This window comes from Ruditapes philippinarum, unplaced genomic scaffold, assembly GCF_026571515.1.
Source record: "Ruditapes philippinarum isolate M1 unplaced genomic scaffold, ASM2657151v2 ctg212_1_1_1_1, whole genome shotgun sequence".
NCBI classification, from domain to species: Eukaryota; Metazoa; Mollusca; class Bivalvia; order Venerida; family Veneridae; genus Ruditapes; species Ruditapes philippinarum.
In genome coordinates, this window is record NW_026861955.1 from 199,230 (window position 1) to 271,318 (window position 72,089).

The 72,089-nt window shown below is 30.0% G+C and overlaps 1 protein-coding gene across 3 annotated transcripts; it reads right to left on the reverse strand.

Moving 5' to 3' along the window:
• Positions 1-1,969: 1,969 nt before the first annotated feature.
• On the reverse strand, positions 1,970-36,201 carry LOC132717460 (G-protein coupled receptor dmsr-1-like). 3 transcript variants are annotated; one of them, XM_060700930.1, is made up of 2 exons: positions 36,032-36,201; positions 1,970-4,491 (listed from the first exon to the last, which is right to left on the reverse strand). In XM_060700930.1, exon 2 carries the CDS (start codon positions 4,029-4,031, stop codon positions 2,823-2,825), a length of 1,209 nt encoding a protein of 402 aa, XP_060556913.1. In that variant the 5' UTR covers positions 4,032-4,491; positions 36,032-36,201; the 3' UTR covers positions 1,970-2,822. The 3 variants fall into 3 exon arrangements, with proteins under 3 accessions (XP_060556913.1, XP_060556912.1, XP_060556914.1); XM_060700929.1 differs by having other exon boundaries at positions 35,953-36,201; XM_060700931.1 differs by lacking the exon at positions 36,032-36,201 and adding an exon at positions 14,782-15,061.
• Between the last annotated feature and the right edge of the window lie 35,888 nt (positions 36,202-72,089).

Below are 72,089 nucleotides of genomic sequence, written 5' to 3' on the forward strand. Positions count from 1 at the left end.
AAGAAATATGGATTTCTGAGGCATAATGTGCCTTTAACCCTCCCCCCCCCCCCCCTCATCCAAAAAGGGAATACGTCGAGAATGTCAGGCAATAAGGAATACAATTAAGATTTTTGAAAAGTAAACAAAATAGTTCTATGTATGACGTCAATATATTCCGGTTGCAACATAATCATTTCGCATATTATGTACATGTGTTATGATCAGATATGCAATAATATGATAGCAAGTCTTGAAAAAAACATTGTGCACATTCTGTTGTAAAATAGCAATACCTTACCAAACATGCCCCTTTAATTGACTCAGTATCACGTACATGTGTTGTATTTTATTTTGTTAAAGTAACACGGAAATGTGTACTAATTTTCGAAATATATCCAGTACATTTACAATGTTGCCACTGTATTTGAATCTTATTTGACAATGTTTAAACAGAATTCTTATTGTACATTGGCAAATTTGAAACATAATTCGTATTGTACATTGGCAATGTCTTAACAAAATTTGTAATGCACATTAGAAATAGAAATGTTTAAACAGAATTCGTTTTGTACATTTGCAACGTTCAAACACAATTCGTACTGTAAATTGGCAATGCTTAAACAAAATTCGTACTGCACATTGGCAATGCAATACTTACAGACATAAATGATTTTCTAATTTTGGGAACAGTGACACTAAACCTTGCACCTAAATTTGTCAGTGTAGGTACTATAATTCTTATTTATATTTTGACAATGACAACAATGTAACGTACCCCTATAAAGCATCACAGAAACAATCAAACAGTAAACTATTAACACACGAAAGACTTCGCAAGATGATCGCTGTTTGGTTCAAACCTTAAACATTCGCGTATCTTTCATACTTATACATGTATATTACTTAAATATATTAATAATTGCTTAGCGTGTTTATTCAACGTCATTATAAATATTTATTTGCATGATTTGTTTTGTTATATAATGACAAGGTTACAATCTACTTATATGAAAATGTTTTATAAAGGTAAAAACAAGATTAAGTAGTTACACTTGCTAAAAAAGCGATCTTTCAATACTGTAACAATAACATTTTAATTTTCGCATATGTATATCAAAGCAAAAACAATTCTATGCAGTTCAAATTGTAAAAATAAAAACGTCTATATATTCAATTTGTTTTAACTTTTAGTAGAAACTACAAAAATAATTATAGATTTAAAAGAAACAATAATCGCCTTTAGTTCTTCAAATATTCTAGAAATTGACAAGCAAACAAAACATATTTCTGTTTACCGTTTTCTATATTCCCATCACACCCGTCATTTCCCTACAACAACCGTTGCTTAAATTAAATCTGTTCAAATAAAACTGTCAAACGTCTACTCATAACATTCACATATCAACATGCATTCCGTACTATTTCCCATCTTCTAGTTGCAAAATAAAGATGTCGACAATACTTCACTTACTAATTCAAATCTCTGTCATTTATTGTACAACTGGGTGTTAGGGGGGAAATCTGGAAAAGCAGACGATCGATGTCGTGATGAAACTAGTTCATGTCCTTGTTATATAGACATTGCTTTACTTGTTTAAGTTGACCAATATTTTTAGACAAAGTTTAAATACTAGACTTTAAGTTTAAATACTCGGTGAAAGTATACTTTTAATATGAAAACCGTTGACACGTTGGTTTTAATAATACCACAATGTGTAATAACGTGTCTGTGGGTTTTAACTATTACAATTGTCTCGAAAATGTGACTTGAATGCAGGATAAAGTAATTTGCTACGAACATGTTGATCATAACGCTTTGATACAGATTTGTTCCATATATTTAATTCAAGGGTTCATACTTGACTTATTTAGGGAAGCTTTTAATTAAATTTATCACTATTCTTTTTATATTACATCATCTTATTTTTTTGCAAACTTTTTTTCTCTTTTTTTAAATTTTTTTAATTACTTGTTGATGTAAAATGATAAGACTACATTATAATAATACTCAACAGAGGAACCGTTTTCAGAACTTAAACTGAATATATTTATTTTATACGAGAAATGACAGGAGTGGCTCTAACCGCACAATATTGAGTCTGCAAATATATCTTTGCAAATTTCAACTGATGCTATTTGTTTTAATTCCGAGACAAAAATCATTTTAACCACAAACGTATATTCTATGTCATATCTTTATTTTAGACGTTTTCAACGCATTTACTTTACTAAATAATGTGTAACGAATTGTTTGTTACAGCGTTTGCTTAAGACTTAAACCAAACAGTAAACGATTGTGTCCTTTATAAAATATCTACAGTGTTCAATAAGCATTGTATTTACATACAACTTACATCACATTATTTACAATATGGAGGCCTGTGGTCAGGTCATTCGATCATTTTTCAGATGTTTCTAAAATCATCTTGACAATTTAGATAATAAATATGCAAAACAGGCTAACATAGTCGTAAGATAATAAGAATAACTCCTGTACTAATCGATAACCATGTCACTACAAGACAATGAATCTTTCGGCTACGAACAGACACTAGATAATTTCAATATTTATCACAATTTACAGCATTTAGGCCAAGTAATTGTCTCCCCATTTTCGACATGCGCCCAAACGTATTGTAACCCATGGTCTTCGTAATCAACAACACCTACGTACAGTATGCATACAGCAATATATGTACAATTAAGAGAAATGAGTGTATATTTTACATGTGAATGACAGTTAATGCACGTATTATCTATGAAAACAGAATCATCGGAGAACAAAAACTCGTGCATCGTCAAGCGCATATCCATTTATATTGCCAATACGTATTGTTTTGTCACACCATTTGCCCATTTTCTTGTAATTGCGTCGTTTTTGTTGAATTACCATTCGCTGTTATAAGATGTCGCTTGGCCCATTTTGAAACATTACTATTAACAGTGTCATCAGTGTTGTTACTGCGCCTAGTAAAACAGCGACAAAACGTCGTGACAAACGTGTCTCTGAACTGCTGTGACATCGTGCAGTACAGAACAAAGTTGATTGCATTGTTAAGCAATGCTACTATGTCTAGAATGTCACCGAGAGGATTATATAGTTCATTTTGCAAGCCGTCCATAAAAATCATTAACAACGTTAATATCCCCTGCGGCAACTCAGTTATGAGAAAAAGTATGACAACAGCCAGAAGCATGGCTGTGGTGCGGAAATGTTCATTGTGTTTTTCGACGTCGTCTTTGCGCATGCCCTGAGATTTCAGATGTACATGACGCTTATGAGCCTTGTGTAATGCTGTTATAAGTAAAATTGTTAAAACCGTCAATAAAAAGCACGGTACTAGTTTTATTAATATAGACTGAACCCAGTAATTGATTCGAAATACTGTTTCAAAATCTGGGTCTTCTTCCTTTCGCTGTGAGAAAGTATATACCATAACTGTTTCATTGTTTATAGTTTTGTTACTCCTACTCCAGAAATTTGAAATATAGTTTGGAATACACACTAGAACCGCTGATATATAAACAGTCAGGATAATGATTTTGGCATGTTTAATACTGCAATAGATGCTCCCTTTTGTAGTAAATACATACAAAAATCTAAAAATAGCTAGCATAATAGTCAGCCATATTGCCATAGAGTGCATTGTCAAACTAAAATCGGCATGGAACAGTAAATAACACATCCAGCTATATGATTTATTTTCCGGAAATACAAGATCTGGATCTTTGAATATATAGAATCGCAGTGCAAACGGAACATATTCGACCATTGTACAAAGGTCCGCTACCGCCAGCCACATCAGTATCACATTTGTTGATGTCCTCATGTTCTTCTTATTTAATACAACAATATTGGCAATATTCGCGACGATACCAAACAAACAAACCACCACACTTACATATCCGTGTATCTCAGCATATCCCTTTCTCAGCGTTTGTAAATTATTGTACGTCGTGTTGTCTAAATAAATCGGTATTCTTACGCCACCGGTTGGTGCCACAGAGGTCGTTATGGATGTATTATCCATTGTTGCTGTAACCTCCATTTGTTTTGATTTTCTAATGATAGTTCGTAATGTTCAAGCAATCACAGAACGTCCATTCCTGATCTAAAGAAAAACCGTGAAGCTATAACCTAAAGAGTAGTTCTTCTATAGCAGTCATGCTTGCGTTATGTAGAAACTTACAAAACATTTACACACAACACATGTATTTATCTCCATTAATTCATCAATTCAACTTTCAACAAATCCCAAATGTAAACATATTCCTTTTAAGTACATATTCATTTCTGTATTAAGGTAAATTACTGTTATTTCTGTAGTTTTGAGACACTTTATGTTGTTAACAAAGCTATGACGCTGTCAAAGCTCTAGTGACACTTCTCTCATTTGCCAGCATTCTTCTCTTAAACAAATATTGGATTCTTAACATGTACAAATGCTCTCTCGGGCCCAATTTATTCCGGCGATTTAATGTCCTATCTGGCGGTATGATCGGTTTGTCCTGAAAAAGAAGAAAAACTTATATTATCATAAATCAAATGTAGTGTGAAGTTATGATGTTAACTAATACATCAATGTTTATTATCGCTTGATTTGTTACCGTCGGACATTTTGTTATGTGTTGCTAGGTCATTTATCAACGTGGGCGTATAACAACACGTTTATCACAGCAAAAAAACTGACATTCAGAGGAAATAAAACTGGTGGACACAGAGCGACGATGTTTCTCTAAGTGTTTATGTTCATGTCAAGATCTTAGAAGTTGTAATTATCTCGTGAATTCCGTGTTTTATTGCGGTACTGACACGGAATTCGCAGACTCACATCTGACGACAAAAAATAAACATAAGTGCTGAAGGGATTGCTTGTTTTGCTAGTTTTATGTTTCAAACCATTGATTTTTTTTTCTGTGTGTATTGCGCGAAGAATTATATTTCCCTAACAATAACACCTTGTTTATTTTCAAAACGCCTTTCGTGACTACTGCAATTGTATTAGTGGGTAGAAAATGTGGTTTATGTTGCAAGAAAACAAGATCAAAAGTCTACGCTGTCATACATAAATAATGTAACAAAATGCCTAGGGTTGTAACTAGAGCCCTAATTTGAGACGGAATAGATGTTTAATTTAGTCCGGTAACTGTTCTTTGTCATGTATGCTTCATACAATTTTTTTTTTCAGATTGTTTTATTGTACCTCTTGTATTTTATGTTAGGCAGGTCATTACATTAAAAATAGTATAAAAGTATAACAGTATCTTCAAACAAATTTTTTATATGAATTATTGGATCGCAGGGTTTTGAATAGTAAATTCACGTGCGTGACAATATTTCGCGATGAACACTTTAACAGGTGTTACAGTATTTGCTTATTGTCCGCTAAAATATTAATAGAAGATCTACATGCACTATTGACAATAAAGTCTATGAAAAGGCGGGGGGATATTTAAACTAAGTTATTCATCTATTCGACATCACAAATTCATTATTTTAACTTCACGGAAACCGTGATTTCAACAAATTGACTGCATAAATTCACGATTTTAACTTAAAGTTTATGAATTAACAATTTCAACTTCATGAATAAATTGATGATTTCAACTTAACGAAATTACAATTTTAGCTTCACGAATTCAGCTGTATGAATTTACATGTTGAATATATTAAAATTTATTTTAAAGATAAAATTGTGAATTCATGAAATTCAAACAATAAATTCATGAATGAAAATGTTGAGAACCGTGAATTCGTGTAATTCACACCGTGAATTTCGTGACATTTCGGTCTTTCGTAGAATCAGCCAAATGTATCGTGTTTAAACCCTATAAATTCATAGCATACAAATTCATAACATTCAGAAAATGCGCATTATGAAGGGGTTTCTGTTGCAAAACCTTTGTAACGTGATCGTGGTGAAGTTAATATACCATGAATCATTTTCCCGTCTTTATTACATACGTACATTTGCTTCTAAGAATTTTTTACGAGTATCGTAGTATGAGAGACGAATTTCAATGACATTTCGGAATGTACTCTGAATAATACCACGCGGTATACTTGCAGCTTATTGATGCAAGCGACATTTTATACCATGACACTTGAAGGATTGCTTCATAAAAGACGGCAGAAAGTTAATATCTGTATGCTTAAGACAGACCGCTATAGAAATATTTATCTTCTGCGTACACATATAATTCTGAATATTTACTATCGAGACGCTTTAAGTCTCGATTGATAACGTCTGCTTTAATATCAGAGGTTTAACAGACGGATCAATCATTATGCGGCACGTTATTTCCAAATCTACATTTATGTTCTGGCTTGGGGAATGTTTTATGGTAAAGACAATGGTTAACGTTTTACTTTTACAGTACTGTTAGCTGGGCTTTTCAATGTAAAGGTAGTAAAACAGGAAAAACCCATTTGCATCAATAATCAGCGATATTAATGCATGATATTAAAACAACTATAATCATGTTATTTTCAAAATTGTCTGTCAATTAAGGATTATTGCGCACGATCTTGCAAGATACAAACTCGTTATAGAGACTTGTTAAATAATTCATTACATTTTTGCTGATATTCCGTCTTTAATGAATATAAAGAAAACAACTCATCGGAAAAATGCTTTCTTTAACGAAATAATGACCATGAATAGATTGTCCTTCTACAGTAAGGTTATCATTAACTGCATCAATTACTTTATGTATTCTAATAATCAACCTCATATCTTTTTACCGAAAAATAATGTTTCATGTCAAAAGTATTTTTTGTCTTAAAATATCATGGTACACTACAGTTACTCAATTATATTTATCGATTCAATATTGGACACCACGCCGATATATGTGATTATAAAAAGTAAAAAAAAAAAGGAATTCCTTCAATTTCATATTAGATATTTTTGTAAGCATGCATTCTTCGATATTTGTGTGATTGTTTTTACGTCGCTTTTAATACATTTTAGTTATATTTCGGCGATCATCTATTTAGCCATCATTTCCGGATAGCTTACCAGTTATAAACAATTTCTGCGCAAGTGACGTAGTATTTACCCCGCGTGATTCCAGAATTAGCAGTGATTAACAATTGAGCATTTCACTCATTGTCCGAGAGAAGTTTGCCTCTCTCGAGGATCGAACCATCTACATGTACTCCTGGATTATAAATACGACGGTCTCCTTACTGAACAAGAACAGTGCGTGATGACCAATTTAGTTGTGTAAGCTTTTTTTTCCTTTGCATTATATTTCGACAAAAATGCATCACTTATTGATGACTAGTGTATGCAATCTTATTTGTCAAAAACGGTAAAAAGTGGAAACCGTAACGATCGCCCAAAACTTCAATTTGAATATGTTTCAGAATAGATTTGATTGAGCCCGTATATTAACGGTACTAGCAAATGAAACTTCCGCCCCCACCCTCTCAACCTTTATTACTGGTTTGAGCGGAATTCAACATTTTAACATGAAAATGACAATCATTGAATTGAGAAACAAGACTGACCAATTGCAATCACTTCGGTTTTTATTTGTAACTATGTTTCACTTTAATACGGTTAATCCTGTCCTTATCATAAATGTATCCATGTCATTATCATGACTTTGTATTTTCACCATAATCATACTATCGCTCGATTAAAATTTATGGATTTCGAATTTAAAACTATTCCCATAAACAAGTTTACTGAAATATTCAATTCTAATTATTAACGCTCTCGTTCTTAAAAATTACTTCGTAAACATGCTTTAATGCTTTCCTGCGATCACGCTTTTAAAATAGATTGTGTTACTTTAAAAGATACGGAATTATTTCCATTTAATCATTTCATTAAGAATCAGCTGGTATAAAAAGTTTGCGAGAATCAATCACTCGACAAATTAGTTTTTCCCTGTAATTTACGAGTAAATCTTGTCATCTTTTTTGAATAGAACACTTAGTTTAACGTGCAATGACAAATTGCGTATTGACCTGATACTGTACAACTTAAATGGATGACACAATGCTAATGGCACATTACAATGCAAAGAAATGTAGCAATTTTACATTGCTGATTTGGCATTTAAGAGAATTTAAGATGCGATTTCGCTGCCTGATTGATGCATTCTTACGCATTAAGCTCGTTATCTCTTCTTTGGATTTAAAAGTGCAAATCTTTGTGTGTTTTTTTGTGTTAATTTTTTCTTCAGTGCTGTTTTAATTATTTGAATTCATGTATATTTCATAGACAAACTGGACAAATATAATTTAAATTGACACTGTGGACATTTCCTTTGTCAAGTGAAGCTAATTGTAAAGATTTTTTTTCTATTGTATAATATTTGACCAATAATTGGTAATAAGAACATTTTTGAAAACTTATAGTACAATTAAAAATATCTAAATATAAAAAAATTCATCACTCAAGTGCTAATGATAAACACCGTAAAATATCTGCAGACATTCGTGTCTCAAGCTGGTTATACGAGTATACTTGGATGGTCATGATGTCACTTAATATGCTAAAAATACAAATAAACACCTGAGTCATGAGGTAATTGTGTAGTAAATCTTTAAAGTAAAAACTTTGTATCAATCTTGTGCCTATTGTATTTGACTTTTTCCTTATTGTACATTTATTGTTTTTACACTTTATAAGAAGCAAATCTACAAGAACGTTATTGCGAAGTGTTTAAAGAAGAAAACGTAAAATGAGCCGCGTCACGACAAAACCAACATAATGGGTTTGCGACCAGCATGGATCCAGACCAGCCTCCGCATCCGCGCAGTCTTATCAGGATCCATGCTGTTCGCTATCAGTTTCTCTACTTGTAATAGAGTTGGTAAGCGAACAGTATGGATCAGGCTGGTCTGGATCCATGCTGATCGCAAACGCACTATGTTGGTTTTGTCATGACGCGGCTCAAATGTGTTGTTGTTGTTATAGTAAAAAGATTAAAGCATGTTTTCCATAGTCCTGTATGTAGTTCTGTTTAACCGCTTCCTTATAAAGTTGTTCATACGTTTCGCAAAATGTCAAGATGACATTATTTAGTTTTATAAATGACAAGTTTGCAAGCGAGTGAAAACAAAAAAGCAAACCTCGTAGAAACGTGAATTGAAAAAAATACAACAAAAACAATTCCAAGTCAAGAATAATTCTTGAAAATGCGTTAAATAAAGAGTCCCTTCATTCACATGGATAATAAATTGATACAAGTGCATGCGTAATTGTTGAATTACAAGCGTAGTTTGTCTAAATTTTGCCATGGTTGTTTTTAACATTATTGCTATTACAATTATTTCACATTTTCTGTATTAGAAATTGGTAAGCTGCATGCATGGGAAGGAAAATAAAACTAATTTCAGTTTAAAGAGTAATGCTAGAGAAATAAAATGTATCTAAATGGGTCGCAATCAATATGTTAAATACATTGACCTTGGAATTGTTTACGATATCTTAACAACATCTCTACTATATAAACCTAGGACCTTTATAAGGTGAGTTTCGTCCCATGTACATTAATGGCATAAACACATTGGTTTTTATTTTGTTGTGTGTGTTGTCTTTTTTGTTGTTGATGTTTGTTTGTTTGTTTGTGTTGTTTTTCCTGTTAGATTCAATTTAAAAGGATTATTGACAAACTAACTAAAATAGAAACGAGCCGTAAATGACTACACATGTGCACAAACACAAAGAGATCCTTGACTATATACCTGGTCTACATGTATATATAATGTAACGTATAAAAATAGAACACTTTATTCATTGCATTATATAAAATTACATCACAATACTATAGCATATGCAGTAAAATATATATCCTATTGATTTGTATGATTTATTAAAGACACTGCATTGCAAGGTTACAACGATTTCTAATTATTTTAATATGCGCTTTTCTTATATTGTATGCATGTTTACAATATATCTTTCAAGATCGCAGTACGTTAATTTCGTGGGTAACCGCTTTTCTCTTTTAGTAATAGCTTTTGCTTACAAAAAATGATAAATTTATTGTCGAACACATTGATAACAAGCCATTTATCAGACATTTATTTGTTCCTCATAATAAGAAATCAATGATAACACTGTACAGATAGTCGACCGTCACGTTATAAAACAGAAAAAAATATAAACTTGTGAAGCTAGTCCTTTAAAGAAACCTAACGGATATAAATATGACAAAAAATATTCATAAAAATTAATTAAAATAATTTTGCGAAGAATTGAAAGCTATTGAACTTACAAAAAAGTAAATTTAAGGCTTTAATAATCTTTTGTTCATTAATATTATAATGTTATGTTAGATTAATCCTATGTATGATATAAGAGGTATAATTCTTGGCCGAGTTGTTAATTGCGATGATTTTAAATTACCCAGTCAATAAACGCTATAGGTTCGAATCTCTTCAGGGACTTCCAGATCCTATAATGTGAAAAACTTATCAAGGTAACTTAGAGAAAAATAGGTTGCTCTACAAAGGTGCCCGCTCGTGCTTATTTCATTGTATGAAGGCGCAGCACATTTTGTATTCATTGTATATACTTAATGGTTGATAATGACAAATTGTAATGCTTAACTCTAAAATAAAATATCTGTTCAGTTTTTACGCAGAAAGTCCCCATTTTGTCAATAATATTACATTACAGTTTGGTGTGATTAAAAACCTAACAAACATACAAACACATTAATAAAAATATTTCTCCAAAAGCAAGAAAAGAATTTTGTTACCTAAGATTTCAGAACATGACTCATAGAGGATAGATGCTTTCGAATTTTAGTGAAAATTGATTATATGCCACACAAACGTTACAATTCGAATGATTATTTCAAAAGCGCGTGGTGCGAATGACTATCTTGAAAAATTTCATTCTTATAATTATTTTCAAAATTCACATTAAACGAACAACATTTTCTTCTTATCTCTAGTCGTATATTATTCCTTTCTCATGAAACTTATCACATATTATCAAAATTATCGATTAAGTGACAAATAGCACTAATTCAAACATTGCGAATTTGCACTGAGGCCATGACATTACTGTTTGACTGTATTGACCTGCCAATTATGAATATATTTAATTTATAGTATGGCGCCTTTTTAAATATTTAGTCGAAATAAGATTCTGACGTGTTATTTAAGATAAATAATGTGGAATTTATAACTAATGTTTCGAAAAGGCGTATAAAAATGTCAGCTTAAGAAATAAAAGAAATGTCATTACATTCGTAATAGCACAGTATATTAAGTAATTGCCTAAAAATGACACGTGGTTTTTGGTTAGAGTCCTACTCTTGGTAACTTAAGTTTTCTTCTCTTTCTTGTGTTTTGCAGAATTCAGAAACTCATGAGATCTACTTAAAATAATATTGTACCTCGTTGTATTTTGTTTTATGCTGTATTGAACTGATGGTGTTATTAAAAAGAATAGACTTTCCCCAACATAAGTGCAAAAGTACTTTGTCTAAGTACTTAGACAAATCAACAACATAAAAATATTAAATACATGAAATATAATGGCCGATAAACTTCTATTATGTTGAAAAAAAATAATGAGAAAAAAACTAACAAAAAGAAAACATTGATATCGCTGACACCATGTAGGACATTAAAATCGTAGTTTACATTTTTGCGTTACAACGCTAACAAGTGTATTTTTATAGAAACACATTTAATTATTGCGTTCATCGTACGGAAATTATCGAAATTTACGGACGTTGACCAGACCGTGCCCACTGACCGTGTTATAAGTAGGCAATAAACAGCTCAATAAAATCAAATATTTTTATCAATATCCACCGCGAGCGTATAAAGTCCCCTTATTAAGATCGAATCAACGTTTATACGATCAAGATAAACAAAAAAATTGTCTCCCAAACGCTAATTTGTTATATACTTAACAAGTACGAAATATGACAAAGTTAGTCAAATACTAGTATGCATGTACAACTCATTTATCAAATCCCATACAATATTTTAACTGTTACAAATATTATCTAATGAAAATTGAATGCAACAGGTTTCAAAAATGTTAAAAAAAGAAAGCAAACATGAAAATATGAATAAAAAATAATATCCATATAAACAACATATTACAGATTCCTGTAATTGTCTGTCGGTCTAAGTTTAAATTATTAAAATTCATTTTTGTATTTTGTATTATTTAATAATTGTCTATCCATTTCATGTACATAAAGTTAGTTCCCTATTCCTTATTCCTTTTTCGAATTAGGAATAAGGAATCAGTTCCATATTCATTTTTCGAATAAGAAAGAGGGAACTAGTTCCTGATTCCTTATTCAAATCTAAATAAGGAACAGCAGAATTAGTATTTATTTAAAATAAAATTTATACCTCATTCAAATCATTGCATAAAGAATTTGCATAAATTATTTAAAAAAAAAAATGTTAAAGTCGAATAAGGAATAGGGAACCAGTTCCTTATTCCTTATTCAACTCCGAATTAAGGAACAGAAGGAAATACGTAAAGAAAGACACCAGTTGCAATTATTTTGGATAAATCTGCTTTAGAATTGCAAGGATCAATAATAAAAATCATGAAATAAAGCATCTGCATAAAAATATTTTTGAAAAAAATGTTTAAGTCGACTAAGGAATAGGGAACCAGTTCCCTATTCCTTATTCAACTCCGAATAAGGAACAGAAGAAAATACGTAAAGAAAGACACCAGTTGCAGTTATTTTTGATAAATCTGCATTAGAATTGCAAGAATCAATCATTAAAATCATAAAATAAAGCATCTACATAATTTTTTTTTTGAAAAAAATGTAAAAGTCGAATAAGGAATAGGGAACCAGTTCCCTATTCCTTATTCAACTCCGAAAATGATGAAATAAAGCATCTGCATAAAAAAGTTTGGAAAAAAAATGTTCAGGTTCATTCGACTCCGAATAAGGAACAGAAGTAATTACGTAAAGAAAGACATTCGACTTTTCAAAAAAAAATATGTAGATGCTTTATTTCAGGATTTTAATGATTGATTCTTGCAATTCGTATGTATATTAATCAAAAATAACTGCAACTGGTGTCTTTCTTTACGTATTTCATTCTGTTCCTTATTCGGAGTTGAAAAAGGAACAAGGAACTGGTTCCCTACTCCTTATTTGACTTTAACATTTTTTTTCAAAAAACATTTATGTAAATGCTTGATTTCATGGTTTTAATGATTTATCCTTGCAATTGTTATGCAGATTTATCAAAAATAACTGCAACTGCTGTCTTTTTTTACGTAATTACTTCTGTTCCTTATTAGGAGTTGAATAAGGAATAAGGAACTGGTTCCCTATTCCTTATTCGACTTTAACATTTTTTTCAAAAAAAAATATGTAAATGCTTTATTTCATGATTTAATGATTGATTCTTGCAATTCTTATGCATATTTATCAAAAATAACTGCAACTGCTGTCTTTCTTTACGTAATAACTTCTGTTCCTTATTCGGAGTCGAATGAACCTGAACATTATTTTTTCCAAAATATTTTTTATTTCATGCTTTTTATGATTGATTCTTGCAATTCTTATGCAGATTTATAAAAAATAACTGCAACTGGTGTCTTTCTTTTCGTACTTCCTTCTGTTCCTTATTCGGAGTTGAATAAGGAATAAGGAACTGATTCCCTATTCCTTATTCGACTGTTACATTTTTTTCAAAAAAATTATGTAGATGCTTTATTTCATTGTTTTAATGATTGATCGTTGCAATTCTAATGCAGATTTATCAATAATAATTGCAACTGCTGTCTTTCTTTACGTAATTACTTCTGTTCCTTATTAGGAGTCGAAAGAACCTGAACATTTTTTTTTCCAAAATATTTTTATGCCAATGCTTTATTTCATGATTTTTATGATTGATCCTTGCAATTCTAATGCAGATTTATCAAAAATAACTGCAACTGGTGTCTTTCTTTACGTATTTCCTTCTGTTCCTTATTCGGAGTTGAATAAGGAATAAGGAACTGGTTCCCTATTCCTTATTCGACTTTAACATTTTCTTCAAATATAATTATGTAGATGCTTTATTTCATCATTTTAATGATTGATTCTTGCAATTCTTATGCATATTTATCAAAAATAACTGCAACTTATGTCTTTCTTTACGTATTTCCTTCTTTTCCTTATTCGGAGTTGAATAAGGAATAAGGAACTGGTTCCCTATTACTTATTCGACTTTAACATTTTTTGCAAAATAATTTATGCAGATTCTTTATGCAATGATTTGAATGAGGTATAAATTTTATTTTAAATAAATACTTATTCTGCTGTTCCTTATTTAGATTTGAATAAGGAATCAGGAACTAGTTCCCTCTTTCTTATTCAAAAAAGGAATAAGGAACTGATTCCTTATTCCTTATTCGAATAAGGAATAGGGAACTAACTTTATGTACATATCCATTTCAAATGTTTTTTTCTTTACCACAAACTATTTCTCCCATATCTACAGGTTATATTCTTCTGTTATCTCGAAAAATAATAATTATCTATTATATTAGATAGATATATTCAACATTTTACTCATGAAAATATTAATTAACGGTTACAACTGATCAATATATTATTATACTATCTTCTCCCTAGCACGAGTAATATACATTGCGTTGAAACACTTCTGCCATTTAGATATGATGCATATAACAAAAAATGAAAGGATAAAAAGAGACCTTAACGCCAGTATGGTTTTTGAAAAAGACACGAAGTAGAAAAATGTTCCGAAAAAAAAACCCCACGAGTCTTGCATTCCTATGACTCAGAGTCAAAAAATAAACACATAAAAAATCATAACATTACCAGTATAATATTGTGTCCTTTTCCAAATGCACATGTCACACATCACATAGACAAATAAACAGAAAATAGTCACCTTGTTCCACGAGAAATGTCTTTTCTATTAGATTCAGTGTAAACTGATACTAGTGTAATTTCCAGCCGGGTCAGACTTCAGTGATATAACATGAAATGATGATCCCAGATGTGTTGTTATTTTACCAGCGACAGGAGAAAATGATTATCCCGTTTCCTATCACAGGAAAGAAGTTAAACAATGCAACGTTTTAAATAATCCTTGTAAATGCACCACCGACACTTCTGAATTGACTAAGGTATTGGAAAACTTTCATTAACAGAAAGTTCGTATTGAAAATCATTATCGCATTGTAATATACTTATATAACAGTTTGTATGAAGTTCCGATATCTGATTTTAGAAGTATTATTTGAATTATTTGCTGAGACAATTTTTTCACAAATACACAATTTGATAAAAGGGAATTACATTAATTCCAATTAACTAACTAAAATATCTGGCAAATACAGATACGGTTTGGAAAACCTCTGGAAAACCTCTTGTGAGAAACAGCACAAAGGTTTTAGCACTTCTACAAATAGCTAAATAATGAATACTGATCAAACTAGAGAACTAATCTGACTTACAAATTGGACTTATTCAAGTCAATCAAATACACTAGCACCGTTCTGGCGGAAGAACAAATCATCTGGGACCTAGCGAATGAATACAAAATTACAACACAGAAGTGGGAATTTCTCATCAAAGAAAGTAGAGATCTGTATTTGCATTATAATATAGGGAAAACATAAAATGTGACAGGTGTTGTGGCTTTAATGTATAAGGCAACTGACTCTCGTCTTTTATGTTCTGTCACTGAAAAAAGTTGGATATTGATTTCTTATTATTTGCACAATGTGTACAGATCTAATACATGTAGTAACAGTGACGCATTAAATATATTCTTATTAAACCACATAATAAAAAAACCCTGAAGTTATTTGTTTGGTCTAGTTTTTGTTGTATAACATTGTTTATGTAATATGGCGTCTTTCCAGTTTAGCGGGTGAAGACTGCATGTGCCCCAACGTGCATTATTTCCGACACGAACGGGCCTTTGAGAAGAACTACCGACGCTCCGTAAGTTAGCTTCCTTACTTGAAACAAATCTAAAGTCCCGGCGGCGGGGGATTCGAACCTACAGCGGTGAGGGGGCTAGTCGTTTGAAGTCAACGAACTTGCCACACGACCACGAATACTCCTACATAAAAGCAATATAGTTTACATCTAGAAAGTTTTAATTGTAAGTAAAGTTATAATAAAGAAAGAATAGTGATTATGAAAAATTGAAACAATATTATCTATTTAAACGTACTATGCATTCTAAATATTAAGAATATCATTACATTCAATGAAATTGAAATAATAACAACGCTATAAATACAAAAGTGCAAAAACAAAATTCCAAAATGCATGTATTATTATTTGGACTTACATTTAAATATTGCCAAAGAGTAAAAACACTACTGTAAAAAGCACGATATGTTATTCCAGAAAATTTTATATTCGTGTGTGTTAAATATAAGAAATATGCTATATTACAACTCTAAAGAGACTCTACCATTAATTATGGAAACAACTTGATTTTACCGTTTTTAAAGTTCATAAAATATTTCGTGAGATAAGCTTTATACAATTTTAACGTACATATTCTAATCTACTATTCATACACATATAACCACACCAAACATCGTCCATTCTGATAATGTCCGTCATAAATTGCATTTATCTATCAACATGAAGTACACTCCAATACAATCTGTGAGCCAGAAATCGATTGTCCTTTCTAATTACGACTCATATTATGAACGGACACTGTCTGTTGTTTTTAGATTGAGAAGAATGTAAATATATGTCTTATGCTGATGCATTCACGGGAAATACAATAATATAATTATTACCGCGCCAACAATTTGAACACCCTCTTTGTTGTTCCAGCGATATTACATTTGTCACGTGATATTTGTTTTCTCTCATTCACGATATATTGTTAGTTTATTATTCGGATTCGGATTCGGATTGAGGTGACGATCATTGTTGGACTTTAGAATACCAGAAAAAGTTGTTATACCTTTTGTTTTCTGTCGCACTGACATATATCCTGTTACAATTGATTTGAGGCGTAAATAATATATCTTTAATCAAAAGAAAATCGCGTGAACATGAAAAGTGAATTTAATCTAACTGTGAGGGAACAGTCATAATGGATTATGATAAAGACCGTAAACAATTTATTAAAAGGATTACAGTAAAAATGCTGTGCACCACATTGCTTGTCATTCGTTTTTATCGTTTCATTTCATTAACTTAAAGAGAGTTTTATATGGCTGTGGTATATGGTAGTATAAAAATATAACTGTGAAAGTTGGGCACTAGATTGCTTTATATTCATTTTTTATCGTTTCATTTTATCATTATATGATTGTGGTATATGACGGTGGTGGCATGAGATCTTAGCAACCTTGACCCATTATTCTGCCGGCCACCGATGATTTTACCATGTAGCAGACACTGTTTGCTACTCAGCCAGTCCTTATTTGGAAAATTTCTCTAAAGATAATGATAAATAAAGTTTAGATAAGTCCATATAAAAATATCAAACCTGAATAATTTATGGAACGCGCAGCCACTGAAGTAATCACTGGCATTTTTGGAAAGCTGCAGTGGAGACAAATTGGTGTAAAAATAAAAAAAAATGTAAAGCTTAATATTGTTCAAATCTTAATATTCCTTTGAAGACGCAATGTCTGGGTCGTCTGGTTAAAAGTGCAATTAATTGCCAAGAAAATTGAAATAAGACTGAAATGTAATTCAAACTATTAGTTTTCAAATTATTATTTAATTTGAAACATGATTTTATGAAACCGTGTGTCTTGAACGAAATATGAAATAAAAGCAATTTTTTGTTCTTAACGATGAAAAAAATATAACAAAAGAAATGTTTATATTTATTTGATGGCAAAAATTAAATGTATAATTATTCACATGATACTAAAGTTTAGCTAGGTGTTAGTTATATTAATTTAGTAGTTTGAAGCCTGAATGTGTTACTGAAAACTAAATACCGACTTAATATGCCTTCAAATTGGTAATGCCCAAGAAATTGCAGGTTACCAACATAAAACATGAACATATAATAGAAAGAGCATCGAAACACGAGGCTATCTGATTTGTACGAGGGGGCGTAGCCCCCGAGTATTAATCAGATTGCCGAGTGTTTTGATATTCTTTCTCTTTTGTATCATAGTCAAACATAAAAACACGTTCCCTGTTGTCGCAAAATGAAACCCCGGAAAAAAATAATCAATAAACGAGCATCTGAATATGATATTTCTGTCGCTTTCCCTTTCTCTGCCGTCACAATATGTAAAATGAAAAATGAATCAGTCAATGGGCATGTTCTAGAGTGCGGGTAACTGATACCTGCACTCCAGTTAACGCACTGTGCATGTATACGTTTACGATTTAACTTGGACACATTTTCAACAGAAGGGTCCCCAAACTATGATACAAACACTTTTATTTAGTCAAACGTTGCATTAACACAATATAGTTTATATAGCGACTTTCCAGCTTTACTGGTGCAAGAAGACCAAAGGTGCCTCTCCGTGCGTTATTTCGGGCACGAACGGGTACCTGAGCAGAACCACCGACGTCCCTAAAGCAATAGCTTCTTTGAACGAAAACATCCAAAGACCCTGGTGTTGTTTGAACCCACGGCGGTAACGGTAACATGTTCGTAAAACACAATACGCGTGAAGTCGAAACACCAGTCGTTCTCAAACACCAATGTATTGTTTTCAATACGTTTAAAGTTTTAAAATAACTTTATTTGAAGACTTAACAAATGCAGTACTTGTTTTGTTTTCCTTTTAAATAATATGTATATTACAACAGATTCATACCAATACCAAATTGCAAGTAAAACCTCGGTCTGAACATTTTTAATTTGTACTTATTTTGAATAAGCGTTTAATATTAACAAAATAGAGTAAAGCAGAATCCATAAAGAAAGCCCAACACAACAAAATTGAAAATGTTGCAGGCTCGGTTTGATTGAGTCTGTTCATGGACGGTTCTGGAAAGTGCAAGTTACCATCCACGCCCCCTAGCACCGGCTTAAGCAGAATTCAACATTTAACACGAAATGGTGAAATTTTGAATTTAGAGACATCCGCTGCAGATGTGTTCATACGGGGTCGTCATGGAACCTTCAATGTGACACAGTAGTGCCATTCCATGAAAAGCGGCATATGGTCCCAAAGTAAAAGAATGCTTTTGCCCTAAACGAGAAAACAATGGGCGGAACTAAATAAAATAGAATTTTGAAAGGGGATCTGAGGTTATGAAGCCTGCATATCACAGATAAGACGTCAAAAGACAAATTTAAAAAGCAGGCAACATATCCTAAGGGTGATTATACAGTATTCAAGTAGGAATACTGGAACCACCCAAGTTGAAAATGGCCAAAAAGAAGAAACTAAAAGTACCACATAACATGTATATACAACAATAATGTTGTGCTGAATCATGTCAGTTTTAGTTTTCAGAAAGATATATTATGTTGCGTAATAATGCATAATTCATGTTTCATGGTAAAACATATTATCAAGTTAGATTTAAATATTTATTCACATTTGCATAATGTGTCTACGAGCAACTTTTGTAATTACAAACCTACTAACCAGTAAAGTAAATCTTACACAGAAGGTGGAACAAATCGTTTTTTTTTCACTTGCGCTATACGTTCGTGGATTTCTTGCCATTTTTCGCTTCTTTTTGAGACATATTATATCTACAAGTTCTCCATTCCTTATGTTTATTGTATGACGTCATATAATTTAAATATTATTATTATATAATAATATGATTATTGAAACGCTGTAATGATGTTACCAACATGTATTCATATGTTAAGATTAAATTTGAAATTGAGGTTTGCCCTTGGAAAATATTTGCCTGTTTTTAAGACCACTTATTAATTATTATACATCAAAATTGCTGAAATTATAAATAATTTTATCTGTGCAGAAACGTCCGATTATTTCTTCTATCTAGCTGAACTATTAATGCTATTAAAGTTGTTGTGACACAATCACACATGTAATGATGTGAAAACTACCTCTTTTGTTATGGTTGAAAGTATTTAACGGCAACATAGAGACGATATAAGAGGCTCAAAATAAGATAACATCAAGAAATATGTCAAAACACAGCTATAACGTTAAAGTGTAGGGTTCCGCGGCAAATACAATGACAATGAAACACAGTTTTGTAGATAAAGTCATTAAACGTATTCTGTTTTGAAAGTAAGAGATAAATGGTATCTAAAATCTCTAAATGAGACACACGGAATAAGTTATAGTCTACCATAGCTTTTCTGATACTGTACATGAATTAAATCTCATATAATGTTTGCTTTGGATGTCGCAATCAATAGAAGTTTCAACTCTGATAACACATTCGGACTTTATGAAAAATTACACAGTCACGTGTCCAGGAACATCGCCACCACCCCAGTTATGCATGTAAATGACTTGTTATTGTTCATCTTTCATTACTTGAAGGTCATACCAGGAAACACGTTTCATGATTGTTTCTCCCTAATGTAAAAACGTCTGCAAATTGAATTTTCATCAACATCAACAAAAAATTTACAACAATTGTCATCTGAATTCTGTTTCAATTTATCAAACATTGGATTTAGTTGTTTGCAAATAAAGTTTTCTCATGACGAAGCAAAGTTATGAGCAGAGGGGAAAATATGCTATGTTTTACAAAATTGTTTAGACAGCAGCAACAATGTGTTTAGATATTATTCAAAATGATATATCAATATCTGTATGATAAAATTGCGTAAAGAAATATCTTAAGTTGCAAAAATGAATATTAATAGTCATTCAATAACTTCAATTAATATTCAGATGGTTTTCCACCAAAAGTCAACTTTTGAAACAGATTTGTGTTCTTTTTATATCTTATGGGGAACAGGCTCGTTTGCAAAAACAATCAAAGAAATAAAATGTTGGGATTATTGCAAATGCGTTTTTATTCTCATCGATTAAAATGTGCAACACCCAGCCCCAATTGTCATCAAGAGCAAAGGACATGACTGACCTTTGCAAATTAACCTGGTTAAAATATAAACGATATGTGTTTGTTATTGGTGAATATGCTACATAAATAGTAAGAAGTAAGACTATAAGTAAGCAAAAGTATTGACATTTTTTCTCTTCTGTTATATGTTATAACAATCAATGGCTTATTAGTAAACAACTGTTAGCATTAAAGCGCGAAAACCAGATGCACGTAACTATGATGTCTTATGTTTAATTACCACCAAACGCTGTGCAATCAAACGTCATTTACGTTTATTCTTGCTATTGTGGCATGGTGGTTTGCTTATTAGTCCCCTACCGGTTTACCGGAGGGGACTTTAGGTTTATCCTCTGTCCGTCTGTCCGTCTGTCCGTCCGTCAGTCCGTCCGTCCGTCCGTCTGTCCGTCCGTCAGTTATTCCGTCCACAAAACTGGATCCCGTGATAACGCAAAAAGTACTGAAAATATTTTAATGAAACTTGATATATGGATAGATGGCAGTATGGAGATTATGCACGTCTTTTTCTTTTCTTCCTATGTTGAAAATTCTGGTTGCTATGGCAACAAATAGACTGAAAATATGGCAAATTTTACACATAACCTGGATCCAGTGATAACACAAAAAGTACTGAAAATATGTTTATGAAACTTGACATATGGGTAGATGGCAGTATGGAAATTTTGCACATCCTTTTTTATCTTCCTATGTTGAAAATTCTGGTTGCTATGGCAACAAAAAGACTGAATTTCAAGATTTCTGATTCTAGTTTTTAAGCTTTTTCACTATAAGTTCTTTATTTCTTAAGGTATTTTCTTCAAACTTTTAATATAAGTTGCTTGTCATCAACCACATCATATGTGACAAGGTTTACAACTCTAGCACAAAATTTATCAGAATTACCTCCCTTGAACTTAAAATTTTCATGAAAAAAACATTGTTTTTTAAGTACTGAAAATATTTTTATGAAACTTGATATATGGATAGATGGCAGTATGGAGATTATGCACGTCTTTTTCTTTTCTTCCTATGTTGAAAATTCTGGTTGCTATGGCAACAAATAGACTGAAAATATGGCAAATTTTACACATAACCTGGATCCAGTGATAACACAAAAAGTACTGAAAATATGTTTATGAAACTTGACATATGGGTAGATGGCAGTATGGAAATTATGCACATCCTTTTTTATCTTCCTATGTTGAAAATTCTGGTTGCTATGGCAACAAATAGACTGAATTTCAAGATTTCTGATTCTAGTTTTTAAGCTTTTTCACTATAAGTTCTTTATTTCTTAAGGTATTTTCTTCAAACTTTTAATATAAGTTGCTTGTCATCAACCACATCATATGTGACAAGGTTTACAACTCTAGCACAAAATTTATCAGAATTACCTCCCTTGAACTTAAAATTTTCATGAAAAAAACATTGTTTTTTTTAATAACTTCTTTTTCTGAATGTATCTACTTCAAACTTCATATAAATGTTTCTTATTGTCACTCAACATTTGTGAGTGTTCAATACTCTAGCAAGACTATTTCCAGAATTATGCCCATTTTGAACTTAGACTTTTTTTTGAGAAATTGGTAATTTTTACTCCAACTTCTTCAATCATGATAGGATTTTAAAAATGTTATATTTTGATAACAGGGATGTTTAAAAAATAACTTTAGAGTGTCCTTCAGTCCGTCTGTCTGTACATAAAAACTGTTTCCTGTGATCACTTTTAAATAACTTTTTTAACAAATTTACTTAAAATAGGAACCTAAGTGAATGGCCAATGGCCCTTCAGAATGTTGCTTGGGCTCTTACCGGTAAGGGACTTATGGATTGCTTGCAATACTATGAAAATTGCTTGTTTAATGAAGTAATTGTATATAAACAAAGAAACATATCATAAAGAACAAAATGCAACACTTGTTTCTGTTACGGAAAAATACAAATTGATGCATACGCTTACAACAAAAACTGGACTAAACTATATCCCCGATACTGTAAGTGACATCTTTGGAGTGATTTGTATTTCACGAAATAAAAAAAACACATTTTTCACTGGTAATCATATTAGAATAAATGCTTTCACTATCTGTAATTATTTGACATTATGTACATTACATTGTGAAATAATTAAAGAAATATTGACTTAGTGAATATTCATTCAGCGTAAGGTCCTTTCTTAAGTCTAGTAATAAAACAAGGAATGGTACGTTAGCTATTAGTCTATTTATTACAAAATCGATGTCCTTAGAACATGTTTCCTACCATTATTTTAATGCAAACTTGATGTCTCCATTAAATGACCATATAGCGATAAGATGAAAAGCACAGAGTGCTTATGTACATGTAATGGAAGTTTTTTTTATAGAAAGGTAAGGTCAAATTGAGTTCATTCAGCTTGTGGGGAGAAAACCTCAATATATCTAAGTGATTTCACCTATATAATTATAGAGATAACCGATCGAATGCTAGAGAATAATTTGACTTACAAATTGGACATCTCTCAGTCAATCAAATGCACAAGCAATGTTCTGACAGAAGGACAAATCTTCTGGGACATGATAAATTGACCATAAATGATGCCATTTGGAATGATCTCTAAATATAAATCGTAAAGGATTGTGTGAGAAGTTTGCAATATCGTAATTCAGCTTACATATCGAAATTGCTGCTGTCATTTTGAATAAAAATAAGTGGTATTTCTTTTTCAAATAATCTGTTTATATATAATGTTAAGTTAAACAACTGCTAACAAACCGCTGCAAAAAATGAAGATATTATAAAGAATGATATTACCATTGACCATTCTTATATTCGCCTCTAAGAATATAAGTGTTAAACTGAAATCAAGAGAAACTTTCCGTTTGACTAAATTTGACTAATTGTAAAAGTGCCCCCCCTCCCTTCAAAAAAATGTCATGTATATAACAGTTGTCCAAAGACGCAATAAATACATAGTTTGTTTATCTTTCAAGTTCGTTTTGACTTAATATCTAGTCAAATCTATTGCTAAAATAACAATCTAAAATTTTGCAACTCGATCTTATACGGCAAAAGATGAAGCAGGATAAAAACAAAAATCTGTAGCAGATTTATTGATCTTTGTATAATATTCTGAATGGAATGTGTGAATCAGTGTCACCAAAGAGGATGTCAGTCACAAATTACATTTATCTGTTAAGCATTAATTACATTTCTGTAATGGTGACCAATCGATATATAGTAAATCCGTGCTGCTAAGATACGATACATGTTCCATCGACCTTTTGAGACGTTCATATACATGTATGGAAAATGGGTTCAAAATAATTTTTGTAAGGAAAAAATAAAGTGTAGAACAACAAACGAACAGTTGATTGACAACTTATTTTGATTACTGTTACTGTTTTTAAAGCATAATAACAGACTTGACTTTAACGTACATTGAATATCAAAAGATAAAAATGAGTCGCGCCGCATCTTTCTCAAGAAAAATTCATTTATGCTTTGTCAATATAACATTAAATGAAATGTAATAATGTACGTATGTCTGTTCCTTGTTATATCCATATTTCTAAACAAATAGAGGCAACATAAATTGTGTACATGTGTATTTGACATCGATACTATTTTACATAATTATTATGCTTTTTAGTGTCATTTGGTGCTTCGATAAAATCACGTCGACAAAGTTCGTTTTCTAATTATTACATCAGTTCAAAAGAACAAATATTGTCATCAAACCTGATGTGGCATAGATACCAAGTATACCCTCCTCGCCCCCCCCCCAAAAAAAAACAAACAAAAAACAAACAAAAACAACAACAACAATAACAACAAAAAACTTTCCAGGTCTACAATATGTTAAATCTAAAAAAATGTAAACAATCTTCGAAAATTAGAATATGACTTCTTTATCATTATACCTTTCATTGTCGTCACAAAAAGCAACCCCCGGAAAAAAGCCAACCACGAGCATGTTCTATTATCATCCTCGACAGACACTGCGTTAACGGAAGTGAACGTAACTAATACCTGAAATCTAGTGCATTAAAGCTTATACCCATTACTACGAACACATTTTCAATGATATGGATGTCTAAACAATGATACAAAATGATTTTTTTAACAGCACCATTTAACCTTTTAATATCCTTGATATATTGCGTCTTATCTGTTCCAAACATTCTCACTCACCATCTCATGCACATGCGCTTGTATTTTAAAAACTCTTGCCGATGTGCACATGATACCAAAAACAAATATAAAATACGTCAGCTGAAACGTATTTCAATACGAAATATACACAGCAAGAAACGGACAGTGCATACGTAAAAGCTAACACTATACTTAGACAGAAAGAACAGACAATATATATGATTTGCTCTCATGCAATCTATCAATTCCGTCATTTATTTCCAGTAATCTTTCTGTCATCTACTGGAACATATTTCTCTGGGAATCAAAAATGGTTCAATGGTTCTAAGACACTATCAGTTTAATAAATTTCTTTGAAATATTTGTTGCGAAATATATTGCTGAGTCTAGACCGTAAGATATTGTTTTTGATAACTAAAATAAAGCCATTGCTAGCACTAAAAGCATATGCTTAAATATTTTATAGTTTGTTCGACAATTGCAGTCAAAAAATATTATGTTTTTATATAAACGGCAAAAATCTACTCATATCGTTTACTACCCATTTAAAACATTAGTCTAAGTTTTAGTTCAGAAGATATTGACTGGTAGCTTATTCCATAGTGAACAACATAAAAAGCAAGACGAGATTATGAACCAAAACCTTTTATGATTTGAACAAGTTGCAATGTCTTTTATATAAAAAAAGCAACACATCACGTAAGAGTAAAAATCACGGCATGTTATTAATCAATCCGGTCAACCGGACCCCGTGATTATATTCCTGCGTATTCGAACTCGAACTGTACATTATTGTACAACAATGCACTCAAAATTTATATCTACCTTCATTCTAACATGAAAAAGATAGATAGATAAATAAATAAATGAATAAATTATTAATTAAATAAATAAATAAATGTTCAAATAAATAAAAATGAAATAATGAAATAATGAATGAAATATTGAATGAAATAATGAATAAAATAATGAATGAATGAATGAATGAAGGAACGAACGAACGAACGAACGAACGAACGAACGAACCAACCAACCAACCAACCAACCAATCAATCAATCAATCAGCCAGCCAATCAACCAACCAACCAATTAATCATTGGACTACATTGATCAGAGAAGTAATTTTCCTGACGTCAATTCTTTATTTTTTATTGACGTCTGGTTATCTGACATCATATGAAAGTAATCATTTGTTTTATGCTCAGCATATAGCGTTTATTTTAATAGAGAAATAAAGTGCTTAAATAAACGTATATCTAAATAGAAGGTGATTATTATAAGACGGCAGCAAATGCATTAATTTCCTTTAATTTCAAAAATTATTTAGTACAAATTGCGTCAAGATAAAGTCAATTTTAATATTATTGTGTTCTATACTTAAACTTAACAACATGATGAAGGTCGATGACGAATGTTCTTTTTTTGAATCTTTGATATAATAATAATAATAATCATAATCATAATTATTATTATTATTATTATAATTATTATTATTATTATTATAATTATTATTATTATTATTATTTGTTATTATTATCATTATTATTTATTTTTATTATTATTATTATTTTTATTTTAGAAATATTACAGTTTTTACTCATATATTTGCCTGATAAGACTACAAATCGATGTTTATGTCATAACATTGACGCCTACCCTTTTCAGTTGAAAATCAGTTTCAAAATCTCATTGATAAAAGGTATGCTAGCTTTTAAAGGTCGTTCGATTAAATATTTATTTTAAACCAGAACATCGTTATCAGTTATCAGTAAAACATTCATCACTGTTATCTATTTAATGTTCAGAACGACTTTAACTGCGACCGGATGACAATTTTGCACTTTATCATTCCACTTGACTAAATGTTACTGTTACTAGATTTCAATCACCAAAGATCTAAATGTGAACACTGATGTATAATTTATCAAAAGCGCAGCGCCTGTCGGTATCTTGTTAAAAGCGGAAATTGAATTTGTTTTAATTAGGTAAAAGTACCCCCACAGCGACGGAAGCCTTAAAAGTCGCTTCAGAAAATAAAGTTATCTTAATAGAAAATAATTATTTTGTAGCTACGCTGAAATATTTATGGAATATATAGATAACTGACATAAATGGAAAAAAAATATTGATGCTAATATTCAGGCAATTAAGAAGAATAAATATAATGACATGTTTTTTATATATATGAGCCGCGTCATGACAAAACCAACATAGTGCGTTTGCGAGCAGCATGGATCCAGACCAGCCTGCGCAGCCTCGCAGTCTGATCAGGATCCATGCTGTTCGCTATCAGTTTCTCTACTTGTAATAGAGTTGGTTAACGAACAGCATGGATCCTGATCAGACTGCGCGGATGCGCAGGCTGGTCTGGATCCATGCTGGTCGCAAACGCACTATGTTGGTTTTGTCATGACGCGGCTCATATACATCTATTAGTTATTAAACCGTCATTTATATGACGAGGTAGACACGTGTTATCACCCTCGATAATAATGTAATCAATGTCAGTTTACCTTCATTTTTATCCAGTGTTGTTATACATGGGTTATTGTTGAAAGTAAAATTTTATTTGAGCTACCTTCATTGTCATTAGTTTATTTATTGATCCGTCAAGATATCATCTTCGTTCTTTGTAATTTGTTACATTATATGTAACCGTTTAATCAAAACTTCTTTTACCGTACATAACAACTGACAAATTCACTTTTAATTACTGACTTGGCTTTTTGAATCATTTTAACATTTAAAAATCTCTATTAATTGTATTATTTTATTCGTTTAATAAATTCCTTTTAATAAATGAATAAAAAGCAAGAACACGTATGTTGCACAAAGACTACATCAGTTTCTTTACCGTCTCCTTGATATACTTCTAAAACCCTTTTTACATACCACAAGGCTGTAAATGCAAAATTACTGACTGACTGTTATCCACCTATAACCAAATAAACGGCTAAGTTGACCAATGTTTTACGATTGGGTTTATTGAGCCTATTAAGATGACGGACCTGGTAACTGCAAGCTACCGTCTACGTCCCTAGCACCGGTTCAAGCAAATGACAATGGTGAAAAATTTTTAATTTAGAAATATCCGCTGATGTGTTCATACGGCTTTAATCATGGAGCCATTTCTTGTACCTAATGCATCATTGCTTTATTTATCTGTGGAATAAAATGAATATATTTTTATATGTGTTTGATAAACAGCAGTCTAGATTGCATTCATTTAGAGGAGTGATCACTTTATTACATCAAATACACAAAGACCTCATATTGTCCAATATACCGACACAATGTATCAAATATTAATCCGTTTTATTGACAAGACGCTTTACAACAGGCAAGGGAAATTTATCACTATCAATCCTGTAGAATTAACAAACTTGTATTAGACGATATGAGTCTTTTTTAGTGTTGAATACAATTGCTGAATGTTATTTCGTTTGAGTAATTGTGTAATCACATTTATCTAGGCACAATGTGACAGCATGAAAAAAGTCTGTTGAGCTATGAAAGAATGTGTGTGCAAAAGTATAGCAATATACATGTACATGTACTCGTACTATCTCAGTCTTTAAGCTTTTTACCAGCCGAGCAAATACATGATAATTGCAGTTCATGATCACAGTATTGCTATCCTTTAGATTATAATGTCTTTCTTGAATGACTACACACAAATTGTCTTTTTTATTTTAGGTAGAACATAGTTATTTAATAATTCTAATGCGCCTAAAAGAATGAAAACTCATAAAACGTTGAAGCTAATTCATGTATCATTGCCTGACACATTTATGGTGTTAAATCAATGCGATTGACACGAGCGGATGTAAAGTACATTAGGCTAATTAGGTCACAGCAAGAATGTGATAATGGAAATAATAAAAGCCGTTTGAATTGTCTGACAAAAAAATATTGCACGTTAGAGAATAAAGAGACCTGTTGTCTTTTTTGACTATTTTATGCCGGGGAAACATTTTACACAATAATTATGGGAATCACAAGATAAAGGCATTTTGATTCTATGCTTTACGACCTACAGACGATCTACATAAAATATTTAACCTACAATTTGAAATGTAAAAAAGTATGTACTTGCATACTTTGAATGAATATTTGTAGAATACTAAACATTTTCCTTGAAAACCCAGCGATTACGGTATATTACGCTTTTTCTTTTCATATATTTTTTTTCTTTATTTAAACATATCATAGCATAGATAAAACATATATTAATCATATGAGCATTTATCAAAGGTTTGCTATAAATACATATATTCGACATACATGTATGGAAAATATGCTTAATTTGATAACTTAAAGAAAATATAATAACATATTTCATTGATATGATGACAAAGAAGCCCCTTAAAAGATACGACACATGCCTAGAATCGATGATTTTTACATTCCCCTTCAAAATGGTATTGAGACTATGTCGTCACATCACGGATAGTAATAAGTAATATTTAAAAGTTACTAGGATCTAAAATTGATGCAAAATTGACGGAAACGCAATCTAGTAGGTTAAAGCGGCCTTCAGTTTCTGATTTTCTGTTGGAAAAAAAACCTCACAATTCTGTGCTTTTTGAAACTAAGCATTTCCGTAATTTTACCATGGTAAAGAACTTTATATCACTGTTTACGGCGTCAAGAGAGGTATTTATAACGCGCCAGTATTGTTCGTCGGGGAAACAAATCGCCCACTTTACTAATTTAAATGAGCCGTGCCATGACAAAACCAACATAATGGGTTTGCGACCAGCATGGATCAAGACCAGCCTGCGCATCCGCGCAGTCTGATCAGGATCCATGCTGTTCGCTTATAAACCCTATAACAAGAAGAGAAACTGATATCGAACAACATGGATCGTGATCAGACTGCGCAGATGCGCAGGCTGGTCAGGATTCATGCTGGTCGCAAACCCATTAGGTTGGTTTTGTCATGACGCGGCTCATCTAATTGGGCGGACCGGTAGATTATAGGTTATGGAGGGGCCCCCTATTGTTTATGTATCTTATCATCGGCAAATTTTATTTTCCGCCTTTTTTCTTTTTATCAGAAAAATATATTAAACGATTTATATATTACACTATAACCGTTTAAAAACTGAAGGCCGCTTTAATGAACATAGGACCTGAAGTATGCTGTTACAAAATATATTATTAATAGACAATGATATCTAAATGAATAAATCTAAGTATTATTAAATACATTTTAAATTTTTTTTTCACAATGTTAGCGAACTTATACCTGATGCTTTAAATTATTGTTTGAATAAAAACAATATTCAAAAAGTATCTATATGAAAGAAACAGTTTGTATTTGTATTTATTCTTTAAAACAAATAGTGCAAACCCTAAATAGTAAAAATACAATTATAAAAGGAGAACAATATTTTGTTCGGGAATACTCTATTTATATTAACAGAGTCAATATTCATGTATCCATGTCTGTTAAAACAGACATTTATTTGATTTTACCGGCCTGTAAAAGAAACTATCGTGGGTATTTGGAAACATCATTGTTTCACTGTTTATGATTTTTATAAAAAAATATTATTCGGAAACAACTACATGTATCTTTAAGTCCTTTATTTTACATTGTAACGCCATTAACCAATATTGGAGGACGTTATTCACAAATAATAACCATTTTATTCTCAAAATGCGTTTTTTTTGTTTAATTAGAAAAACAACGGGAAAGAAAGCAAAACGAAAATTGCAAAGAGAAATGTGTGAAATAATGGAAATCCATTAACAATGCAAGCTTTCGTTCGAGAAACGGTAAAAGTTCTCAATTTTAATCAAATTACATCCATTTAGCACTAATTACATTCACCGATACTGTGATCAGTTTCAACTTTAAGATCGGCGTGATTTGAAAAATAGTCAAAAGTTAATGTATGTCATATATTATAGTAGTGCTATGTCACAGAAAATGTAAGGATTTTGATACTGTGCATTTTATATGAATATGGTAAAGTATATTTATACAATTTACTACATTGTTTTCTGATGTCATTCTTGCAAAATAAATACTCGTAAAAGATATGAAAAAAACCCAAAGATACAGAGCTTTACTGTTTGACAAATCAGGAAACGTATTTGTGTCGTCACATATGTATGAGGGTTCGTCAAAACTGCACTTGTTGTTGGTGTATTAAGAATTAATCAATTTTGTTAAGATTAAACTTTTCAAACTAAGAAAAAATTAGTATAATTCATTCTCATTTACATAAAAAATGTTTAGAACTTCAAAAGATACGAAGTTCCCTTTAAGATGTCTTTTTTTAATAAATATGTCTTTGAAAATTAGTATTTTAAAACACCTGAAAACTATATCAAATTAAAAAACAACAACGAATAAATGGTTATATTTACCATTTCTACCTCTTATCCAATTTAAATAAAACATTAAATTATATACTCATACATATTCATAGAGAAATCCAACCTCTCGATGTTTTGTTCAGAGAACGCAATTCCCTCTAACACATTTGCTTAACTATACCAGTCTTAAACATTACCAATATCATCGAATTTTTCCCATTGGTCATTTGCCGATAATCCTATTCCTCAACAACGCAATTGTGTTTTAGGTTTCTTTCCCCTCACAAAATCCTTTTGTTCCCGTTTATAGAAGTGATATTTGATACACATAAAGCAAAATTTCCATTAAACATGCTGCACGCGACTTTAAACTGTCATTAAACACAGTTCAAACCGTTTAAATGTCCTGTTATGTGTGATAATTAAGATGTTAAACGAGAAACCTGTGGAATTTGTCTTTTTAAACCAAGTAATTCAAAAGCTATTATATTACTGGATGTTTGCACTATTTCTCAAGTAAACGGATTCTTTCATAACTTTGTTTTATATATAGTTCCCATTCAAGCCAAAATCGAAAACGACATGAATTACAATGCTGTTAACCAGAAATTAAACTTAGATTATAACATTTTGTGAAGAGCCAATACTTAATATATATTAATATATATTTAAAAAATCAATAGCTACGAAGCATCATTTATATGACCTATTAAACAATAAATAAATAAATATTTCTTAAAACTTCATTTTACCTAGCAAGCCTCTAGTTTAAAGGCTGTTAACTTATACAATACAAAGGAAATAAGAAGATATTCTTGAACTTATAAATCGCATGCCAAGATACACGTAAAGAAACGTTTTATTAGTTGGACATTTTACGATAAATTTAAATTGCAGTTAAATGGCTAACCTGGATTACTGTTGTTTTATAACGTCACAATCACTAGTTGCAGATGCATTCCATAGGCATGTAATACTTAAACAAAAAAAAAGCGGCTGAACACATTGTCGGTGTTTGTTTGTGCTTTCTTAATAAACAGATGTATCAACTTTTAAAATAAGGAATGTCATGTTGTAGACCGCACTCCTGTTTTGACGTGATTGTTGCCAAGCGACGTCAAAATTATGATTATCATTACTAATATATGGGAAATAAAGAACACGATTTCGCTAATCGCTATTGATTTCTGTATATTTTGTCATAATATATTCACGATAATTTAAAAAAATACCCACAAGATTTCGTATACGAATATCTCGAAACAGGCATTATAAGATAACAAAAAAGTAGAATACAGTTTGGCAATAAAGAATATATGAATATACATGTACTTTTACTCAAAAAGGACATATCATCAGTAACAAAATAAACATATAATTTTTCGAGCTTTCCCCATATTCTCTAACATCGATCAGTAAACAAATAGTGATATTTAGACTGTCGTCAGTGCATTCTCATTTCATTCTCCAAGAAACGAAAATTTATCGTCCCCCTCTTTCAATATACTATCAAATTCATACTTTATAATCGAAGTGCTGTATTGTGCCCGAATAAGATGGATTTGTCTAGACTAAAATAACAATCTATTGACTGATATAAAAAAGCAATGTCTGCTAAAAAAATATTTTGACAAGCAACCTATTTACACAATGATTTCTCTCATATTCTATAAGCACCCTTTCTGTGACTTTAGATCCGAGTTCGTTCACTTTTTGATCATATAAAGAATTCTGTGATGAATTTAGAACCCGGTGGATATCTTATTTGACTAACAAATATTCACGGCTATTCACAGATCGTAAGCTTGAAGTGTCACTAAAAGGACAAACACTCTCAAATTGATAAATGGATTTTATAATGATATCAGTATTATATATTGAAAGACATAGAAGGTATTTAATATTGAAAAACAAAATAATATTTGTAAACCAACAAAAAGTGAATTTAAAGGCCAATTGTGATAAATACTATTAATTTCATAAAAAAAAAAATTATTAATTTCTGCTATTTTTTTACAGTTTTAAATGAGAAACCAAGTTGCCGTATACATGGAATATCTTTATTTATAAAACCCTGTTGGCAATTGGTATAATTATGGTGAATTACTATTTTATGTCAAAGTTATAGGTCAAAATACTACTTTGTTTTAATTTTCTGCCTTTATGATACATTACTGCGTGTTTAGCGGTACTTTCTTCAATTGTTAAACATCTAACATGCTCTAAAGCCATTATTCAAATACTATTATAGACATGTCATTTCTAAAGAATTTAAAAATATTGATTTCTAAGGCATTATTTGCCTTTAACATTTTAAACTTCAAATGTCTATTTCCGTATAATTAGAAAAAAGCCGTAGTTACTACTTGTAGGCTTCTGGAGGAATCTCGTTGGAATAATGAGCTCAATAAAAAATGATGTAGATGGGGACAATCAGTCAATAGGTACACTGTTTGCGGATTGTGTAATCATACAATTTCATGTTACTCAAAATAAGACTGCTTTCCAGCACCATCATATTTGTGCCTTTTTAGTCTACTTTTATCTCTTAAGTCATCAGATAATACGGCTACTGTAACATTTATTTTTGTTTAACTGAAGACCGATCGAAAACGTCCATGTTGTCAGCTTTCAGTTATTTTATTGTTAAAACAATTTTTTTCTAATTTCACCCCTTATTCGTTTGAGCTATTTCTATATGATATACAAAAGATTGTCATATGATTCTTAAGTTTGTTATGTGTAGCAGATACTTTTATCTCAGCACCGTCTTAAAAATCTAATATGTATGACTTTTTTTTTGTTCTCTATATACGTTAAATGTTACAGTCCGATATATTTAGCATGTGTTTTTATGTAATTAATAGAGTATAACAAATTCATAGTATGAGGCCTATTTTTCAATATTTATTACCTTATATATATGCATGGCATTTGTCCTATTGGAATTACTTTGGAAACAATTATTTTTGAATTGTTTAGGATGATAATCGAACAATTGATGAATATAATTTTAAACATTTACACTGAGCTTGTGTCAGGATGTCAATATATATGCTGTAAATTTTCTATTTAGGTATAACTATCAGTCTTATTAATATACAATGCATTCTTTAGTAGTTTATGATAAAATGTTGTTATAGTACATATTACCATAAATATTCTTCTTAAGACTTAAATCATATTTGCCGCAGTGAAATTTGTTTTAGAATATACCATAAATATTTTTCTTAAGAATAAGATAATATTTGACACCATTTTTGCTATATCTTTTAGGTCTTACAACACCCTGAACGATAAAATTATCATCATACAAACTGACAACCAGCTTCTGTAAGAAGTTTCTTCTGTCATCTAATTGAAAATCAATAACGATGCACTTTATATTACTCCTTGTCACGCACACAGAATAAGAAACAACACAAGATGAACGTATTATTATTCTCATAGAATAACAATGTTTCAAGGATTTAACGTAAGCCAGTAATCACTTTACGTAATGCAACGAAAACAATAGGTTATGCCATAAATGGGCGCTACTAAAATGATATTGTTAGACGTTTTTAAGGAGTATGTGCTTTGGTCTCCTCTCATTAAGAAAAAAAAAACAGGAAGAAATCATGTAAAAAACAGTCATTATCTAAACTTTATGATAAAATCGTTTCTCTTTTTTAGGACGTAAGTTCAAGTTTTGATTATATGATTATTACTGACAATATCAAGATAAATCATGTTGATGGAAACAATATTGGGCAGTAAATCATTTATATTCATTTTGATCAAATAGGATAGTGGTACAAAACGACTTCTTTGAAATATTACAACAGTTGGAGCTTATATCGGAAACAAGTGAATCTTAATGTGTTCATCATTTTTTAAATGCTTTAGAACTGTCTAATTACATGTAACAATTTAGAAATGCTCTGACTCTGCCAGCTTGGGTACATAAACTTAAAATTACAAAGAATTTTTTTTACACTTGTTAAAACATGTGCCTCTATTACAATACGCATGAAGATATTCGTTTATTTATGAAAATAAATTCATACAATATTTACCCCGTTTTCAGAAGTCGCACAAATTATTTACGTTTTAATATTATCATTACATTGAATGATTTGAGTTATCGTCAGTTTTAATAATTTAAAAATTTTAAAATTGTCAATTGTGCAAAAGCAATGTTTACTTATTTTTAGAACTTCTTGAAACCCCTTTAAACTCTGTTACAGAAAATGGTAAAATAATTTCATCATACACTTGATGTATACTTGCGCATCTATTTTAAGTTAAGTTACTTAATAAGAAAGTTTACAAAACTAATTTACACTAAGTCCCGATGGCAAGATCGACCCGCAAACATTACATAGTTACATGCATAAAATCTGATAGAACTTTATTGTTTATAAAGTATATTTAATATTAAAGTTTTCATAATTGTTATGAGCAAAAAACTTGTTTAAATCATGTTTCTAAATGAAATTCCATTGTCAAATACATAAAATTAAAAAATAAGTAGATATAAACTTATAATATTTAAATAATTAACAAAATTATTACCAACTTCAGATGGAAAATAAGTCCACAGAAAAATAATGTTTACAATTACAATCCAGGCATAAAATTACTAAAGCAATACCTATTCTTTCGATAGTTTCTGTTGAAATGCTGTTCCGTAGCATTCTGATATAACCAGTATTGAATTTAGCCTCCGTTTGTCAATTGCCAATACACAGTCCGATACTCTCTGTGGTGGTAGAGATGCGCATTTTTACTGTCAACTCTTTATTTCTAGAATACATCACTCACTGAAAGAATAGTGAAAAAAAAGAAAATATATCATGAAGAATGCACGTATTTAACGCTTCCTAAGAAAATGATTTATCATGTGCGAGAGTTTATTATTATCATACTTCTATTGTTTGATTATGTTAAATATTTCAACCATGCATCGTTATCAGTTCAGAAAAAGGAACAAACTATATAATTTTGCAAAGGAAAAGATAACAAACTGTAATTGTAATAAATATTGTTTTCCAATATTTAAAAAAAATCAAGCTGAATTATATTGGTCATGGGTGAAACATACTCATGTCTAGTTACAAAAATTTTTTAGTTACTCATTCATAATGCCCTATATAGATGTTACTTGACAATTTCAATAACACTCATTCTTATCTACTAGTAATAATGAAACAGTTTCGGCTTCAAAAGTGTCATTCGTGGAATAAATGAATGATTGATTGTTAACTTTCCTGTGAACCAAGGTGTCAGGTGTTTGTAAGAGAGACAAAAAGAAGGGTTATTTACATACATGTAAATAACCGGTTACCAAGTGCTATCACTCTTTGCGCGATCACAAACAGTGACAAAATGAATATAGAATGAGTGTTTAATCTAATTTGACTTACAAATTGGATACAGGCTCTTCAATCATACCAGCTTATACTCCTGTTTAAGAGCTAGACAATTCCTAGAGGAGTGAATTAATTGCTTATAAATATACCAACACTAGGTTGAACATCGGCTGAATTTAAAATATGCACACAACATTTATATGTTTATGAATCTAATTGATATCAGGTTCTTGACCGTGTCCTAAAATTAATGGTCAAAGATTTTTTTTAATCTTTCAAAATTAAAGGGAGAATTATGATTTTGTGCTTAAGAATAGAAATTAACAAAAACAAGACTGGCTTTACGTGACTACATACAATCGAAGTTCTTAAACACATAATTTAACAGTGTTTTGAGTTTTCGTATAAGTATGATATACTTATGTGTATGTGCGAAAATACAACGAAAGTTATAAGGGAATTAACGAAATAGGAAGATTTGAAATAATATCATAAATTGATAAACAGCATATTCTTTGATATGTAACTATTAATATATTAATTTGGCACGATATGTTTGTGTTAAATTAAATGTGATTATTTATTTTGTTCTGTTGAATTTTACTGTATATAATGAATATTTAGCAGCTATATACGTGTTATAAGAACGTATCGGTATTGAAGTATGATTTGTAACGATATCAGCTTCATTAAGGCTATATAAATGAGGTCAGTCAGGACAAAAACATTTAACAACTGAAATCTTTATACAACGAAATGCCGGTTTTTTTCTGAGGGTGTAACTTTAGTATATTTACATGGCGGCTACAAAGTCAATGTATATTTATCTCTTTTTTGTATGAAATTTACTTAAAAGCCTATAATCATTATAGAAAATTGCGATAATGCAATCACTCAAACTTAAGACAGAATTAAACCTTGCGAAAACAGTAAGTCGGTCACATTTGTCAGATAACTGTCATTATGGTTATCTGAGAATGTTTTTTTCGTAGTATTGTTATATTCGGAAGCAATCTGTCAGGAAATAGATTGGATTGTAGAATGTAGATGGGATTAATCGGACGTTGCTGACAATAATGTTAAGTTGATATATGGTGTACTATTACGGCCATAGAACTTGGTATTCGCGAAGACCTATTTTTTTTAAAGTAGATGCTACACAGAACATAGTCATTTTCCTAAATAAGCATGATGTAATACTTAAGGTTGGTTAAACCTTTTTTCATCATGAAGTTGCATATCATGCTTTGGCACGTGTTTATGTCGTTTCTGTTTCTGCACAAACAATAGATGTACAAAATATGCACAAAATTATAACATATTCTTATTCTTATATCACCGATATGTGAGGAATTCGAACATATATTTAACACATGTTATGGACTCGTTCAAGAAGGCTATATTATAAAAAACATTACTATGGAATCAAAACACATAAATACGATTTATAACTATATATACGACATGAAATGCACCTCGTTGATAGAAACTATTTGCTGTATTTGTATATTGGGTACATAAGAAAACATGGAAGTATGTCCCGTTAATGCAGGAACGTTAAGTTGGCGGGACAATCACAGAAAAATACAACAGACAACAACTCTACTCTTTATACCTCAATATATGCTATCAACATGCATATTTCTTGTATCTCATAGATAACGATATCGTCTTTTCGATGTTTTTTTACTATAACAAACGCTTTTATACAACTCAAATGAATTACCGATACATTGTACATATTCTATAGAGCGAAAGAGTATATCACATAAAAGCTATAAATCATGCAGATTATTTTATGATGGTTAAAAAGTCAATAATGAATGCAAACACCGGTAACAGAGTACTTCTCTGACCACATTATTGTTGTAATAATGATCAATAACAAATGGAACTTCCATGACAACCAATATAATGGTCAGCAGTTTCCGTATCTAGTGATTTGATAGCTTGACATAGAAGACTTGACCATGTGAAAGTCGGTAATTAAGTTCTAAGTCAATAAACCCTTGCATATGTTCTAATTGACTGTCATTTAACTAATACAATTATTTATAATATATCTGTTATAAGAAGTAGTTGAAAAAGTTTATCTTTGAAATTTTTAATTTAATGAAATTGATAATGACTGTATATAAGTGCATATATAAATGTATATACCGTCGTTTGTAATTCATTTTAATTGCCGGTAGATTGAAACTTCATCATCGAATCGATTCATCAATGAGATTATTTTAGCAATTAAACTTTGTGAAATCTTTTGAAACTCAAATCGTTCAAAAGTGAAGGAAGTTGTGCCCGAGAGGAGGCAGCATGTGTCTTTATTAATTAAAGAGCTAGGAACTGCTTGTTTTAGATTGCTATTCGAAAAGAAGAATTAAGTTTAGTTATAAGTTGTGATAAGCTGTTCCTGTTGGTCTTGTAATCGCTAATGAATTATATTCTAACCTATGTTATAATGAAAGTAAATCCAATATGGACGATAAATAAATAAATGTACCGATCCATGCAATTACGTTATGTAAACATTTGTTAAGAGTAAGTATACATTCTGTTAACATGGAATGAAGAAGTTATTTTATTAGGTTTTTCTTTGATGATTGCTTCACTCTCCGATAATTGTGATCTTCAATAACAGACATTGAAACATATGAAGACTTGTTATCAAGGTAAAAAGTAGGACAAGATAGATTCTTTATAAAATTACATTGATTTTTGTATGCGGAAATGTTATAGAGTATATATTTGTTCTTGCAAAGGTCAATAAATATGAAGAGGATAATTTATCTACCAATTAACGGGCTTGAGGAAATGTATAACAACGTGTTCTTTTTTTCTTTTTTATTTGAAAAGCGTGTATGTGTATTAAAACGCTATTTCACATTGAAACACTCTGGCAAAGGTTTTACTAGAATAGATAAATACAGAATCCCTAAAGAAAGCCCAACACGGCAAAATTGAAAATGTTGCAGGCTCGGTTTGATTGAGCCTGTTCATGGACGGTACTGGAAAGTGCATGTTACCGTCCACGCCCCCTAGCACCGGCTTAAGCAGAATTCAACATTTAACATGAACTGGTAAAATTTAGAATTTTGAAACATCCGCAGATGTGTTCATATGGCGGTTATCATGGAACCTTCAATGTGACACGGTAGTGCCATTCCATGAAAAGCGGCATATGGTCCCCAAGTAAAAAAATGCGTGTGCCCTAAACGAGAAAACAATGGGCAGAACTAAATAAAATAGAATTTTGAAAGGGGATCTGAGGTTACGAAGCCTGCGTATCACAGATAGGACGTCAAAAGACAAATTTAAAAAGCAGGCAACATATCCTAAGGGTGATTCAACATTATTCAAGTAGGAATATTGGAACCACCCAACTAGAAAGTGCCTAAAAGTTGAAACTAAAAATACCACAAGCACAACAATAATGTCGTGCTGAACGATCTTCAAGGATCGAAAATATAACATCATTGATTAAAATGTACGGGGAGACTTTTTACAGCCGCCACACGGCACAAATAACACGGATGTGATCATAAAATAGATAAATACAGAATCCCTAAAGAAAGCCCAACACGGCAAAATTGAAACTGTTGCAGGCTCGGTTTGATTGAGCCTGTTCATGGACGGTACTGGAGCCGCTTATTCAGCTTTCTTAAGTGACAAATGTTGTACGTTATCAATATATTTTATATATTGACTTTTTTGTGAATTTGTCATCAATTGTACTAAAAAAAGTCTTAAATGATTAAAATGTATTAAAGGAAAACAATCAAACCCATTTTGACAGATAATTAGACTTATAAACCGGCAAATTTGATTTTGTATCTGGTCATCTCAAATTTGATGCTAGAATTATAAATAAAGAATATCAACAACTTGTCTTAAAATGGTAGACTAAACATTGTGTTTATACAGTTTAAACATTTGCCTCAATAGAACACATTTTAAAAGTTTATTAAGATAAACACAACTCTTAATAAAAGCTTTTTTCAAGTAACAAAAAAATCAAATTAATAATGTTTCCACAAAACTATTTTTTGATGTTAAAGGAATAGGAATGGATGGATTGATGTCTGTCTAATATAAATATTCATCATTTAAAAAGAGGTACCATGACAGTTTTTTTGTTGACATCAACCCTATAAGTGAGAAATTCGTGTTTTAAGACACTATTTTTTACTTGAGAAATAAGTTCAAGGGCGCCGCCATTTTGGCGTTCTGTCATTCTCGCGAGACAGACGAGACCGAGATTGTGACGTGTTATACCCACTTCCGGTAAAGGTGTACACGCTGGTACAACTGAAATATATTTTGATGAAGAACTTAATTAATCTTATTGCGTACATTATATTTATTTATGAAACATCATATGGAACTGAATTGCTTTAATTAATTAATTGAAGACGCCGCGGCATTAATTATCATTTGTCCGATTTTCAAGCTTGCTGATGATCCCACCACATGATTTAAGCAATGACTGCTTAGTTTTCAAAGATAAACCATCAATTTAATTTGGGTACTTTGAGAAACTTCTTCAAATTGACGATATATCCTTTTATTTTGTACTTAATTTTCGCTAGACAAGCTGTCTGAATAGGGTATATCGCCGGTCATGTATCTTTTTCTCAGCGGTAAATATCAACTAAATCCAATATGCAGATATTTCCTGAAGACGCGATTTTCCGACATTGACGCGAAAAAAATAAAACGGCGCAGGAAAATCGGCAGCTAGACTAATATCGTATGAAAACAAAACTGTCCGTTCGGTTAGTTAGGCACCCAGTCAAAACTGGTACCAACAGCAACAGGTTGCCCAATTGGGCATAATTCCCCTACAATTACTCATATTCACGGGTTTATCCAGTTCCCTATAGCTTTTTTCCACGTTATCTACTTACCCAATCCCTTCCCACACAGATACGCATTTCTACTACCGTAAATTTAATCCAAGAAAACAAAAAAAAAAACATAAATCTACTTAATATTCAAAAATGATTATTTGGAACTGAAAAAATGTGTTGCTATCTTATGAAATTCTGTAATTTACAGTATAACTTGACAGGGGCGGAACTTAATTTCCCCTAAGGTCATTCAGTTCACTGATGAAGCGTAAAAAACTAGATGTCTGTTTCGTCATTAGAATATTTGACAAGGGTGATTAACCAATCAGGGCAACATTGTGCATGATCAAAAGGTCTGTCGGCACAGAGCAAGGAGCAATAAAAATCGTTAGTACACAGTGTGACGGGAACATTTGGTGCAAATTAGGAACAATTAAAATGGATAATGCACAGTATTAGACATAAGTAGTAAGAACCAGCAATTGTGTGAATTAATTATGCAAATGAGATTTTTGAGCAGCCAATAAAAATGTTGTGCATGCAGTTAATATTAGGCTACGATTACGATGTAAATAATTACCACGCAGCATCATACGTTGACAGACATGTTAACAATTTACTTTTCAAAAGAGTTGCATATATTTTTGAAATGTGTACATCACTACTAACATATGTTCACACCTTTTTATTTGAAAGTCAGAATCAAACTGCAAAAATTTAATTACATGTACTATTAAGAACACGTTTTAGTAGGATTTTAATAATAATGATAATTATCGCCGTTCAATTATTAACAGCCAATTATTCGTTGGTGCATTTGTTTATTTAATTGCATTATTTGATTGTGAAACTTTGTTAAATAATAACATGTGTATTTAATAACTCTGTGAAAATATTGTTTAATTACATTAAGATGATACTTTAATGAACATAGCATTGTTTGGAGTAACGGGCATCACTGGCCTGAAGTGGTGCGACCGGTAGACGTTGATTTTTTATTTGTTTCTTTATTTTTTTTTTTTTTGGATATTGTTACGTATTTTGAACTATAAAAAAATCTCCTCTACACCTCCTGTGAAAATTAAATTGTCTGGTCAATACTTTTTTACGTAAATATTTCGCTACGATTCAACTAGATTTATCATAAATCTAAAGATGTGGGGAAATGACATCACGCGCACCTGTTTTTATACGGCCAATACACAAACATGGCCGCGCCTACTGATTTGTAGAAATCGTTGATTCAGCGATTTAAATTTCGTTATCATTCGTTTAATATTATTATTTGGCGGCAGAAAATTTGCAGATTTATTATTTATAGTATTCGTTTTCTGAAATCAAGTTTTTATTCTAACCTTGTTTTTCCCTTTAATGTTCTTATGTTAGACGAAATTATATTATATACGCACGCAAACGAATTATTGTATATTATTCAACGACGTATGCATAAAAGCCTAATTACTTACGACAATTTGTAGACAACTGAATATGTCTTGAAATAAAACCTAATGCAAAATGCATTAATTCCTTTTATAACTAAAGACATAAGATATATAATGTATTGCGTGCAAGATCCTATCAAGTTGGATATGGACAGAAATGGTATAGTGGTTCTATTCAGTGCAATGGTTTTTACATAGAAAAAAGTAAAGGAACAAAAAACAATACTGATCATGTTTTCTTTTTGATGATAATTCTTTTTGAGTTAGTAATAACATCCTCAATCCACATACACTGTAAATGTCTAGCTTTACAGAAATAAGATTACTTAAAATCAATGGCTTATAATGGCATTAAAAAATCCACGTCTCTATCAAACGTAGGCAGATGTTGGTAATCCTTTGTCACTTTAAAGAAAGAATCAAATGTTCTTTTTTAAACTTCATTATTGTTATTTTTTGTTGTTAATTTTATAAACTGTTTATAACTTTTCACTAACAATGGTCACCAAAAGCATTCTGAGGACACCCGGATAAGAGAAGTAATATAAACAGCATTTGTAACTTTAATGGTAATGTCCAAAGTCCTCCCAATATCTCAACATAACTGTAACAATAAAAAGGGGAAAAACGCTTTCAACGAAAGCACCTGAGTGTATAATACCAATGTTTAACGTATTTCGTTCGTTTTAAGCAAAACACATACCAGCTTTTTGAATAAAACCACATACGGTAGGATATATATGATTACATGTAACAAAAGGTATGTTGACATTGACCTAACTGCCAAGAAATGAAATAAATATCTTAATAATGCTTTAGGATTTACGTTAAATTTTTTTAAAAAATCGTTCATAGCATATACACATGTACAAAGTTATTTCTGTACATTGGTGTTTTCATTAGAATTTTTCTGAAGATGCTAATGACCCTTCCAAATTTGTTGGCAATTTTTGTCTTAACTTATTTAATATACAAAACACCTTTCTTTCTGTTCCCTTATTACATGCACAAAATAGTTAGATCAATTGATATTATTAAAATTGTTCAAAAGTATCAATTATTATCTGACTAACTGAACTCATCAGAAGTATTGTAAATACATTGAATTCGTTTCAGTAACTTTCATCTTTCGTTCATGTTGCTCAGTCATTTGTGAGCTTCGACCCATTTTCTTAGAAACGTTTAATTTTCATTCTTGCTATAAATAAATGTGTTATCAGCCATTCATTCTCATATAAAGAATACATCAAACGTAAATGTTCAATATCTCAAAACAATCAAGTGACAAATAGTGTGACAGAACTCATTATTAGTAATCCTTTTGACTGCAGATACGATTTGACCTTCATGCACTACAAAGTTCATTCTTTATCGGAATCGTTTGAATATTGACATCATTTTAACGTCATTGTGTTAAAACTGTCCGGGGTTTATCAATGTCAAGTAGCTATAAAAAAGAAAAAAGAAATATATCAAAATGATTTTACGATTCAAAAAGGGTCATAATTAATATGCTTTTTTTGTTATGAAACGTTGTTAATCAGAAAATTATAGTATTGAGTTTGCTGATTCAGAACATCTCTGTTTAATCAGCATTTGAAGTATTTTGTAACTCCTACTCGTGCATTATTGTTTAGGAAGTTTGTAATTAGCACAATGTTTTTCATGTATATTTAAAAGTATTTTCTTTTGCCTTTTACGCATTGAATCGGAATAAAATGAAATGTATTATATACATGTATATATACACATGTAGAACAATATCGTCGTTTTAGAAACACAAAATACACTGAAAATAAGAGAGCATATAAATTGAATACTTTATTAAAGTATCATCATCATTGGCTTTCTTGAAGTACATATTCAGATGTTTCAGTCCTATTCATTATTCCCGTTATCACAATAACGAGTTCACTTAACTCAAGTAACCACTTGATCATTGATGTTGCCTATCGCAGTAAAGTAATAATCAAATCATATTAAGCATGGTGTTGAACGACTTAACACATACCTATTTAATTATTATGTTATATAGATGATAATTATATACACTTATATAACTGTTAATATATAAACATACGGAGCATGTCAAAGTGACTGACGAAAACAACAACAACAAAAAACAACTGATTATTTGTTATCAATGTCATCCTTGTCATAAAAGAGCATGTAAAACCGTCTCATGTACACATTTATTTCATGGTTGTTGTAAATATTATTAAACATAATATCTTAATAATAAATCAAGTTAATGTATATTTACACAAAGTCTAGTATTAAGAAAATATTATTTTAACTGTTTCATAAGGATTAGTTATTATAGCATTTTGTTTTTATAAATTTGTCATTTATCTCTGGTAACTTCTTTTACATGCTGAATAAAAAGTCTTCAAAGGAATAATTACAGTTTCAAAAGTGTACTCGTAAACTGTTGAAAATATTGATAAATACACGTTTACCGGTCTCGATTTTAAACTTTATAGTTACTTTAATAAGTGTTTAAAAACATTAAACTCGTATAACATTATTCTATTCTAAAATTCTCACATGTAATAATGTTATTAATGTTTACAAATTCATACACCAATGCTTTACATAACTCAATTCAACAATGCAATTTCAACTAATTAAGTCATTCACTTACAATGTAATTATTATCAATAATGGTTTAATTCGTATATTTATTGTACGTGTTATTAAAACATAAAGTATTTGCATGATATCACCGAAATACTAAGGATCGTGGTAAACACCTTCTTCAAAGCCGTTATCACGTACTTTCTTACGTATTCTTATTTTAACGATATTCAATACATTTATATAAGCTTTAGATCCGACTATGTCCGGATAAATGTATTTTAAGGTATTAGCATCCTAATGCATTACCTCCGCGTTGAAGAGTATTCAAATAGGCTAGAACTACTGTTAACTACATTGAAAATGAGGGCCATGGGTTCAATCCCCGGAAGGGTCAACTTTTTTTTTCTTTCTTTTTTTTCTTTTAACATTATTTATGTATCTCTCATGTCCCATTTGGAAAGAAAAAAGTGTTTAATTTTGATTTTTTAATTTATATAGATATTTATTGGCTAAATTATGCTTTATCTAGTAATAAATATGGTACCTGATATTTTAAAAGTGTAATATAATCAAAACTATACGGTAAAAGTATTTCATATTTCACAAGATCAACCAATATACTTTTTTAAAAATTTAGGGAAACTTTGAAAACAGGCACTCATTTTGGTAAATTTTAAGAATATTTTAAATTAGGCTCCCTTAGTAGAAAAATAGTCAGACACGTGGTAAAAATGGGTGGGGTAGGGTAATATTTTTATACAGATTTCATAAATTTTAAGTAGAAACCATAATTTTGCTTATGTGGATTGTTAGCTGAATGATACTATTTGTTTCTTACCAAAAATTAATGGGAAAACATTTTTCATTAGAATGTTATTGCAGATTATTTAAAACTTCCTCATCTCTTAAAAAAAGGGCCCTCATAACATCCTAGCTTGAGTTCAGAAAAGTGGCCATAACTTGATTTCCGTACGGTAAACTTTGTTTAAATTTTGCATACAGGTGTAATTTAAGGTATACATCTGACCTATGATGTCAATTTTTTAGTTACTTATAGTGCCCATTAGGGTCCTAATACCTTAATGTCTTGTTTCAAATAGCGTAATACTGTCGTTAAGGAAATATTTTAATAGAATATTCGTTTAATTATTTATGAATATATAAACAGGTAATACTTAATGTCATATTCGTGTTAGATGTGAATTAATAGCATTTAACTTTTAAATCGCTTTTACCTATTTCACTCACGTATTACGTTTGATATTGTAACATATTTTTTTTAAACAATATGTTTTGCTGCAGACATATGGTTTCATCTGTGTCTTTTAAAAAAACATGTTCAATATCTTATGAGAGAAATCATGTTACAATTTATCTATCATTTGATTCCATACGCTTTTAGATGTCTGTCAGCCATATGTATCCATTTACAGTCGGTTTTCCCTATTTTTATTATAGTGTGCATATGATATATTGTATGTTTGATAAACAATCACTAACAGTTGCCTTAAAACTGTACTATTATACCTAAAATATTATTATCCTCTATGCTGACGTGATCTAAAATTTGAGGACATAAAAAATTAAATTGACAACTATTTCGGTATTTCTCTTACCTTTCTCTCTAATAGCTACTACGTACATACGAATAACATACTGATAGTTTAGATATTATCATCGCATGTGTAAACGAAGTAATAAACAGAAAAATAATGCTGAAAATAAATTTCTACTATTATTATTATGACATTAATTACTATATATTTTGATCTACTTGATGAATTCCTTCAATTATTTATTATTCCTTAACTTATTCCTTTACAGACGTTTAATAACCGGGTTTAAAAAACAGCATGCAAACTGATACTTCAGTTTACTATGATGAGCCCTGCACATTTTCTGCTGATACAACTATTAAAGAAGCAGGAAATATAGTTTTTGTACAGTTAGACAAAATTATTTTCCGGATGACGGAAAACATTTTACAGATAAAAAATATACGTGTAGCCTTGTCATACTGGTGTCTAATTTGATTTTATTGGCAAAAGTACAGAATATAAAGTCGATGATCTTTCAATTTCATAACATGACATGATATATTCAACAAATAACAATTCAGTTTTTTCTCTACTAAATTGGAAAAGAACCGAATTAAGACTCACAAATAGAACAATGTGTTCAATATTTGCACTGTAATACAAGCATATATTATCAGACGATAAACATAGTCAATAATTTAACATAAAGTTGTTGTGCTGTTAATGTCGACCCGCACATAAAAGAACGCCAAAGGTTAATAAAATGGTGTTTTATTGAAACGTCAATATATTGTATACGTTTTTATCATCGACAATTGACAGTAAATAGCACATAACAAATGTTATTACATTTCCCATTAGATATTGTCAATAATTCAAAATGTTAGACATGACTGTCGTGCAATCGCAATTATTTGAATTTAATTAAAAGAAAAAAGTATCAGGACATAAAATGACATTGCAAATACTATTTTATTCGATATTGAAGTCAAACCGTTACAATGTATTTATTAGTTTTAAACGTTTAATGTTTATGTTTGCTTGTTTTAATATATGAACTGTAAAAAGCATGAAACAAAATTCCTTACAATATCTGTCTGCGTGCTTTAAAATGTATTGTTATTATTGATCAAGTCAAACATATTATAGATACATTATATAAGCTAAGTAATATACATCAATGAATATCACTTAAGAATCGTAATGAAATTAATAGCAATCTATGCAAGACTCTAAACCAAGACAATTTATAAATAATAATTATAACCTTATGCACAAAACACACAATATATCCGTAAACTTTACAATTAAATATATTACAACATATATAACCAATGCCAAGCAAACAATAACTGAAAATTTAACGTCTTATAAAGTACGGATATATCAAATCAATATGATGACGCTTTCGTCCTCCTACAAATATGAAGGATTATGGACATCTTTTTATCGAAGTGCTCATTCTTCCGACAATGATATATTGCCTGACGAGTGAAAACGTCTCTCGGGACGGTCTCTTTAACTTTAAAAAATTATTTGTGCTAACGTTGAGCCGTATATTGTGATCGCCATCGATTAAAGAAGTCAGACTTTAAAAATCACGTTTCGTATCTGTGTGACTGACAATTAATTGCTATTAAAGAAAGATCCTAAGCCTTCAGTTCAATAAGTATAAATTGAATGGAAATTGTGCATTTACTTGTTTTTAATAAAACTTCATGCCAGGGTTGGGATTTGAACCAGCGACCAGCAACTTTTAAGCGGAGGTAACAAATATTTAGACAACTGAGCCAAAGACGCTCTTATCAGATGTTGTACTTATAGAAATGGTGGTCGATGTACACTCGATCGTAACAAAGATCCTTTCAGCAAAGTTAACAAATACATATTACACATACCTAATACACACAAGACTCTGTTTGAATAGACTTTAAATGATATATCGTATGAGCTTTTCCTAATTCTACCTTCTATCTGGAGATATTAATATATAGTAATTGTACATATACAAATAAACATTGATTGACATAACACATCTTTGGCAAATTTGGCAAAAAATATATATTTTACTTGTCAATTTACAGCAATGGTTTTACTTAACTATAATTTTGTTTACGACAATGATTTGATAAATTTTCTGCTTTGTTTACGACAATGATTTTATTAATTAGCAGTATTGTTTACGACAATGATTTAATAAATTATCTGTTTTGTTTACGACAATGATTTAACTTTACTATTTTTTGTCTACGACAATGATGTTTCTAAACTAAACTATTTGTTTTGTTTACGACAATGATTATTTTAATAAACAATTTGTTTTGTTTTCATTGCTTTCGGTCAATATCCCATTTCAAGAAATTTTACATATGTATTAAATTTCTTAATAAGATGGAACAGCATTTCCCTGATCAATAACATACTAATTACATGTTGTGATGTTTATCTTGTTGTTCGCAACATCATAACGAGTTTATTCTTCGCTTGTGACCGACTTTGCCTGATTAAATGCATGCTACCTTAATAGTTTTTAAAAATAAATGTGTTATCAAGCATTAATATTGCCATTAACATGACATTCTGAGTTAATGTCTGCTTAAATATTTATGAACATCAGTTGATAAATCGTTTGAATTATTACACTATCTGAGAGTAAAACCCTTTGATAAATCAATATAATTGGTCTTTTGTGAAAACAAATAACATAAGGGAATAGAGTATTATCTTTTTTAACAATGCTTTTTTCAAAACAGCAGTATGCACATGGAAGCTTCTTTAACTTTTGTCGATTAAAAATTCAGGTTGTCAGACTATAACACAATTAAACACTTTCAATTTTTATATCTTATAGGTTTTTGTTGTTTGTTTTTAATCAAACTTTTTATGATCAACCTGTAGACTCTTTTATGTAACTGAAGAGTATGAAGTATGGTTTGTCAAAATTATCTGTTGATGATACTGCTTCATTTATGAAAGTAATTATTGTATGAAAATCATTCAAATCAAATAAAATTCGAGAATATGTTTGATAAAATGAATTTAATATATCTTATATATTTGTTTCTTTTCTTTAGAAAGGGTCCTGCTCACGCTATAAGAAAGTAAGGTCGTTAAACTTGAATTTTTTTCTTATACAACAATACGAGTATATCATTTGTAGTGATTTCACAATATACCATCAATAAAAAATCAGTTCTTGTATCTATGCATGCATACTCAATCTTAAATTTATGAAATGCTTCAATCATAGAATGTGCATACAATTTAATTGCATGTAACAAATATTTCAGGTTTCTTGAAACATTTTATTTTTTATAAACAAAATGTATTTATAATTGTTTTATTTAGTCATTGTTTTTCTTTTGTAGTACTATATGAATGGACAGTGCAATTTATCGATCTTTAAAGGAATAAATATTAAATTTATGGAACATATGGTCAAAAAACAAATATGGTCCTAAGAACTACAAACAAAACCAAATGTTATTCATTATGCGACACCTATAAAATCAAGCGGGCGATAACTAAATGAACAAACGGACAATATGATTACCGCCATTGATTGGAGTTGTAATACTCAATCATCTGTTGCAAACATAATCATTCATATCTTTATTATATATTTAGAATTTATAATCTGATGGTCAAGAAAACAGTTCAAATTTGTTTTATTCGTTGGAAATAGTGACGCCGACAATAATCTAATTAGTATACTATTATAACAGATCGTTCTTGTGGAAAAAAAACAGGACAAAACAAACAAAACACACACAAGAAATAATCAACAACAACAAAAAAATCACACAAATATGACTGCATTTTATCAAAACACATATTCTATAATTTAACAGATGCTGAAGAACGCTATAGCCAGTGTGGCGTCCTATCACATTCGTCCAGTTCTATTGTATATGCATACTTGCCATGATACAAGTCACATGTGTATCCGTACAATATGACAATTTAGCCTTAGTATTGAAAGCCTGTGATAAACTGATGGATGGATGGATGGATGTTATGTGAGGTCTTTAAAGGCAGTTTGTTAAATCATAATGCATAATGTATTAGCTTTCAGTAAGATTTAATCAAATATTTCAAATATTAATAAAGTAAAACACTTTAAAAAAAACTTTTACTTTTTTTTTATATATTTTGCATATCACACTGATTTAATTATGTTTGATTCGATTGTTGATGTATAGAACATTATTTATAAAGTACTCAATATAAAACACTACACTAAATATAAATCAGTACAAAACACAACAAATGATTACAAATGGGGAATAACAATTATTGTAGTACGCGCAAAAACGATTGCCCAGCGTTGTAACAAGAAACACTAAAGTTATAATTTGACCACAATTTAAAAATATCTTTTTCAATCTGAATAATACAGATCAAATTATGTGTTGATTTATCCATGCATATAAGTAACTTGCTAAAATACTACCTTTTGTTCCCAACAACAGAAAAAGAACCTTATAATCGGCCAAAAAAGCCCCTTCCATATTCAGGACATCAAAATCAATAGCTTTGTTTCTCGGTTCTATAAATATGACAGGCGTTATCGGCGAAAATACAGCGGACACTGTATATTTAATAATGTCCTGCCTTAAGTAGGAAAAACTAAAAACATGTTATCCATAAGTACGTTCAGGAGAACCATTAAAGACTAACATTTTTATGCATTGCATATTGATTAAATTAAATTGAGATGACTGAGATAAAATAGTTTTAAGCAATAGAGAGTAAGAGAGTAAGCGATTCCTAACAAAAGTGTTCATGCCAGTGTAATAATTTGACCATATTGTTAAGAAGATGTTGAGGCATGTCGGTATGTCACCAATATAAAAATATTAAACTGATAAATTATCATTCCTAACTTGTTTGTCACAATGCGTGCCTAAAGTTTTATCCATTGAAAAATCCTGTTGATGTGATATTAAGAAAATCATTTAAATCGTCATTTGATGGCATAGAAATTGAAAAATAGTATAATGCATCATTTTGAACAGAAAGCACATGCAATAAATCCGATAACTTATTCCTTATGAGATTTAAAGAGTTATACACCAGGCATCCGTTATAAATACCGAGTAAGTTTTAATTATCTAAGAGGAAAAAATATTCATTTACATATGTCCTTCTCCAAGTTTAAGATATATTTAAAACATGAACAAGTTTCGAGTCTAAAGTAACTCAGGACGTGTTCACAACCTTTTTCTAAGACTTTACACATATTGGATTATGCTTGCTGGACCGACAACATACAAACACATAGTTTTGCTATTGTTACAGAATAACGTTAGACAGAAAACAGTTATCACTGTATTATAAATATAATTTATCTTGCTCTTTAGCGAATGAATCATTCAAATATTGAATTACATGTGTCGCAGAATATAAGTTTTCAATGGAAAAAGTTACAATTATTAACATTATATGCAAAATCATACAATATTGGCGACCTATGTAATTAGCATTTTCACAGCAAAAGTTCTTTACAAAGGAAAAAATATATCTCGTAACTTATTATCATATATTGACCTTTGCTGATTCACTCATATAAAATTGCTCGCTTGCTTTTCGCGCACAGTGTAAAACTATTAAACAATATCAATTACAGATTCATAGTGATTCTCTCTAAGCAAAAGAGTTGTTGTACGAGAAATCGTATAAATCAAAGTGCTTGTCATTGGCTTTTCTGCCATTCTTATAGAAAGACGTTTTTTACCTTCAAAGAACTTTAGAAAATCATATCAGATACAAATATAGTTTAATCCGATGTTCACGTGGAGAAAAAATAATTTGCCTATGTTCTGTCTTGTTTCCTACCTAGGCTGTATGTAAGTAAACCTAGTAAATACAACAGCATTTATTACTTGTCAGCGTCGCCTGTGACTTGAAACCAACACTTGGTTAATTATTTGAAACGTTTGCATTATTTGCATCTTATGATAAATATTTGCATTATTTTGGCATTTCAACCACATTTGTTAAAAGGAATGCATTTTGATACTTAAAGTCGGAAATAGAGTATCTGTAGGAATCCAATGTACATTCCGGTATTGATAAATAGACAATATATATAAATATATACATAAATCATTTTACACTTGCTTAAAAACAAAATAATTTTTTTCTAACAAAATAAATGCAACCTTTATTCAATGAAATAGGCTTTAAAAACATTTTGATAATGTACATTATTATATACAACTTGACTTATGCTAAAATAAGTAAAGGTTTCGGCACATTACCTTTATGCACTTACTGTCTAATAAAACCAAATTTGTAACATGTCTGCGCTATGGAGGCGAGGCGGAAATAATTAACTGTTAAACTCGTAATAATGACAGATCATACAATTATGAATTAAGCCGAGAAAGTGTGACAAAAGAATTGACATGTTTATCTCATGTTGTGTTCCATCTGTAGATATAAGAAATGTTATCATTTATTTATTTTAAATGATGAAGAAGAAGAAGAAGAAATAACCAAACAAAAATATTTTATCATTTATGTTTGACTTATGGTTTAGTTAGAAACATATTCGAACACAATTCTGTGTTTTTATTAATAAAAAACTTATATACTGCTTGTTTGGGATTGATTTTCGAAAATAAGAAGTAAGTTGTTCAGTTATAAGTTGGCATAAGCTATTCCTGTTAATCGGTAATGAATTATTCTATTTTATAGTCAAATGTGAATCCAATGTAGACGATAAAATAAATAAATGTGCCGATCCATGCAATTACGTTATGTAAACATTTGTTAATAATAAGTATACATTCTGTTAACAAGAAATGAAGAAGTTATTTTATTAGGTTTTTCTTTGATGATTGCTTCACTCTCCGATAATTGTGATCTTCAATAACAGACATTGAAACATATGAAGACTTGTTATCAAGAGAAAAAAGTAGGACAAGATAGATTCTTGATAAAATTACATTGATTTTTGTATTCGGGAATTTTATAGAATCTATATTTTTTCATGCAAAGGTCAATAGATATAAAGAAAATATTTTTTCTACAGGTTTGAAGAAATGCATAACATATCGTTCTTTTTATTTGTAAAACGGGTATGTGTGTAGGGACGAAATTCCCATTGAAAGACTCTGGAAAAGGTTTTTTACTAGTGGCGCTCGTTCAGCTTTCTTAAGTGACAGATTATTATTGTTGTACTTGTATAAATATATTACATACTAAAATTAAAATGAAATCTCAAATGATTAAGATGTATTTATGGAGAACAATCAACCCTATTTTGAAAGGTAATAGGTTTATAAAGCGGCGAATTTGATTCGGTATCTTATCATCTCAAATATGAATCTAGAATTATAAATGATAATATCAAAAACTTGTCTTAAAGTATTAGACTAAACATTGTGTTTATACAGTTAAAAAATTCTCCTCAATAGAATACATTTTAAAAGTTTATTAAGATAAACACAACTCTGAATGAAAGCTTACTTCAAGCAAAAAAAACTATCATATTAATAATTTTGTTGTATATATAGAATTGTTGTATATATTACAACAACTTATGCATAAAAGCTTACTTACCTACGACAATTTGAAGACAACTGTATAGGTCTTGAAATAAAACCTAATGTAAAATGCATTAATTCCTTTCATTACGAAAGACATAAGCCATATAAAGTATTGCGTGCAAGAAGCTATCTAGTTGAGATAAAATGCATCTATGGAAAGAAATGGTATGGTGGTTATATTTAGTGCAATGTTTATAACATAAGAAAAACTAAAGGAACAAAAAGCAATAACGATCTTGTTCTCTTTTAAGTATACTTGATGATAATTCTTTTTGAGATAGTAATTACATCCTCCACCCACATACACTGTAAATATCTAGCTTTACAGAAATAAGATTACTTAAAATGAATAGCTTATAATGGCATTAAAAATCCATTTCTCTATCAGACCTAGGAAGAATGTCAGTCATCCTTTGTCACTTTAAAGAAAGAATCAAATGTTCTTTTTTTAAATTTCATTATTGTTACTTTTTCCCTATTATTCTGTACGATCTTTATGACTTTTCACTAACAATTGTCAGCAAAAGCATTTTTGCTGAGGATATCTGAATAAGACAAATAAAATAAACAACAACCGATCTGTAACGTTAATGATAAAGTCCAAAGTCGTCCCAATATCGCAATGTTAGAATAAAAAATTAAATACGATTTCAATGAAAACATCTGAGTAATAACAATATCTATCTTATTTCGTTCGTTTAAAACAACTTTTTGACGAAATCACTTACGACAGGATATAAATGGTTACAAGTTACAAAAATGAATGTTGACATTGACTTAACTGTCAGCAAGTGAAATAAATTTCATAATAATGTTTTAGGACTGATGTTAAATAAAAAATCGTCCATAGCATATACAAATGCACAAAGTGATCTCCGTACTTTGGTGTTTTCATAAGAATTTCTCTGTTTATGATGATAAACCTTCTAATTAAAAGTTGTTGACAATGTTTGTCTTAACGTATTTAATATACAAAACGGAAAAAACCTAACTTTGTTTTCCCTTATAACATGTACAGTATAGCAAAATAAACAGATCGTATCAATTATTCATATCATTAAACTTATTTGAAGTATCTATTAATATCTGATAAACTGAACTCATCAAAACTATCGGAAATCCATTGAAATCGTTTCATTTGCTTTCATCTTTCGTTCATGTTGTTCAATCATCTGTGAGCTTTGACCCATTTTGTAAGAAACGTTTAATTTGTCATTCTTGCTATAAATAAATGTTTTATCAGCCATTCATTCTCATATAAAGAATACATTAAACGTAAATGTTCAATATCTCAAAACAATCAAGTGACAAATAGTGACACAGAATTCATTATTAGTTATCCTTTTGACTGCAGATACGATTAGACCTTTATGCACTACTAAGATCATTCTTTATTGGAATTGTTTGAATATTGAACATTTTACCGTCACGCTGTTAAAATTATTTATGGTTTTTCTATTAAAATATATACATGGAAATGATTTCACGATTCATAAAAGGTCTATAATTAATATTGCTTATTTTTAGATATGAAACAGTGTTAATCAGAAAGTTTAGTTTTCTGTTTGTTGTTCATCTCTATTTAATAGGCATTTTAAAGATCCCGTATGTTGTAATTAAGGATGTAACAACACTTTTAAGTGTAAGTTTATATGTATATACAATTATCCTTTAAAACAATTTCCAAACATCTAAAAGTATGTTAAATATGTCCCGCTTATGTTTACAAGCATTATCAGTAATCTTTAAAATATATGCATTCATTTGTATAAATTAATGGCTTAGACGTCGACTTTATCGAAAAGAAAAATCTAATTACCTTATTTACATGAAATGTAAATTCGGTTATATCTTTACAAAAAATGTTTTTTGAAACTTACATGTACAATTATGATAAATCTTTAGTTGAGCATTATATTTGTGATATAAAACCATAAAAATTAAGTTACAGGATATCTTAGTATTTTGTAACATGCGTTATTGTTAAAGAATTTATTTTGTAATTAGCACAATTTTTAATGTTCATTTTAAAGTATTTTCTTTGGCCTTTAACTACGAATGGAATCAGTATAAAATGAATGAAATGCAGTAGACATGTATATATGGAACAATCTCATCGTTTTAGAAACATAGAATACATTGTAAATAAGAGAACTCTGAAATAGAATACTGTTCGACAAGTTTTATTAAAGTATCATCATCATTCAGTGCTTTCTTGAATCAGAGGTTCAACATATTTCAATCTGATTCATTATTCCCGTTACTGCAATAAGAAGTTCACTTAATACAAGTAAGCAACCTAATGCGCATTGAGGTGTTTACATTCGCAGTACAGTAAAAATTAAATCATATTAAGCATCGTGTTGAACTACTTGCATTGACACATTTCCTAATTAATTATAATATAAATGCTTATAACATAGACTTAATTGGTAATATATAAACATACGGAGTATGTCAAAGTGACTGACGAAAAAAGAACTGATTATTTGTTATCAATGTCATCTTAGTCATAAAAGAGCATGTTAAACCATCTTATTTACAAATTTATTTCATGGTTCTTATACATATTAGTATATATTATATCTTAATTATTATAATAAATCAAGTCAATTAATATTTATACAACGTATAGTATTTAGAAAATATTACATTAACTGTTTCATAACTTAATATATCATGTTTTTATAAACTGGTCATATATCTCTCCAACTGCTTTTCAGTGTTTTATGAAAGGATTCAAATGAATAATAGCAGTTTCAAAAGTGTAAATTGTTGATATAATGATAAACTCACTTTTTCCGATCTTGATCTTACAATAATTGGGTTTCAAAACATTAAATTCGTCTTACAATTAATTGACTCTACAATTGTAAATACATATTGGAAACATATTAATGTTCAGATTCATGATGTTTAACAAAATAATGCTTCAATGCATTTTAGATTGATATTCGAAAATCAGAATAAAATTTAGTTATAAGTTGTGATAAGCTGTTCCTGTTGGTTTTGAATTAACCTATATTATAGTGAAAGTAAATCCAATATGGGCGATAATATAAATAAATGTACCGATCCATGCAATTACGTTATGTTAACATTTGTTAAGAGTAAGTATACATTCTGTTAACAAGGAAAGAAGAAGATATTTTAGATAGGTTTTTCTTTGATGACTGCTTCACTCTCCGATAATTGTGATCTTCAATAACAGACATTGAAACATATGAAGACTTGTTATCAAGATAAAAAGTAGGACAAGATAGATTCTTAATAAAATTACGTTGATTTTTGTATTCGGAAATGTTATAGAGTCTATATTTTTTCTTGCAAAGGTCAATAAATATGAAGAGAATAATTTTTCTACCAATTAACTCGTACGGGCTTGAGGAAATGTATAACAACGTGTTGTTTTGTTTTTTTTATTTGAAAAGCGTGTATGTATATTAAAACGCTATTTCACATTGAAACACTCTGGCAAAGGTTTTACTAGAGCCGCTTATTCAGCTTTCTTAAGTGACAGATGTTATAGTTATCAATATATTTTATATATTTACTATTTTTGTGAATTTGTCATCAATTGTTCTAAAAAAAATAAACATGAAGTCTTAAATGATTAAAATGTTTTTAAGGAAAACTGTCAAACACATTTTGACGGATAATTAGCTTTATAAAGCGGCAAATTTGATTCTGTATCTGGTCATCTCAATTTTGATGCTAGAATTAAAAATACAAAATATCAACAACTTTTCTTGAAATGGTAGACTTAACATTGTCTTAATACAGGTTAAACAGAGCACATTTTAAATTTTTTTAAGATAAGCACAGCTCTAAATAAAAGGTTATTTCAAGCAACAAAATATCAAATTAATTATGTTTCGACAACTCTTTTTTGATGTTAATGTTCTTATTTTAGACGAAATTATATACGCACGCAAACGAATTATTGTATATTATTCAACGACGTATGCATAAAACTCTTAATTACTAACGACAATTTGTAGACAACTGAATATGTCTTGAAATAAAACCTAATGCAAAATGCATTAATTCCTTTCATAACTAAAGACATTTGATATATAAAGGCTTGCGTGCAAGAAGCTATCCTGTTGGGATTATATGTAACTATGGACAGAAATGGTATAGTGGTTCTATTTAGTGCAATGATTATTGCATAGGAAAAACTAAAGGAACAAAAAGTAATATCAATCTTGTTCTCTTTTAAGTATACTAGATGATAATTCTTTTTGAGATAGTAATTACATCCTCCATCCACATACACTGTAAATATCTAGCTTTACAGCAATAAGATTACTAAAAATCAATGGCTTATAATGGCATAAAAAATCCCCTTCTCTATCAGACCTATATACTGTTTATAACAATTCACTAACAATGGTCACCAAATATTCTGAGGACATCCGAATAAAAGAAGTAATGTAAACAACATCGGATTTGTAACGTCAATGATAATGTTTAAGTCCTCCCAATATCTTAATGTTACAATAAAAGGTTAAAAGAAAATTTCAAAGAAAACACCTGTATAATACCAATGTTTAACATGCTTCGTTTGTGTAAAACGGCTTTTTAAATAAAACCACTTGCGGCAGGATATATATGATTACATGTAACAGAAAGGTATGTTGACATTGACGTAACTGCCAAGACATGAAATCTATATCATAATAATGCTTTAGTATTAACGTTAAATTTTAGAAAATCGTTCATAGCATATACACATGTACAATGTTATTTCTGTACATTGGTGTTTTCATTAGAATTTTTCTGAAAATGCTAATAACCCTTCCAAATTTGTTGGCAATTTTTGTCTTAGCTTATTTAATATACAAAACACCTTACTTTCTGTTCCCTTATTACATGCACAAAATAGTTAGATCAACTGATATTATTCAAATTGTTCAAAAGCATCAATTATTATCTGATAAACAGAACTCATCAAAACTATTGGAAATCCATTGCATTCGTTTCATTAACTTCATCTTTCGTTCATGAAGTTCAGTCATTTTTGAGCTTTGACCCATTGTGTAAGAAACGTTTAATTTTTATTCTTGCTATAAATAAATGTGTTATCAGGCATTCATTCTCATATAAAGAATACATCAAACGTAAATGTTCAATATCTCAAACAATCAAGTGACAAATATTGACACAGAACTCATTATTAGTAATCCTTTTGACTGCAGATACGATTTGACCTTTATGCACTACAAGTACCTTCTTAATTGGAATCGTTTGAACATTGAAGACTTTTCCGTCATGGTGTTATTTTTTTATCTATAAATGTGAGAAATACAAGGTAATGAGTTTACGATTCTTAGATTCATAAAAGGACCACAATCAATGTGCTTTTTTTGTTATGAAACTATGTAAATCAGAAAATCATATCGTTTTAGAAGCATCAATTACATTGTCAATAAGTGGACATAGAAAGGGAATACTATTTCGCTAGTTATATTGAAGTATCATCATTATTCAGTGTTTTCTTGAATCAGAGGTTCAACATGTTTCAGTCCTATTCATTATATTTGTAACTACAATAAATACTCACTAAATACAAGTAAGCAACGAATGCACATTGAGGTTTTTACATTCGCAGTAAAGTAAATATTAGATCATATTAAGCATCGTGTTGAACGACTTGTATTGACACATTTCCTAATTAATAATTATTTACATGATAATTATATAGACTAATCTGTTAATATATGAACATACGGAGCATGTCAATGTGACTGACGTAAAAACTAATTTTTTGTTATCAATTTCCTATTTATTATAAGAGAGCACGTAAAACCGTCTCATGTACACATTTATTTCATGGCGGTTGTATATATGTTTATAGATATTTTCTTATAATAAATCAAGTCAATTTATATATATACAAAGTCTAGTATTTTAAAAATATTGCTTCTACTGTTTCTATTGTTTTTATGAATTGGTGATATTTCTCTGACCACTGCATTTCGTTGTAAAAAAAAATTCAAAATGAAAACTGATGAAATAATGATTGTATCATAGTTTGGGGACCTTTCTGTTGAAAATGTGTCAGAGTTAATTCTTATACATATACATGCACAGTGCGTTAACTGGAGTGCAGGTATAGCATGCCCATTATTTGGCTCATTTTTGCTAGGGTTTACTTATTGTGATCGCAGAGAAAGGGAAAACGACAGAAATATCATATTCAGATGCTCATTAATTGATTTCCCTTTTCCTGGGATTCTTATTGTGTCAACAGGGAACGTGTTGTTATGTTCTATGATACAAAAGAGAAAGAGAAATAACATCAAAACACTCGGCAACCTGATAAAAATCAGTACAAATCAGATAGCCTCGTGTTTCCATGCTCTTTCTATTACAAAACACCATTTTTACCGGTCTCGATTTTTAAAACGTTATACTTTGATACGTGTTTCAAAACATTAAACTCGTTAAATAATTAATCAACTCTATAGTTATATATAAATATTGGAAATATAATAATGTTCAGATTTATAATGTTTAAAAAATTAAACATCAATGCTTTATATAACTCGCCTTATGTGTCAAATATTCAATGCAATCAATTCAACAATGCAATTTCAACTCATTAAATCATTCACTTAATTATTATCAATAATGGTCCATTTCGTATTTTCATTGTACAAGTTATTAAAACATAAAGTATTTGCATGAAATTATAAAAAAAAACAAGGAATAATGGTAAACACCTTTTTAAAAGCCGTGATCATGTACTATGCTTATTTTAAAGATATTCAATATATTTATATTAGATTTTAATCAGACTCTGTACGGATAAATGCATTTAAATGTTTTGTTACCAATATCGTTTTACCGTCGTTCAAGTAAATATCGGAATAGAATATTCGTAAAATGTAAACAGGTAATACTTAATGCCATATTCGTGTTAGATATGAATTAAGAGCATTTGACATCTAAATAGTATAATCTAATATCTCACTTACGTATTACGTTTTATATTGTAGCAATTGTTTTTTTAAACAATAGGTTTTGCTGCAGCCATATTTGTTTCATCTGTGTCTTTTATAAATTATGTTAAATATCTTGTGAGAGAAACCATTTTACAATTTGTCTATCGTTTGATTCCATACGCTTTAAGATGTTTGTCAGACAGATGTATCCGTTTACAGTCGGGATTTCCTCTTTCATATGATATATAATATTGTATGTTTGATAAACAATAAATAACAATTGTCTTAAAACTGTACTATTATATCTAAAATATTATTATCCTCTATGCTGACGTGATCTAAAATCTGGGACATTACAACTTAAAATGACAATTTAGAAAGAACTTGCGAAACAATTACATTTTATCAATTTCAAAATTGTAAATAATGGAATAAAAATGCAAACTTTTCGGTACTTCTCTTACCTTTCTCTCTTATATCTACATAAGTACATACGAATAACATAGATGGTTTAGATATTATCATCGCATGTGTAAAGGAAATAATACACAGAAAATAATACAGAAAATAAATTTCTACTATTATTATTATTATGATATTAATAACTGGATATTTTGAGGTACTTGATGATTTCCTTAACTTATTCTTTTACAGACGTTTTATACCGTTAACAATTAGACACCAGGGTTTTAACAACAACATACAAACTGATACTTAAGTTTGCTATGATGAGCCCTGCACATTTTCTGCTGATCCAACTATTAAAGAAGCAGGAAATAAAGTTTTTGTACAGTTAGACAAAATGTTTTTCCTGATGACGGAAAACCCTTTTACTGATAACAATATACGTGTAGCCTTGACATACTGGTGTCTAATTTGATTTTACTGACAAAAGTACAGAATATTAAGTCGATGATCTTTCAATTCAGAGTGCATGAAATATCAACAAATAACAATTCAGTTTTGTCCTAATACATTGAAATAAAACCGTATTAAGACTCACAGATAGAGCAATAAGTTCAATAATTGCACATTAATACAAGCATATACTAACTGACGGTAAACATAGTCAATAATTTGACATGAAGTTGTTGTGCTGTTAATGTCGAACGGCACATAAAAGGACGCCAAAGGTTAATAAAATGGTGTTTTATTGAAACGTCAATATATTTTATACATTTCCATAATCGACAATTGACAGTAAATAACACATAACAAATGTCATTACATTTCCCATTAGATGTTGTCAATAATTCAGTGTATTAGACCACATGAATGTCGTGCAATCGCAATTATTTGAATTCAATTAAAAACAAAAGTGTCAAGACATTTAATGACATTTCAAATACTATTTCATCCGATATTCAAGTCAACCCGTGACAAAGTATTCTTGAGTTTTCAACGCTCAATGTTTATGTTCGTTTTTTTTGTATTGTATAAAGTAAACAAAAAAGCATGATATCAAAGACGTTTGCTGACAATATTTGTCTGCGTGCTTTAAAATGTATTGTAGTTATTGATTATTATTGATCAAGTCAAAGATATTATAGATACATTATATTAGCTAAGAAATAGGCATCAATGAATATGACTTAAGAATCGTAATGTATTTGATAGCAATCTATGCAAGATTCTAAACCAAGACAAGTCATAAATATTTATGACCTCATACATAAAAAACACATATCTGTAATCTTTAAACTTAAAAATGTTATGATATATCTAAACCCATGTCATTCAAAATATCGCTGAGAATTTCACGTCTTATACTTAAGAAGGTATATATCAAATCAATATGATGACGCTTTCGTCCTCCTTCAAATATGAAGGATTATGGACATCTTTTTATCGAAGTGCTCATTCTTCCAACAATGACTTATTTCCTGACGAGTGAAAACGTCTCTAGGGACGGTCTCTTTAACTTAAAAAAGCTTCATTGTGCTAACGTTTAACCATATATTGTAATCGCCATCGATTTCATAAGTCAGATTTTAAGTTCACGTTTCGTGTTTGTGTGCTACAATGAATTGTTATTAAGATCAGACCTAAGCATTCAGTTTAATAGATATAGAGTAAATAAAAACTGTGCCTTCTACGTAAATGCTTTTAAAAACTTCCCGACATGTTTAGGATTGAACTAGCGACCATCCGCATTTAAGCGGAAGTAACAAAGTTCTTGACAACTGAGCCAATCTTCTTATTTGAGGTTATTCTTATAGTAATTATGGTCGATGAGCACTCGACCGTAACAAATATCCTTTCAGCAACGTTATCAAATTCATAATACACACAAGAGATCGTTAAATTGGCTTGGTAATTTAAATAATATAACGTAGAGGCTTTTCCTAATTCTACCAATTAATTTGGAAATATCAATATTTAGTAGCATGTATAAAAATAAACATTGATTGACTCAATAACCTTAAATCAGTACCTTATTAGAGACATCACTAACATTTAGGAAAGCATTTTAGCAACATATGTTCAGCTAGTGCATTATTTATATTTATTATGAAAAACAATCATGTCTCATTATTCTGCTTTTGCAAATTTAAGAAAAATGATTTTCACGAGTTAATCTACAATAATTAAAATGAATTTACTAAAACTATTTGTTTTGTTTTATTGTTCCCGAGAAATTCCTCTTTCAAGATTTTCCGGACGAAGTCCGTCTAAGATGATCGGTTTGACTTCCTGTAACATTTGAAGAGAAGCAATGAATAGGATTTTCATTTATCATTTTAAAATTGTAAACTGAAATTCGGGAATCTTATTGTCCATTCTAAAATTAGTATAATAATCTAAAGGATCTTTCTAAAACGTATACACGCCCAAATCATAGATTAATTTAAAGGAGTATCGGAAACACACTTTCTAGATAAATTTCCTCCCAATAAATATTTTACACTTCTTAAGAAAATTTTGTTAATTGACTAGTGAATATATATCTTATTCAACTTTAGAATTTACAGAGTTACAAATGACATTCTGAATTGAGGAGACGACCAATAACATCCACGATCCCGGAAAACATGTGCATACTGAATGACAACATGCAAGTAAAGACAGTCTTACCTCGTCCGAGTATCTTTTAAAAAGAAATCCTTTTACATATACCAAAATTGGTCCAAAATTGTGGAATCCGCTGCCATTGGAGTTGAAACGATCTAAGAATATTGATGTATTTAAGAGAAATCTTAAAACACATTTTTTCAGAAAGTTTGAAACACTATTTTAAAATCTGAAATGAGATAAACATGAGTTAAGTATAACTGATGACTGACAGTGTGATGAATGTGAAATGTAAATGAATGTTTTATTCTTTTTAATCTATTTGTAATCAAGTTATATGTATGTAAATAATCTTATCTAATGCTACGTGTATATCAATCAGTTTTATCATTTTATGGTCTCTGCAATTTTTTAAAATTATGTTAATTGGAAATGTATGTAAAAGCTTTTATTTCATTTGATGTTGATCCACATATTCTTATGCATTCACAATTTTATTTTTATTATTTATATGTACTGTACAACGCCGTTGAATATTGTTAAATAGAAACAGGCGTTTAATTAAATAAAAAGTTTCAAGTTTCAAGTTTTTATATACATGTATATCAAATTTATTAAAAAAAGATGGATACGCATCTTCTGATTAAAGAGATAATGCCTCATATTTTGTTCTTCTTATATATCATGCTGTTCACAGTATTATAATGAATTTATGCAAGCATGTGACCGACTTTGCCTGATAACATGCATGCTACCTTAAAAGTTTTTAAAATAAATGTTTTTTCAAGCATTAATATTGCCATTTACATGTCATGTTGAGTTAATGTTTGCTAAAATAAAATATTTATGAACATCAGTTGATAAATCTTTTGTATTATAATACTTTATGAGAGTAAAACTCTTTGAGGGACAAATATCATTGATCTTTTGTGGAAATGAATAACATAAGGGAATAGAGTATTATCTTTTTTAACATTGTATTTTTTAAAACAGCAGTATGCACTTGGCAGCGTCTTTAACTTGTGTCGATTGAATACAATAAAACAGCATATAGATTTAAATTAAAACATTCTGTTAATTTCTTTACTTAATAGTTGTTTTTGTAAGGAATCGAACTTATGATGATCAAACTGCAGACTCTTATATGTAACCGAGAGCATTCAATATAGTTTGTCAAAATTATTTGTTGGTGATACTGCTTCATTTTTGCAAGTATTTATTGCATGAAAATTCTTCAAATAAATAAATTCGAGAATATTTTTGATAAAAATAATTTCATATATCTTATATATTAGTTTAATGTATACAATGAGTGTCCTCTTCTAAAATATGTACGTAGGAGTGTGATGCCTACGCTATAATTTAGTGAGGTCGTTCAACTTAAACTTTGCTCTTAAACAACAATATATAATGTGTAGTGATTACACATTATTTATTAAGACTGCAATAAAACAGCAACTTTTGTGCAGGCATGCATCCTCAATCTTAAATTCACGAACCATTGAACAAATGTATTCTGTACTTAATGTTTTTTGTTTGTTTTTGTAGTACTGTACGATTGGACAGTAAAATTGGCCGATCTATAAATGAATAAATATGTAATTTAGTGAACATATGGTCAAAGAACAAACATGGTTCTTAGAACTACAAACAAAACCAAATGTTGTTTATTATGCGACACATATAAAATAAAACAGGCGATAAATAACTTAACACACGGACAACACGATTACCATCATTGATTGTAGTTGAAACATTCAATCATTTATTGTTAATGTCATCATTCATATCTTTATTATAAACTATAAAGTTATAACCTGATGGTTAAGAAAACACAGCTTTGTTTGTGTTCCTTCTTGCGAATAGTGATGCTGACATAAATCTTATTAGTTTACTATTATAACAGGTTGTTTTGTTTGAAAAATAGAACAAATCTAACAAACAGCAAACAAAGCTCAAACAAAAATGACTGCATTTAACAAAACGCATAAAAAAGGTGCTGAAGAACGCTTTAGCCAGTGTGACGTCCTATCACATTCGTCCGATTCTATTTAATATGCATATTTGTCATACAGTTTTTATCGTGCGTATTCAATACAATATGACAAATTAGTCATATTGAAGGCTGGTGATGGATGGATGGATGGATGGATGGATGGATTGATGGATGGTCTTTAAAGGTAATTTGTTTCAATCATAATGCATAGTGCTTCAGCTTTCGGTAGGATTTAAAGCTAAATAGGTTAAATAACTATAAAGTAAAAGAAAACTCTTTATTGTTTTATTTTGATATTTTACATATCACATTTGTTTATGTATGTTTAATTCGATTATTGGTGTATTGATCATTATTTATCAAGTACTCAATATAAATCACTACACTTATTTTAAATCAGTACAAATCATTACAAATCATTACAAATGTCTAAAATTATTGCACAGGAAATAAGAATTTTTGTAATACTTTTGGGGAAAATGATTGCCCTACCTTGTCACAAGAAATACTATTTAATGTGTCGTTAATTTAAAACAGACTGTCCCTATGAATACTATGAATACTATAAACCAATTGAAGTGTTGATATAAGTACGTCCAGTAGATTCACTAAACAATAACATTTTATGCATTGCATACTGAAAAAGTCAAATTGAGATGTCTTAGATAAATAGGTTTTAAACCATATTGTACGATATGTTCTACTTTTAAAAGTTGCAAAGCCAATCGTTACACAAAAGTGCTCATGCAATTATCATAATCAGACTATGTCGTTAAGGAGATGTTAATGCATGTCACCATGTTACGAAGATAGAAATGTTAATTTCATAAATTATCATTCATTTCTTGTTTGTCAGACTGCGTGCCTAAAGTTTTATCCAATGACAAATCCTGTTAATGTGATAAGAAACTCATATTTATCATTATACCATATAAACCGTTATTTGATAACATAGATTAGACACATGTGAACTGAAAGCACATGCAATAAAATCTGATAACATTCTTTATGAGATTCGAAGAGTTATATATCAGTCACCCCTTATAAATACTGAGTTAGTGACAATTATCTAGTAAGCAAAAAGGATTTATGTACATACACCCTTCTCCGATTTTGGTTTTTATTTTCAACATAAAATGTTCCGGATAAATAGTAACTAAAAACATGTACAGAACCGTTTTTAAAAGCTATATTGGATGATACGCGCTGGTCCGACACCAAAACAGTGACATAGTTTCCTTTTATTACAAAATAAGGTAAGAAAGAAAACAAATATCAATCTATAAAAAATATAATTTTCCTTACTCTCTAGCGGATGTATCATTGAACTGTTGAATTCAATATTTCACACAAAATTAGTTGTTCAATGGAATATGTTATAATTATTAGTGAATTTACTAACATTATATAAATTATAAAAGCATACAATATTGGCGATCTAGTCTGTATGTAAATACCGTTTTCACAGTAAAATGTTTTTACCAATGAAAACAAATATACATTGTGTATATCTTAATATATAACTCATTATCATATTTCAACTTTGTGCCTGACTCCCTTATCTTAAATTGCCCGCCTGCTTTTTCGCGCACAGTTTGAAACAATACATAGTGATTTACTCAAAACAAAATTTTAAAGCATTTTAAATCGTATATTTTAATTTGTGCTTGTCATTGTTTCTCCTGCCATGCTTAAAGAATCACATGCTTTACATTCAAAGATATTTTCTTTAGGTAGTTCAATTCCAAGTTGACAAGAAGGTAAACTAATATTCATGTTTTCTGTCCTGTTTCGTACCTAGACTGTAAGTAAATAGTCAGTACAAAAGCATTTATCACTTGTCAGCGTCGCCTTTGGCTTGAAATTAACAATTTTGTACTTATTTTGAAATTTTGCATTATTTGCAATAGATATTTGCATTATTTTGGCATATCAAACACATTTGTGAAATGGAATGTATTTTAATATTTTAAAAACGGAAATAGGAGAGTCTGTAGGAACGAAATTTATATTACGGTATTGATAAATAGACAAAATATATACATACAGTAAACTTCACTTACAGCGAACACGGTTATAGCGAACTTCCGGTTATAAGGAACAATTTATTTTGGCCCGAATTTTGCCCTTCTTTATTCAATATAAAAATATACGGCTATAGCGAACACGGTTATAAGGAATTATCGCTTATAAGGAACTCATTTCTTAGTCCCAATTTAGTTAAAAGTGCAGAAAATCACACGTTTATAACGAACTCCAAAATATCGGCTATTTGTAAATATATCCCGCATTTTCAACTTTCGTTATTATTTCGCGGAATGTGTATGTACTTTAATATATCTATGAAAATGAATTTGTATAGAGGTATCTAATAGTTTTCTATTTAGGGTATTTTGAGCACGAGTTCTTGTCACAAAGATAAAACGGTTATTCCTTTTATTATATTATTTCTTTTCTTTTATAGTTTTGCTAGAGTAAAATAAATATGATAAATTATAATCGGTTACAACATAATCGCGCATGCTTGCAAACATAATCAATAGAAAACTACAAAGTATGCTTGATTGACTATGTATTTCATTTCTATATATTTCATTTGTAAAAGTCACCCTTAAAATATAATAGATATTTAATATAAAAGGAAGAAAAAATCGAAAATCTTGTTTATTCTTATTTATGGAAAGATAACGAAAAGCACTGAGTTAAGAAACAAAATATGATTTTTATGAGAAATTGAGAAAGGGAGTAAAACTAAAACTGACATAGCAAAGGATTTTCAAATTCCAAATTGTACGCTTTCGAGCATTGTGTCTAAAAAGAAATAAATGACTAATTATTCTTAATCAAATGCTCTTCAAAATGGCGGACGATGTATTACAATCAGTTCGTTATATGTAAATCTGTTCGCTATAAAAACTCCTTATACAAGGAACTAATTCGCTATATGCTTACAAGGAACTCCGGATATAAGGAACAGATTTTCAATGTCCCACTGAGTTCGTTATAAGCGGAGTTTACTGTATATACATAAATCTTTTTACTCTCGCTTCTAACAAAATAAATGCAACCTTTATTCAATGAAATAAACGTTTTATAACACAAACTTTTTGATAATGCACAAAATTATATACAACTTTAATTATACTAAAGAAAGTAAAGGTTTTTGTACATATTCCTCATGAACCTCCTTTACTGTCTTATCAAATATGATAAACAAGATCATCAAGGAAAGGCGGCGTTCAATGAACGCAGCCCCCAAACCAAATTTATCAAACCAAATTTGTAAGATGTCTGTGCTGTGGAGGCTAAGTGGAAATAATTAACTGTTAAACTGGTAATCATGACAGTTCATACAGTTGTGAATTAAGCCGAGAGAGTGTGACAAAAGAACATGTTTATGTAATGTTGTTTTCCATCTGTTTTTATAGGAAATGTTATCAACTTTTCATTTAGAAAAGAAGAAGGAATAGAAGAAATAACCAAACAAAAATATTGTATCATTTATGTTTGAAATATAGTTATGGTTAAGCTAGAAAAATATTGTAACATAATTCCGAGAAAACTGTCTAGCAAAATAGTTACTTCTGAGTCAACTTGAACGAAACACACAGGATATCATCCAAGCATAAATTGATATAACATATAGAATATGACATATATTACCAATTGTTCTATTACAGTTAAGCATTATTTCAGACAAATATATGGAAACTTTTGATGAGAGCCATAATGTAACTGTCCCATATGATATACAAAGCAGACAAATATTTGATCTCATACGCTGACAAGTTACATTTATCAGCATCTAAAAGGTTTTTGTCTTAACAGATTTGTCAATATAGCCTCTGAGTGAAAGTGCAAAATTATTTGTTTTGAAACATGTTAAATTGCAACTTACATATAAAGCCTTACTCATATTGTCAAAGCATGGCTATAATTCTATAGTAATCTTTATTCTAAAAAAATACGTAAAAAGCATTGCATAAAATTTAGTCAAGTATTGCACCAAGAGCTTGAATAAGTATTGTCCATAAATCTTAAAGACGTTTTTGAGAACTCAATAACAAAGACTGTGACCCCCAAATCTGTTTCGCTATAAATGTTTCCAGTATCATATTCTAACAACATGCAAAGTTTAAAGAAATTCTATTGAACAGTTTTAATTTTGCCTATATATCGTTTTGAAAACTCCAGAATACGTCCTTAAAGTTCTTTGTTTGCTATCTCTTGAATCTATATTATTATAAAAGGTAGAAAAACATATTTTGACTGTTATGCTTATTTTGATGGTTTCATGTTTTGTAAAATTTTGACTATGTTGAAAGGCAACGATAAAAATACTATAGGTTTTTACTACGCTTTTTACAGCTAAAAAATATTCATTGCTAGTTTAGGTAGAGTAAATAATAAATTAAAGATAGTGCATAACTTCAGGATATTTCAGCCCATTTCTTTTTTTGAAGTCCTAGTAATATTTACGGTTGTATAGAGGATATTTGTTTGTTTTGCATGTAAGATTGAAATATAATTTCGCTGAGTGAACACCAGATGCAATATTTTCACGAGTGGCGTAGCCACGAGTGAAATTATAATAGCTGGTGTTCACGAATGAAATATAATTCAATCTTATATGTAAAACAAATAAATTTTCTTTTTATTTCATTCTTTTAAGTGATGTTATGTATTTTTTACTGATTTTGCCGCGTAACGTCGCGCATTCTACTTTGTGACATCATCACATTATGACGTCACATTATCAATTTTGAAATATAGTTCTGTTAAATTTTTCTACTTTTGTTACATTTTTAACATGATGTATGGTGACATCGACTTTCTTTTCCTAAAGAAGCAAAGTTTACGTATGACGGCATTTTTTTCTGCCTATTATTCCATTTAGTTTGATTTTCTTTTCATCCGCATTCAGATAAAGTATGGCTACATATATTTTATAAATTTCACTAGTGGTTTATCAGAATGTAATCATCTGATATATAACAATAAAACACTGGAAAGCATGAAATAAAGGTTTCATACGCTGTCTTTAAGAGATGACGTCAAGTCATGACATAATATATTCCAAGTGATGTAAGTCTTTGTAATACTTCAGTGATATGTACATGTACAAATGATTATTTAAATTTTGAATTGTTTATTTATTCTAGTGGCTTTGTTACCCTTTAATCATAAATAATAATATAGGAAAACAAGTTAATTTTAGAATATCATAAAAAAATTACAAAAATAAAACATGTATAACACGTACTGTCTAAATTAAATTACGAAACATTGTATTTATTTTGATTTTTTATTTGACGATATATGAAAATTTACATCTTCATTAAATGATTGCGCAATATGAAACTTAATGACAACAAGTCAGAGAGTCGAGTTCACGGAAAGCATCCCCCATAGGAAGGTT

Excerpts from the sequence above, each read along its gene's own strand:
- LOC132717460 (XM_060700930.1), bottom strand. The coding sequence starts at position 4,031 with ATGGAGGTTACAGCAACAATGGATAATACATCCATAACGACCTCTGTG.